The sequence below is a fragment of the Bos javanicus genome, chromosome 18 (genome assembly GCF_032452875.1).
Source record: "Bos javanicus breed banteng chromosome 18, ARS-OSU_banteng_1.0, whole genome shotgun sequence".
Taxonomy (NCBI): Eukaryota; Metazoa; Chordata; class Mammalia; order Artiodactyla; family Bovidae; genus Bos; species Bos javanicus.
In genome coordinates, this window is record NC_083885.1 from 42,321,243 (window position 1) to 42,393,331 (window position 72,089).

General features: G+C 42.7%; 1 pseudogene; it reads left to right on the forward strand.

The window, feature by feature from the left end:
* Positions 1-33,189: 33,189 nt before the first annotated feature.
* LOC133229902 (serine/threonine-protein kinase pim-1-like) lies at positions 33,190-54,441 on the forward strand (annotated as a pseudogene).
* Positions 54,442-72,089: the final 17,648 nt, after the last annotated feature.

Below are 72,089 nucleotides of genomic sequence, written 5' to 3' on the forward strand. Positions count from 1 at the left end.
ACACACGGTGGAAACGTGAGAGCATTACTGAGCATTAATCAGCCTGAAAGCACGTCATATGTTCTAAGACAGCTGGGATACACACACACACACGCATGCACACACACACACATGTACTCACACAAACACTTTGGAGGTTCATGACAGAAAGGCTCTTGGGGAACCCAGGGAGGTTGATGCTACAGATTGGATTGTCACAGTGCACCCAGTAGGTTCGGAGGAAGTCTGTGGCTGGCCCTACTCAGTGTAGGACAGACAGCGGCATGAAGAGCTGACAGCCCCCCCAGGACTGTGGCCCGCTTTACTTTAGCCAACTGAGCCATGGCCAAGTTTCTGCTTCTCTTCATGCTGTCTTTTCTTTGGCAGAACTGTGGACCTTATCTGACAGAAATCTGTTTCTCCACTAGCCAGTTTCTTAGGAGTGAAGAGATTGCAAGTGTGAGCTCCACGGTGCTTCCACAATTTGAATCCTCATCACAGTCCCATTCCCTGGGCTGCAGCACACCCCTGCCCCTCCTCCTCACCCTGCCCTTCCTCATCTGCACCCCTTCCATTCCAGCTCAGCCCTGTGCCTGTGCCAAGGACTTGCCCAAATAGCTCAGCCCTAGGGACCCCTTGTCCAAGTTGCCTTCCTATGTTAGCCCAATCTGAACAGGGACAGTTGTATTTCCCAATTATGACTGTTTGGGGTTTTCTTTCTTTAGTTTTTGGTCAATAGGACTGTATTTATTGGCTGGGGAATTTATTACTCAGTAATTTAAAGAATAAGACATAATCGTCTAAGTAAATTACTTTTTTTTTGCTTTTTTATTTTCTTTTTCATTGTGGTAAAATACACATAGTGTAAAACTTACCACCTTAATCATTGTAAAATGTACTATCCAACAAATCTCCAGAACTCTTTTCAAATTACTAAACAGAAACCCTATAGACCCATTAAATGATTTCCTATCCCAACCTCCCTGCAGACCCTGGCCACCCAATTGACCATTTTTGAAGCTGTATCCAATGTTTTTGTCCTTCTGTATTTTCTATTATCCCTTGGCCATCCCTCTCATTCAAGTCACCAGAGACTCATTATATCAGGGAAAAAATGGATAGCAGAAAATAGACCAAGATAATTGTCTAATGAATATAAGCCTCAAAAGTCTAAGCAGGAGAAGAGAACAAAAATGGCCCCAAGGAATGAGCAATAGGTGAGGAAGGATGTGAGATGACTTAGCAGAATACATACATGTTTCAGAAGGAAGAGACGGAAAATGACAGAGAGCACTTAGGTGCTGATAGGTTCCCAAGAAGGAGCTGATTCTTGGCCATCCTGGTGTTGAGCCCCCACGAAATGATCAGAGCGTCCACAAGCGCCCTGCACTGGACTGAGCAACCGTGGCCCAGCACTGGATGGAGGCATGGCCACTGGGGTACCACAACTCCTCCACCCCAACCCTGTCTCTATACAGGACTCCAGGGGACTCTGGAAAAGCCCCCAACTTGGATAAGATTGTTCTTGTTGCCTTGATAAAATAAGACCTTGCTTTCAAATTTTTAGTTGAATGGTGGGAAAATACATTTTATTTTTCCTGAATTTCAGGGATGATGTAGTCTACAGGTCTGCCCCTTATGCCAGCAATCAGTTCAGTTCAGTTCAGTCACTCAGTTGTGTCCGACTCTTTGCAACCCATGGACTGAAGCATGCCAGGCCTCCTTGTCCATCACCAACTCCTGGAATTTACTCAAACTCATGTCTATTGAGTCGGTGATGCCATCCAACCATCTCATCCTCTGTTGCCCCCTTCTCCTCCTGCCCTCAATCTTTCCCAGCATCAGGGCCTTTTCAAATGAGTCAGCTCTTTGCATCAGGTGGCCAAAGTATCGGAGTGTCAGCTTCAGCATCAGTCCTTCCAATGAACACCCAGGACTGATCTCCTTTAAGATGGACTGGTTGGATCTCCTTGCAGTCCAAGGGACTCTCAAGAGTCTTCTCTAACACCACAGTTCAAAAACATCAATTCTTTGGTGCTCAGCTTTCTTTATAGTCCAGCTCTCACATCCATACATGACTATTGGAAAAACCACAGCTTTGACTAGATGGATCTTTGTTGGCAAAGTAATGTCTTTGCTTTTTAATATGCTGTCTAGGTTGGTCATAACTTTTCTTCCAAGGAGCAAGTGTCTTTTAATTTCATGGCTGCAGTCACCTTCTGCAATTACTCCTTATACTGTCTTAAATCTTCTACTTTCCTGCTCAGACTTTATGCCATGCTGTAAGGAAGCCTATGTGGAGAAGAACTGAGGCTTCCCTCCCACCAAAAGTCTGTCTGCCATGTGAAAGAGCCATCTTAGAAACATATCCTCCTGATCCAATCAAGCTTTCAGATGACTACAGAACCAACAGACATATTCAGTGCAAACACATAAGGGATTCTGAGTCAGAACTGCCTACCTAAACTCCTCTTGAATGCCTAACTCACAGCAACTATGAGACTTCTGACCTGGTGGGAACTAAAAAATATGGATTAACTAACTCTGTTTAACTTCAGCTGAAGAATCTTCATTCCAGCTACTCCTGCTTGTAACTGTGGCATTTTCATTAATGGAAGCAGATGCTGCTCTGATCTCCATGCAGAGAATTCATCCCCTAGCTTAAGGATGTAATAAATGGAGATTGGAAGTAATTTGCACTTGAATATGTAAAGAGTCTATAGGTAATAACCCTTAAATGTAACATCACCATAGATAGCCATTGTCATTTGCTTGTCCAAAGTCACCAAAGAGGAATAGTGAGGTGAGATGTTAATTCTAACTTTTCAGTGGGCATCTGTGTGCTTCAAACCAAAATGTGAAACAAGAAAACTGTGTCATGGTTACAGCACTTTGGTAGCTGAAAACATAGGTGTAACCTTTCCATTTCTTGCAATTCACAAATAGGGAATTTTTTTTTTTTTTAGAGAATTGAAAATGTGTGTGTGCACATTTATGTATGTGTGTGTTTATATGTAATGAAGTGGAAAGATCACAACAAGAAAACATGCATCTCACTCTAGTTGACAATGACCAGAATGATCTAGAAAGAATAAAGTAAACAGCAGGTTCCAACTGGCACAAAATCAAAGTGAAAATAAGTTACTGGATAAAATATATCTCCAAGAACCCTTGGCATTCTCCCTTCTCTGAATTAAACTGAGTCTGGTCAATAACAATCATTGCACAACATGTGTCATCTGTGGATATGGATTTACCGCATAGATAGACATGGTCGTGTGAAATCTACAGATCTATGGCCTAGGAGTGCCTAATAAAAATTATCTGTAAATTATATCTTTATTAGTGCTCTTATGCTCACTTCCTGCTTTTTTTTTTTAATGAGATTGTCTATATTATTGGCTCTTTATCCAGGAAAAAACTTGAAATTCACTTCTGTGATAAATCACAGAAATTTATCACATTAAGTCCCACTGAATGTTTCATAGAAATATTTTTTGGAGGGACAGAGTTAATGCTTGGCTTTAGAGTAATCAGAACTTGATATGGATCGCATTTTCCTCTAAACTCCTGTGTAACCCTGAGCAACTTACTGTGTCTGTCCAAAATCAGAATTTTTATCTGCAATATTATTTTGTCTGTAATAATAAAAATAGCATGTACTTTTATAGGGCTTACTATATTTCAGACCCTACGGTCAGCATTTCCTGTTTCTTAACTCATAGAATCCCATCACCTAACATGATTCTCTTCTCCCAAAGCCTGACACATATTAGACACTGCAGTGGCCATATATCGTTTAATTTAGAGATAAAATATTGAGAAGCATAATTAATAGAAGATAAAATGATCTCTTTCTCACATATCTAGGTGACATGAATCTAAAATATTTTTACAGCTTTACTCTGTGACTAAGTACACAGACACACATGCATGTAGAAGAACAAGATTTCTAAAAATCAATGTATCATTGCCTTTCCTATAACATCCATTTCCAACCAGTCCACCTGGTATCACTGGGGACATCAGAGGGACACTGGGATTCAAAGACAAATGCCGTCTTAATTGGACAGGTCTCTTTTTAACATTTACCATTTCCTGTTGGGTCTGGCTCAAAGAAGTCAATATTCTTTTTTACAAACAGAGGAAGAAAAAAATGTCATCCAAAATCCACATTTCTAAGTTACTGGTGTGTGTTTGGTGCAAGCGTGTTGATTCCAGTATCCATGTCAGTGCACTACCGCACAGGTTAAGTTAGCCATTTTAGGCACAGGGTTTAGGGCTGGACACATCAGGCCACCTGAATCAGGATCCAGGACAACTCAGTGCAGGCTATTAAGCCACAGACTCATGTCATCAACCACAGTGGTAGGGACCCAAAGCAGTGAGAGAAACTCCATTCTCAGATTCTGTCTGTGTCAGATCAGCTGAGACAGTGAGGGGTGTCTTACTCCTGCTGAGTCAGTTCACACTAAAATGCTGAGAAAATATGAAGGAATATACTGCCTTATCTTCACATTTAAGCCATGCACCAAAGGAATGTGGTGAACCCTCTATAGAGGCACCGTAACTCCGGAGGAACCATGCTTGTGGATTTTGGTGTCAGAGAGACTTGGGTTCAAACATCAGCCCTGCCACCTGCTAGCAGTGTGACTTCACTTCTCTGAGTTTGTTTCCTTGTAATGGCTATATGAGGCAGTATTTATATACTCCCTGAAACATAGCAAGCGCTCAGTAAATGCCAGAAGAAGCAATAAAGTGATAATGATTTTTACCTCTCATTTCTACCTCTTTCCCTGAGCTCCAAATTTGTACAGAAGACTAACTACTCAATATCTCCACCTGGGTGTCCCACAGGCCCTCGGAACACAGCATGATAAATCAAACTCGCCGTCTATGTCTTAAACTTGCACAAACTAAAAACGTGGGTCATCACTATCTCTTCCCTTCAGTCTCCATCCGCATGGATTCAATAACACAGTCCACATGTTCACTGGACTTCAGGTTGGAACTTCACCTCCCAAGTCAGAATTTTCTTCCTCCTCCTAAAAATATACAGAAGTAATATGGAGAACAAAAACAGAAAATGCTTATACGTTTTCAGGAAAATTCCAAGACAAATGTAATGCAAGCCCCCAAAACACATGTAAGGCTTTCAAAAGCAGTTGTGATTGGGCAGAAATCAGGAAGATAAAGCTGAAATAAATCTCAATGAGGTTCAGGATGGGGAACACATGTACACCCATGGCTGATTCATGTCAATGTATGGCAAAACCCACTACAATATTGTAAAGCAATTAGCCTCCAATTAAAATAAATTAATTAATTAAAAAAAAAAAAAACTCAATGAGTAACTGGAGGAGTTCAGTGATAGTAGATCTCAGGAAAGACCAAGTAGGAGACATTTACTAAAGGAAAAAGATTCAGCCTGAAGTGCAAAACTATCCTTGTTTTCAACAGTGAGTACTAAAATAGAGCAAGGGGGCTTCTGCTAGGAACCCCCTTAGCCTGGTGGGGACAGAGAGGCAGAGTGAGCCATCGTTGCAGGAAGCAGTATGTGTTCGAGGCTACGGAGAAGGGGAAACTTTTGTCTTGTGAAATCTGAAGGGTGACCCTGTCCTCTCCTGCCTCTTAACCCTCTTCGTGGCTGGATCCCATGCACTACTTTTTCACACGCCCTCCCTCAGAACTTCCATTTTGAGTGAGCAGCTCGATGCCGTAGCAGCAAGAAAGGCTGAGAACTTGAATTCTGGCTTCTACCTTTGTGCTCAGTTGCTTCCGTTGTGTCCGACTCTTTGTGACCCTATGGACTGTAGCCCACCAGGCTCCTCAGTCCCTGAGATTCTCCAAGCAGGAATACTGGCATGGGTTGCCATTTCCTTCTCCAGGGCACCTTCCCGATCCAGGGATCAAAATGGTGTCTCTTACGTCTCCTGCACTGGCAGGCGGGTTCTTTACCAGTAGTGCCACCTGGAAAGCCCTCTTCATAGCCACGTGTTACCCCTACCCTCGAACTCATCCTCTGGCTAATGGAGGAAAATCAAACACATCCAATGATAAGTACTACCAAGGAGCAGCCATGACTGTATATAAAAATACTAAAGGGAAAATTGGAACGAGGTAGCAAAACTTAGAAGCTGAGAAAATATGAAGGAATATAATGCTTTCATATTTTAAAAGGAAAAAAAATCTTCTCTAGTAGCCCTGTTTTCATAGGGCAGGTAAAAATTATGACCAAATATTTTGTCATAACTTTTTAAAAATGGGAAGCAATAACATCTCTAAAGAAAGCTCACAAAGAAGGAACAATTGTCTTATACATGCTGGCTTGGAGTTAAAGGGTGTCATTCAAGCACAAAAAATCTAGTGATTAAAATCATGTGCATATGTATGAGCACTGAGGACTATGCTAACATGATGTGTGTGTGTTAAGTTGCCTCAGTCGCGTCTGACTCTTTGCAATGCTATGAACTGTAGCCTCATGATGTGCTCTGCATGTAAGTTAAATACACAGGGTGACAATATACAGCCTTGACGTACTCCATTTCCTATTTGGAACCAGTCTGTTGTTCCATGTCCAGTTCTAACTGTTGCTTCCTGACCTGCATACAAATTTCTCAAGAGGCAGGTCAGGTGGTCTGGTATTCCCATCTCTTTCAGAATTTTCCACAGTTTATTATGATCCACACAGTCAAAGCCTTTGGCATAGTCAATAAAGCAAAACTAGATATTTTTCTGGAACTCTCTTGCTTTTTCAATGATCCAGCGGATGTTGGCAATTGGGTCTCTGGTTCCTCTGCCTCTTCTAAAACCAGCTTGAACATCAGGAAGTTCACGGTTCACGTAATGCTGAAGCCTGGCTTGGAGAATTTTGAGCATTACTTTACTAGCATGTGAGATGAGTGCAACTGTGCAGTAGTTTGAGCATTCTTTGGCATTGCCTTTCTTTGGGATTGGAATGAAAACTGACCTTTTCCAGTCCTGTGGCCACTGCTGAGTTTTCCAAATTTGCTGGCATATTGAGTGCAGCACTTTCACAGCATCATCTTTCAGGATTTGAAAGAGCTCAACTGGAATTCCATCACCTCCACTAGCTTTGTTCATAGTGATGCTTTCTAAGGCCCACTTGACTTCACATTCCAGGATATCTGGCTCTAGGTCAGTGATCACACCATCGTGATTATCTGGGTCATGAAGATCTTTTTTGTACAGTTCTTCTGTGTATTCTTGCCACCTCTTCTTAATATCTTCTGCTTCTGTTAGGTCCATACCATTTCTGCCCTTTATCAAGCCCACCTTTGCATGAAATGTTCCCTTGGTATCTCTAATTTCCTTGAAGAGATCTCTAGTCTTTCCAATTCTGTTGTTTTCCTCTATTTCTTTGCATTGATCACTGAGGAAGGCTTTCTTATCTCTTGTTGCTATTCTTTGGAACTCTGCATTCAGATGCTTATGTCTCTCCTTTTCTTCTTTGCTTTTCGCTTCTCTTCTTTTCACAGCTATTTGTAAGGCCTCCCCAGACAGCCATTTTGCCTTTTTGCATTTCTTTTCCATGGGGATGGTTTTGATCCCTGTCTCCTGTACAATGTCATGAACCTAAGTCCATAGTTCATCAGGCACTCTATCTATCAGATCTAGGCCCTTAAATCTATCAGTTTAAATATCAATAACCTCAGATATGCAGATGACACCACCCTGATGGCAGAAAGTGAAGAGGAACTCAAAAGCCTCTTGATGAAGGTGAAAGAGGAGAGTGAAAAAGTTGGCTTAAAGCTCAACATTCAGAAAATGAAGATCATGGCATCTGGTCCCATCACTTCATGGAAAATGGATGGGGAAACAGTGGAAACAATGTCAGATTTTATTTTGGGGGGCTCCAAAATCACTGCAGATGGTGACTGCAGCCATGAAATTAAAAGACGCTTACTCCTTGGAAGAAAAGTTATGACCAACCTAGATAGCATATTCAAAAGCAGAGACATTACTTTGCCAACAAAGGTCCATCTAGTCAAGGCTATGGTTTTTCCAGTGGTCATGTATGGATGTGAGAGTTGGACTGTGAAGAAAGCTGAGCACTGAAGAATTGATGCTTTTGAACTGTGGTGTTGGAGGAGACTCTTGAGAGTCCCTTGGACTGGAAGGAGATCCAACCAGTCCATTCTGAAGGAGATCAGCCCTGGGATTTCTTTGGAAGGAATGATGCTAAAGCTGAAACTCCAGTACTTTGGCCACCTCATGCAAAGAGTTGACTCATTGGAAAAGACTCTGATGCTGGGAGGGATTGGGGGCAGGAAGAGAAGGGGACGACAGAGGATGAGATGGCTGGATGGCATCACTGACTTGATGGACGTGAGTCTGAGTGAACTCCGGGAGTTTGTGATGGACAGGGAGGCCTGGCGTGCTGTGATTCATGGGGTCGCAAAGAGTCAGACACGACTGAGCGACTGAACTGAACTGAACTGAACTGTAGCCTGCCAGGCTCTTCTGTCCAAGGAATTCTCCAGGCAAAAATACTGGAGTGGATTGCCCTGCCCTCTTCCAGGGGATCTTCCCAAGCAGGGACCAAACCCACATCACTTTACATCTCCTGTGTTGGCAGGCAGGTTCTTTATCACCAGCGCTACCTGGGAAGCCCCTATACAAACATAATAATAGAAACTAAAATTGGGTGGTACAAACGAAAGAAAGAGAAGGAAAAGAAAAGGAAATCTGCTAAATGTATTATTACTCATGTTAGAGAATGAAGAAAATAATGTCTGAAGAAATAAGAACTAAAGATGTCATAGAAAATTATAATTACAGGAGTTATGACTAGAGGAAAATACAGACCCTCAAATAGACCACATAGCAGAGGTCTACCCTCAAATATTGGGAAAGCCAAAATAGACCACATAGTAGAACCAAACAAAAATATATTGTAAAATGATGTGTCAGAACAAAGACCAAATATGTGTCATGTAAATGTAAATGGGCTCAGTTGATCTACCGGAAATACTTTCAGGTTGGTCCACAAGGCCAAGCCAACCCAGTTCACTTGTATGACAATCTCTAGGTTCATCCTCATCTCTGCAAATGGCACTACATGTTCCTTTCTGTGTCTGTGTAATATTCAATTGTATATATGCCCCACATCTTTATCCATACCTCTGTTGATGGAGACAGGTCTCCATGAAACAGGTAAGACCAAGTCACTACAATAGTTGGGCCATGGAAGCAACCTAAATGCCCATCAAAAGAGAAATGGATGAAGAAGACGTGGTGTATAAATACAATGGAATATTACTCAACCATAAAAGAATAGTGCCACTTGCAGAGATGAGGATGAATCTAGAGGTTGTCCTACACAGAGAAGTCAGAAAGAGTAAAACAAACATATCATTTAGATGCAGAATCTAGGGAAAAGGTACAGATGAACTTATGTGCAAAGCAGAAATAGAGTTACGGATGTAAAGAACAAACTTATGATTACTAAGTGGGGAAGGGAGCTTCAGACAAACTGGGAGATTGGGATTGACAAATATACACTGCTATGCATAAAATAGACAACTAATGAGAATCTATAGTGAAAAAAAGCCATATAATAGAGCTTATATGTCAAATATGTAAGTGGGCTTCCCTGGTGGCTCAGACAGTAAAGGATCTACCTGCAATGCAGGTAGACCTGGGTTTGATCCCATAGTCAGGAAGATCCCCTGGAGAAGGAAATGTCAATGCACTCTGGTATTCTTTCCTGGACAATCCCATGCACAGAGGAACCTGGCGGGCTACAGTCCATGGGGTCACAAAGAGTTGGACATGACTGAGAGACTAACACACACACACACACACACACACACACACACACATGTGAAATGAAAAAGGCTACAAATGACCTTGTCTGAATAGGAATAAAGCTACAGATGTAGAAAATAAACTTATGGTTACTGGCGGGTATCAGGGAAGGGATAAATTGGGAGATTGGGATTGACACATGCACACTACTTTATATAAAATTAATAACTAATAAGGACCTACTGTATAGCACAGGGAACTCTACTCAATACTCTATAATGACCTACACAGAAAAGAATCTAAAAAAGAGTGGATACCTGTATATGTATAACTGATTTACTTTGCTGTACACCTGAAACTAACATCTCCTAGAACTAACACCAAAAAACGATGCTTTATTTATCATTCGGGATTGGAAGGCAAGAGTAGGGAGTCAAGAGATACCTGGAGTAAAAGGTGAGTTTGGCCTTGGAGAACAAAATGAAGCATGACAAAGGCTAACTGAATTCTGCCAAGAGAATGCACTGGTCATAGCAAACACCCTTTTTCAACAACACAATAGACAACTTTACACATGGACATCACCAAATGGGATATACTGAAATCAAACTGATTGCATTCTTTGTAGCCAAAGATGGAGAAGCTGTATACAGTCAGCAAAAACAAGATCTGGAGCTGACTGTGGCTCAGATCATCAGTTTCTCATAGCAAAATTCAGGTTTAAACTAAAGAAAGCAGGAAAACCACTAGGCCAGCCAGGTATGACTTAACTCAAATCCCCTATGAATATGCAGTAGAGGCAATGAATAGATTCAAGGGATTAGATCTAGCTAACAGTGTGCCTGAAGAACGATGGATGGAGGTCTGTAATATTGTACTGAAGGCCATGAAAAAAACCATCCCAAAGGAAAGAAGGCAAAGTGGTTATCTGAGGAGGCTTTACAAATAGCTGAAGAAAGAAGAGAAGGGAAATCCAAGGGAGAAAAGGAAAGATACATCCAACTAAATGCAGAGTTCCAAAGAATAGCACAGAGAGACAAGAAGGCTTTATTCAATGAATATTGCATAAAACTAGAAGAAAACAACAGAAAGGAAAAGACTAGAGATCTCTTCAGGAAGAACTGAAAACATCAAGGGAACATTTCACCCAAAGATGGCACAATAAAGGAAAGAAACGGTAGAGACCTACTTAATGCCAAAGAGATCAAGAGAGATAGAATACATAGAAGGACTGTACAAAAAAGATCTTAATGAACCAGATTACGACAAAGGTGTTATCAGTCACCCAAAGCCAGACATTCTGGAGTGCAAAGTCAAGTGGGCCTTAGGAAGTACTGCTGTTTATAAAGCTAGTGGGTGTGATGGAAGTCCTGTAGAACGATTCAAAACCCTAAAAGATGATGCCATCAAGGTGTTGCATTTAATATGTAAGAAAATGTGGAAGACCCAGCAGTGGCCACAGGACTGGAAAAGGCCAATCTTCATCCCAGTTCCCAAGAAGGGTAGTGCTAAAGAATATGCTAACCATCAGACAATTGCACTCATCTCCCATGCTAGCAATTTCAGTTCAGTCACTCAGTCATGTCCGACTCTCTGTGGCCCCATGCACTGCAGCACACCAGGCTTCCCTGTCCCTCACCAACTCCCAGAGCTTGCTCAAACTCATGTCCGTCAAGTTGGTGATGCCATCCAACCATCTCATCCTCTCTAGTCCCCTTATCCTCCTGCCTTCAGTCTTTCCCAGCATCAGAGTCTGTTCCAGTGAGTCAGTTCTTCACATCACATGGCCAAAGCATTGGAGCTTCAGCTTCAGCATCAGTCCTTCCAATGAATAATCAGGACTGATTTCTTTATGAAGGACTGGTTGGATCTCCTTGCTGTCCAAGGGACTCTCAAGAGTCTTCTTCAACACCACAGTATAAAAGCATCAGTTCTTCAGCGCTCAGCTATCTTTATGGTCTAACTCTCACATCCATACATGACTACTGGAGAAACCATAGTTTTGATTAGATGGACCTTTGTCAGCAAAGTAATGTCTCTGCTTTTTCAAATGCTGCCTAGGTTTGTCATAACTTTTTTTCCAAGGAGAAAGTGTCTTTTAATTTTGTGGCTGCAGTCACCATCTGTGGTGATTTTGGAGCCCAGGAAAATAAAGTCTGTCATGGTTTCCATTGATTCCCCCATCTATTTGCCATGAAATGATGGGACCAGATGCCATGATTTTAGTTTTTTGAATATTGAGTTTTAAATCAGGTTTTCCTCTCTCCTCTTTCACTTTCATCAAGAGGCCCTTTAGTTCTTCTTCACTTTCTGCCGTAAGGGTGGTGTCATCTGTGTATCTGAGGTTATTGATATTTCTCCCGGCAATTTTGATTCCAGCTTGTGTTACATACGGCCTAGTATTTTGCATGATGTACTCTGCATACAAGTTAAATAAGCAGAGTGACAATATACAGCCTTGACGTACTCCTTTTCCAATTTGGAACCAGTCTGTTGTTCCATGTCTGGTTCTAACTATTGCTTCTTGATCTGCATACAAATTTCTCAGGAGGCAGGTAAGGTGGTCCAATATACCCATCTCTTAAAGAAATTTCCACAGTTTGTTATGATCCACACAGTCAAAGGCCTTGGTATAGTCAATAAAGCAGAAGTAAATGTTTTTCTGGAACTCTCTTGCCTTTTTGATGATCCAGTGGATGTTGGCAATTTGAACTCTTGGTTCCTCTGCCTTTTCTAAATCCAGCTTGAATACTTGGAAGTTCTTGGCTCACGTACTGTTGAAGCCTCACTTAGAGAATTTTGAACATTACTTTGCTTGAGTGTGAGATGAGTGCAATTGTGTGGTAGTTTGAACATTCTTTGGCATTGCCTTTCTTTGGGGTTGGAATGAAAGCTGAATTTCTCCAGTCCTGTGGCCACTGCTGAGTTTTCCAAAGTTGCTGGCATATTGAGTGCAGCACTTTCACAGCATCATGTTTTAGGATTTGAAATAGCTCAACTGGAATTCCATCACCTCCACTGGCTTTGTTCGTAGTGATGCTTCCTAAGGCCCACTTGACTTCACATTCCAGGATGTCTGGCTCTAGGTGAGTAATCACACCATCGTGGTTATCTGGGTCATTAAGATCTTTTTTGTATAGTTCTGTGTATTCTTGCCACCTTTTCTTAATATCTTCTGTCTCTGTTAGGTCCATACCATTTCTGTCCTTTATTGTGCCCATCTTTGCATACAATGTTCCCTTGGTATCTCTAGTTTTCTTGAAGAGATCTCTAGTCTTTCCCATCGTATCGTTTTCCTCCACTCCTGTGCATTGTTTACTTAAGAAGACTTTCTTATCTCTCTTTGCTAGTCTTCGTAACTCTGCATTCAGATGGGTATAACTTTCCTTTTCTCCTTTGCCTTTAGCTTCTCTTCTTTTGTCAGCTATTTATAAGGCCTCCTTAGACAACCATTTTGCCTCTTTGCATTTCTTTTTCTTGGGGATGGTCTTGATCACTGCCTCCTCTACAATGTCATGAACCTCTGTCCATAGTTCTTCAGGCACTCTGTCTATCAGATCTAATCCCTTGAATCCATTTGTCATTTCCACTGTATAATTGCAAGGGGTTTGATTTAGGTCATACTTAAATGGTCTAGTGGTTTTCCCTACTTTCTGGTCTTGTTTTTTTCTGACTGTATAGAGCTTCTCCATCTTCACCTGCAAAGAATATAATCAAGCTGATTTCAGTATTGACCATCTGGTGATGTCCATGTGTATAGTCATCTCTTGTGTTGAAGAAGAGTATGTTTGCTATGACCAGTGTATTCTCTTGGCAAAACTGTTAGCCTTTGCCCTGCTTCATTTTTTACTCCAAGGCCAAACTTGCCTGTTAGTCCAGGTATCTCTTGACTTCCTATTTCTGCATTCCAGTGCCCTATGATGAAAAGGACATCTTCTTTTGGTGTTAGTTCTAGAAGGTCTTGTAGGTCATCACAGACTGTTCAACTTTAGCTTTTTGGCATTACTGGTTGGGACATAGACTTGGATTACTGTGATACTGAGTGGTTTGCCTTGGAAACTAATAGAGATCATTCTGTCATTTCTGAGATTGCACCCAAGTATGGCATTAAATTCACCAATTCCAGTCTGTTTTAGTTTGCTGATTCCTAAAATGTCGATGTTCACTCTTGCCATTTCCTCTTTGACCACTTCCAATTTGCCCTGATTCATGGACTTAGCATTCCAGGTTCCTATACAATATTGTTCTTTACAGCATTGGACCTTGCTTCTATCACCAGTCACATCCACAAGTGGGTGTTGTTTTTGCTTTGGCTCCATCTCTTCATTCTTTCTGGGGTTATTTCTCCACTGATTTCCAGTAGCATATTGGGCACCTACTGACCTTGGGAATTCATCTTTCAGTGTCCTATCTTTTTTCCTTTTCATACTGTTCATGGGGTTCTCAAAGCAAGAATACTGAAATGGTTTGCCATTCCCTTCTCCAGTGAACCACAATTTATCAGAAATCTCCATTGTGACCCGTCCATCTTGGGTGGCCCTACATGACATGGCTCATAGTTTCATTGAATTAGACAAGGCTGTGGTCCACGTGATCAGATTGGTTAGTTTTCTGTGACTGTGGTTTTCATTCTGTCTGCCTTCTGATGAATAAGGATAAGAGGCTTATGGAAGCTTCCTGATGGGAGAGCCTGACTGTGGAAGAAACTGGGTCTTGCTCTGATGGGCAGGGCTGTGTTCAGTAAATCTTTAATCCAGTTTTCTGTTGATGGGTCAGATTGTGTTACCTGCCTGTTGTTTGGCATGAAGCCAAACTGTCAATGCATGCCTCCACCAGAGATGCCTGGACACTCACAGGCAGGTCTGACTCAGTCTCTTGTGGGGACACTGCTCCTTTTTCCTGGCTCCTGGTGCACACAAGGTTTTGTTTGTGCCCTCCAAGAGTCTGTTTCCCCGGTATTATGGAAATTCTGTTATCAAATTCCACTGGCCACCAATGTCAAATTCCCTGGGGGATCCCCAGGTTGAGAAATCTATTGTGGGTCCTAGAACTTTGTTAACAGTCAAGTATTTCTTTGGTGTAATTGTTCTGGAGCTTGTGGGCCATCTGCTCAGTGACTCTATGTTGGATAACACTGCTTGACCCAGGTCTGCTGCAGCCAGAGCCCCTGTTCCCGTGGCAGGCCACTGCTGACCTGTGCCTCTGCAAGAGACACTCAAACACTCAAAGGCAGACCTGGCTCAGTCCCTGTTGGGCCTCTGGGTCCTGGTGTGCACAAGATTTTGTTTGAGCCCTCTGAGCATCTCTGGTGTATATGCGGTTTGATTCTAAATGTGATTTTGCCCCTCCTTCCTACTTGTTGGGGCATGTCCTTTGCCCTTGAACATGGGGTATTTTTTTTTTTTTTGGTGGGATACAACATTCTCCTGTTGATGGCTGTTCAGCAGCAAGTTGCAATTTTGGAGTTCTCCCAGGAGAAGATGAGCATACATCCTTCCACTCCACCATCTTGAAAAAACTATTTTTCAACGATGGTTTTCAGGTCCGCTCTGAAGCAACATGATTATGGAGGCTGAGAAAGTCCCATGAGCTGTAGTTGCCAACGTGGGGACCCAGGAGAGCCAATAGTGGTAGTTCTAATCTGGGTTGGAAGACTTGGGAACCAGTAGACTTGATGGTATAAATTCCAGTCCAAGTCCAAGTCAAATCCATAGGCAGGAGAAGACCAGTGTCCAAGATGAAGTTCAGTGCCATGCCTTCACAAGCCTCCATCCACACTGCTAATTAGTTTTATCTGTGCCCATGGCATCTTTTACCTCATAGGCTCCCAGCAACTTGAGGGCAGGACCTGTGTCTTAATCATCTCTGTTCATTCTTCAGCATGAGAACAGGAGTTCCAAAAAAGGACATGGCAAACAGGAAAGATTTGACAACTGCTTCAATAGTTCTTCATTGAGGTCATGGTTACTTTGATTGTGGATATGCTTGCAGTTCTGAGAGATTCTCCAGGGGATCATCCTGACCCAGGGATTGAACCCACATCTCCTGCATTGCAGGCAAATTCTTTTCCACTGAACCACCAGGGAAGCCAGCCCATGCTAGTAAGGTTATGCATAAAATCTTGCATGCTAGACTCCAGCATAATGTGAACCAAGAACTTTCAGATGTCCGAGCTGGGTTTAGAAAATGAAGAGGAATCAGAGATCAAATTGCCAACATTTGCTGGATCATAGAGAAAGCAAGGAAATTCCAGAAAAATGTCTACTTCTGTTTCATCGACTACGCTAAAGCCTTTGACTGTGTGGATCATAATAAACTGTAGAAAGCTCTTAAAGAGATGGGAATATCAGACCATTTTAACTGTCTCCTGGGAAACCTGTATGTGGGTCAAGAAGCAACAGTTAGAACCCTGTACGGAGCAACTGATTGGTTCAAGATTGAGAAAAGAGTATAACAGGGCTGTCTGCTGTCACTGTGTTTGTTTAACCTATATGCTGAGCACATCATGAGAAATGCTGAGGTGGATAAGTTACAAGCTGGAATTAAGATAGGCAGGAGAAACATCAACAACCTCAGATATGCAGATGATATCACTCTAATGACAGAAAGTGAAGAGAAACTAAAGAGCCTCTTGATGAGGGTGAAGGAGGAGAATGAAAGAGCTGGCTTAAAACTAGATATTAAAAAAACTAAGATCATGGTATCTGGCTCCATTACTTCATGGCAAATAGAAGGAAAAAGTGGAAGTAGTAACAGATTTCCTCTTCCTGGGCTCTAAGATCACATCAGATGGTGACTGGAGCCATGAAATCAGAAGACAATTGCTTTTTGGCAGGAAACCGATGACAAACCTAAACAGTATGTTGAAAAGCAGAGACTTTACTCTGCTGACAAAGGTTTGTAAAGCCATGGCGATAGTCTTCCCAGTGGTCACATACGGTTGTGAGAGTTGGACCATAAAGAAGGCAGAACATCAATGAATTGTTGCCTTCAAACTGTGGTGCTGGAGAAAACTCATGAAATTCCCTTGGACAGCAAGGAGATCAAACCGGTCAATTGTAAGGGAAATCAACCCTGAATTTTCATTGGAAGGACTGATGCTGAAGCTCCAGTATTTTGTTCATATGATGTGAATAGCTGACTCACTGGAAAAGTCCCTTAGGCTGGGAAAGATCGAGGGCAGAAGCAGAAGAGGGCTTCACAGGATGAGATGCATGGATGGCATCATTGATGCAATGGACATGAACTTGGGCGAACTTCAGGAGATGGTGAGGGACAGCAAGACCTGGTGTGCCGAAATCCATGGAATTGCAAAGAGCCAGACACAACTGCGTGACCGAACAACAACAACAACAATACCTGAAACTGATACAACACTGTAAATGAATTGTACTCCAATAAATTTTTAAAAAGAAAAGAAAACAAGAGATATTCAAAGGCACACCAGACAGATGTAAACAAAAAGAAGCAGAAACCATGCTCTTACTATCTGAGAAGGTAGGATTCAGAATCAAAGCTTAAAATGAGACATTTATAATGCTAAAGGGAGAAATTCAAAACCATCATATAACAGTTCTGAATACCTGCTTCACATGACATAGCAACAATTGTGTGACAGAAATTACAGGAGATGCGGGGAGGAACAAGCAGTAACACCAAGAATAGGACACAATTCAGCACTCTTTCCATGACAGACCAGTGGACAAAAATTTAGACTCTAGCAGCCCCAGATAACATAATTACTAAGACAGACTGGACTGAGTCACACAGATTACATACTTTGACAACAGATCATTTATTTTCTTTCCAAAGGCCCATGAAATATTAATACAAGAATCAATCACATTGTAGGCCACACAGGGACCCCAGTAAATTCCCCAAAACCAGAAACAGCAGAGACGATATTCTCTGATCACAATGTAATAAAAATAGAAGTAAATAACAAGATCAGAAAATAAAAATCCCTTGCCACCTGAAAACTAAAAATAAACTGAAATCACTCTGAGACATAGTCTAAGCTAAAGAGCAAACACAAGTCAGAAATGAATAATTTTCAAAAAATAGTAGTGAAGATACTATATATCAGAACCTATAAATACAGCTAAATAGGATTCAGGGGAAAAAGTCATAAACTCTAAAGCTTAGGTCAATAGAAAAGAATAAAAGCAGATGAATTAGGTATCTGACTAAAACAGAGAGGAGTAAAACAAGCTAAAAAGTAAAGAGATAATAAAAGTAAAAGCAAAAATCAGTAAGTTAGAACACTAGAAACCCACAGCCCACAAGCTGTATCTTTAGGAGAGGGAGAAACACAGTAAGATAGCCCTGTAGTCAACCTACCCAAAACAAAAAAAAGAAGAAGAAAATACAAAGAAAGAAATGAAAAATGAAAATAGACCAATGTCCATTGAAAAAATATATGAAAAGCTATCTAAAAGAGCTTTTGATAAAAAGCAGTTGTGGGCCTGGGGAAATTTTATTAAATCTTTTAGAAAATCAGGTGGTCCAATAATGCCTAAATATTCTAGGGCATATAGCAAGAAAGAAAATTCCCAAGGTCTTTTATGTAAGTAAATATAAAATTATGCCTAAATCTGGTACAGACTAGGCAAAAACCAAAACAAACAAAAGTCACTGTCTAACTTTATTTGGCATATTAGTGCAAAAATCAGATATAAAATATTAGCAAACAGAGTCCATTAGACCATTAAAATAATACAGTATAAAAATGGGTTTTATTTCACAAATCTAAGAATGGTAAAATCATAGGAGAATCACTAAGGAAGTTATTCGACTACTGACTGTAAGGAGAAAAGTCATATGACCAATTCAGACACTAAGAAAAATTACATGTTAAATTCAACAACAATTTAAAAAAAGATCAACAGCACAATAAAATACGACTAACATATAAAAGCTTCTCAAAAATTCACAAGGAAAAGACAGCCACCAAGTTGAAAGTGGGGGCCGAAAATGTTCACAGAAAAGGAAATATAAATGATTAAACATAAGAAGAGAAGCTCAACTTTACTTTAGTAAGACCCCCAATTTAAAGTTATTTCAAGATGCTCTTTTTACCAATTCAACTGGCAAAAATCCCAAAGTTTGGTAGCATTCTGTTAGGGATGCTATGGAGAAACAGGCATCACTTATTGCTGATGGGAATATGAATTGGTATAACCCCTGCAGAGGGCAAATCAGCACCATCTATCAAAATTACGTATGTATATACCCTTTGACCCATCAATTATACATTTGGGAATTTATCCTCCAGTTACATTTGCATGCACTTGAAATGATGTCTGTACACAGTTATTCACTAGCTTCTTGTAAGAGAAGAAAAAGGCAAAAAACCTAAATGTCCATCTGTTGCAAACTGGCTAAAAATTATGGTATATCCATACAATATAATACCAGGAAACTATAAAAACATAGTCACACTTTCTATATACAGATATAGAAAGACGGCCAGTGTATACCAAGTAAAACAAACTAACTAAAAAGCCCACAATGTGTCAAACAATGTGTATATTAAGTTGCCTTTTGTGTTAAAAGGGAAATATATATATATATACACACACACACACACATATATACAAATATATGAAACGTGTGCATGTGTTAGGTAATAAGCAATTTCCTACAGTTTTAGGAAATAGTGTGGCAAATATTGGGCTACATCTACTTTTCCAGATTGCTCAACCACTTCTATTCCCTTCACACACAGCCTCCTCTAACCGCGTATTCTACCCTTCAGTTGTACCGAGCCACTTAACAGCCTCTGGTTATCTTTGTGCATATATGGTGCCCTCTGCCTAAAGCACCAAGATGCCCGCTGTTTGTCAGAAGGGCCACTCATCCTTCAAGAAGGTCCAGTTCCAAAAACTCACCTACACTTAGGAGAGAGAGAATGGCTTCCTTCTGTGGGCTCATATGCACACTCCTCTTTGTCAGATTGTACTGGATTTTTTTTTTTTTTTTGAATGAAAATTGTTTTACAGAATTTTGTTGTTTTCTGTCAAACTTCAACATGAATCAACCATAGGTATACGTATATCCCCTACCTTTTGAAACTCCCTCCCATGCACTGAATTTTTTGCTTAGATATGTAACATCCCAAGAACACCATGAGAAATTCAAGGACAGAAATAATGTGTTATATTTACTTTTGCATCCCCAGGACCTATCTGGCCCAGATTATGCACATAATAAATGTGCCTTTGAATGGGAGGGGTAAACAAGCCACATGTCCATCAACAGATAAACGGGTTAACAAAATACGACATTACATACAACAGAATAGTATTCAGCCTTAAAGGGAAAGGCAATTCTGACACAGCCTACTGCATGGATGAACCCTGGAAACATATTAACTGAAATAATCCAGATCCAAAAGGACAAATGTTTGCTGTGCTTAGTCACTCCATCATGTCCAACTCTTTGCAGCTCCATGGACTGTAGCCCACCAGGCTCCTCTGTCCATAGGAATTCTCCAGGCAAGAATAATGGAGTGGGTTGTCATGCCCTCCTCCAGGGGATCTTCCCAAACCAGGGATCAAACCCAGGTCTCCTGCATTGCAGGCAGATTCTTTATCATCTCATCCACCAGGGAAGCCCAAGAATACTGGAATGGGTAGCCTAGCCCTTCTTCAGGTGATCTTCCCAGCTCAGGAATTGAACCAGGGTCTCCTGCACTGCGGGTGGATTATTTACCAGCTGAGTTACACAAATATTTGAAACTCATATGACTTTTCTAGGATTAGTATCAGAAACAAGTATTAGAAACTTATATGAGTAGTCAAATTCATAAAGACAGAAATAGAATGATGGTTGCCAGGGGGCCAAGGGAGGATGGAATGGATGCTTAAATGGGAACAGAGTTTCAGTTTGGAAAGATGAAATGTCCTGAAGATAGATGGTGGTGATGGTTCCACAACAATCTGACTGTAGTTAATGCCACTGAGTCATTATTCTCAAGAACACTTTTATACCCTATTCCCAAAGATGGTAAATACTGTACCTTGTGTCCCTGTTTTTCTGTCAAAATCAATTTTACCGTTAGAAAATTTTCTCTTGAGACTTAATAGAAAGCTGTCAATGAATGGTCACTAAGATCTTGGTACATATGCTGCACCATTCATTTGTCAATAAATACTGATGGCCAGCTAGGTGGCAGACATAAGGTGCTGGGGACAGAGATGAGAAAGACAGACCTCTTTTCCTCACCTCAAGGAGCAGCCACACAACACTGAATCTGCAGACCTTGAGGAACTTTGAAGACCCTCTGCCTCTCGTTCTCCCAGTCCAGGGGCTCACCCTGTCTGCTGTGCTTCTCTCTACTCTGTAGTAGTTTTCGGTTGGTATACCAACAGTCTGTTAACACTCCACAGCAGAGAACCTTTTCCCTTAAAACAAAACACAAAATGCTTATGAAATACCTTGCCTGGGCAGAAATGTACTGCTCATTTTCACGTTTTATTTTCAAGTTGGTTATTGCTGGGATAGAGAAGTACTATTGATTTTTGTATGTTGATCTTGAGTTTAGCTATCTCACGGAACTCTATTATTGGTTCTAATAGTGTGTGTGTGTTGATTCCTTCAGTTATTCTGGGGAGATGATCATATCATTTGCAGATAATGTCCATTTTATCTCTTCCCTTCAAATCTTTACAACTCTGATTTCTTTTTGTTCCCTCATAACACTGGCCATGACCTTTCAAACAAAACTCCCCCCCAAAACCCCATCAGTCAGTTAGTTCAGTCGCTCAGTCGTGTCCAACTCTTTGCGACCTCATGAATCATAGCACGCCAGGCCTCCCTGTCCATCAGCAACTCCCGGAGTTCACTCAGACTCACGTCCATCGAGTCAGCAATGCAATCCAGCCATCTCATTCTCTGTTGTCCCCTTCTCCTCCTGCCCCCAATCCCTCCCAGCATCAGAGTCTTTTCCAATGAGTCAACTCTTCACATGAGGTGGCCAAAGTACTGGAGTTTCAGCTTTAGCATCATTCCTTCCAAAGAAATCCCAGGGTTGATCTCCTTCAGAATGGACTGGTTGGATCTCCTTGCAGTCCAAGGGACTCTCAAGAGTCTTCTCCAACACCACACTTCAAAAGCATCAATTCTTTGGCACTCAGCCTTCTTCACAGTCCAACTCTCACATCCATATACGACCACAGGAAAAACCATAGCCTTGACTAGACGAACCTTTGTTGGCAAAGTAATGTCTCTGCTTTTGAATACGCTGTCTAGGTTGGTCATAACCTTCCTTCCAAGGAGTAAGGGTCTTTTAATTTCATGGCTGCAGTCACATTCTGCAGTGATTTTGGAGCCCAAAAAAATAAAGTCAGACACTGTTTCCACTGTTTCCCCATCTATTTCCCATGAAGTGATGGGACCAGATGCCATGATCTTCGTTTTCTGAATGTTGAGCTTTAAGCCAACTTTTTCACTCTCCACTTTCACTTTCATCAAGAGGCTTTTGAGTTCCTCTTCACTTTCTGCCATAAGGGTGGTGTCATCTGCATATCTGAGGTTATTGATATTTCTCCCAGCAATCTTGATTCCAGCCCGTGCTTCTTCCAGTCCAGCATTTCTCATGATGTACTCTGCATATAAGTTAAATAAGCAGGGTGACAATATACAGCCTTGACGTACTCCTTTTCCTATTTGGAACCAGTCTATTGTTCCATGTCCAGTTCCAACTGTTGCTTCCTGACCTGCATACAAATTTCTCAAGAGGCAGATCAGGTGGTCTGGTGTTTCCATCTCTTTCAGAATTTTCCACAGTTTATTATGATCCACACAGTCAAAGCCTTTGGCATAGTCAATAAAGCAGAAATAGATGTTTTTCTGGAACTCTCTTGCTTTTTCCATGATCCAGCGGATGTTGGCAATTTGATGTCTGGTTCCTCTGCCTCTTCTAAAACTAGCTTGAACATCAGGAAGTTCAAGGTTCACATATTGCTGAAGCCTGGCTTGGAGAATTTTGAGCATTACTTTACTAGCGTGTGAGATGAGTGCAATTGTGCAGTAGTTTGAGCACTCTTTGGCATTGCCTTTCTTTGGGATTGGAATGAAAACTGACCTTTTCCAGTCCTGTGGCCACTGCTGAGTTTTCCAAATTTGCTGGCATATTGAGTGCAGCACTTTCACAGCATCATCTTTCAGGATTTGAAAGAGCTCAACTGGAATTCCATCACCTCCACTAGCTTTGTTCGTAGTGAAGGTACCAAAAAAGTGGATTAACTTTATGATATGGAAATAAAAGATTTTTATTCAAAGAAACCATGAACAAAGTTACTAAATGCTAGACTAGAAGATACATGCAATATCTAAAACAGCAAGGTATTATTGTTTCTAGACTATGTAAGGAATTTCTGCATATCAACAAGGAGAAAATGTCAACCCAATGGAAAAAGTGATCAGAGGATCTGAATAGTAATTTATAGTTGAGAAAATGCTAAGGCTAACCAGCACATCGAAGAGATGTTTAAAATCCTTAATAATCAGAGAAGTGTAAATTAAAACAATAATGAACTATTGCTTATATGTATTAGATTGGCTGAGTTAGAAAGCTGGTGCCAAACGTTGGAGGAAATGTGGGGATATGAGAATGTAATCCACCTCTTAAAGTAATGTGACCGGTGCAGCAATTCTGAATAGCAATTGGCTAGCTTTAAGTCAACTTCTAAAATCCATCTGCTCAAGGGTATCCCCAGTTCCCATACATGCTCCTAAGTGGACATGTGCTAGGAAGTCCATGGTAACCTTGTCTGCCACGTTGAGGAGTTGAAGGCACTTGGGTTGCCATCTTTGAATGAGTGTATAGATAAAATATGGTGAATGCAAACCATGGAGTCTCATGCATCACCTGGGAAAAACAGTCTAGATGTGTCCTGGGTCTTAAAGGTATAGTGCTAAGTGAAGGAAATATTTTAAAAGTCTACAATGTCTCAACCAATATCATTTATATGAAATTCAATTGCATGCATACAAATCAAGAGTACATATTTTGCAAGAACATATATGAATAAAAAAAGCAAACCCATGTTAAGTGCATCAAAATTAAAGCAATGCTGAGAGGCCAGAAGGTTCTGGAGAGAGAGATGACAGGAGCCAAGCTGATGTCTCAGAAGGGTCACGTGGGGCTTCTAGCTCAGCCAAAGCATCATCTCAGAGTTATCTCAAAGATGCCCACAAGAAGCGGCCCAATCACACTTCATGTCATGAGATGAGAGCCTGTGATCAGCAGTTACAAACTGGTATATTTAGAATGGATAAACAACAAGGTCACATTGTATAACACAGGGAACTATATTCAATATCCTGTGATCAACCAGAATGGAAAAGAATATATATACATGTATATATGCATCACTGAGTCACTTTGCTGTACAGCAGTGATTAACACAATATCATAATTCAACTATACTTCAATAAAAAATAAAATTAAAAATATCAAAAAATAAAAAATATTTTAAAAGAGTAAAGTGGGGAAAAAAAAGCATAGTAAGAATGGGAGAAGAGCCTTTTTGCCTACTCTCTACCTTGTAAAGAAAGGGAGGGGAGGCAAGCAAGTAAGAAAGGAGGAGGGCAGAGGCTTTCCCATCCTCCTCGCCACCCCCAGGCCTCTGCCTTCCCTGTGTCATCTTGTTCACAAAGCGCGAAGGACTCAGAAAGGCGGCCTTGTCTCTTGATCTGGCCAGGATCCAAAACCTCACGTGATAAGTTAGGCCAGGCCTGGAGTCCAGAGCCCAATGCTGTATTCATTGTACATGGAGGGGTACCTGGTTCTCAAAGATTTGATTCAGAGAAAATAAATAATTGGCCTCAGAAGCTCATTAGTCAGGCAGGGAACACACCCAGCCTTCTCTCTGTCACTTTTCTTAGCCACATCATTTGACAACATGGCAGGTTGGGGTTGCACCCCTCATGTCAACGGAGGCCCGCCAGAAACCTGGGGCTGCCAGAGCCGGGCCATGTTGGAGACGGCATTTTTATTAATGTCTGTCAAGGAGACTGGTGGTTTAACAGGCTGACTGTTAGAGATTATATATTGACCTGGCTTCCTGAATGTATTCTCGGCTGGTTAGGGATTGTTACATACAAGTTCACTGGAAAGTTAGCCAGCCTGCTGCTCTCAAAATACTGTTAGGGTTGAGGGGAGCAGAGAGGTGACTCCTGTCTCTGGGCAATTTGGAAAGCAGGAACCAGAAACAATAATAAATGTGGTGAAAATGTATCCACCCCAGGGAGTGGGTCTGGGATCAGGGACTGGACACGAATCCAGAGTAAAGCCTTCCTAAACACACTGGAAAGCATGGACAGACCCATGTCTTAATTTAGGGCAGTTCGCTTGCTCAGCGAGTTCCATGTAAGTCCCAGGGGAATCAAAGTGAGTTCAAGACGAACAAGTTTGGTGCCCACAGCTAAGTAATTAGACTTTATCCCAGGATAATGGCTCAGGCCCTGAAAGGCAGTGGCATCTCCCACCTGTGTGGCCATCTGCAAATGGGTAGGCAAGAGGTCGGGGAGTGTAGGTTGCACGCTTCTGCTGGCAGAGTGGGAGCTCTGATTGCAGAATGGTACATGCCAGAAACAAGTGGAGGAATGTCACCAGTCTGGATGCAGACTGGAATACTTGGCTTACTCAAAATACATACTTTGGTAAGAATTTAGAAGGAAAGTTGTGCAGAAGCTTGGACAGCAACCCAAATCCAAATCCACTCACAGGAGCGTCTTTTCTGGATGCCATAGGTCTCGAGCGGTCACCCTTCATTAGCAGCTACCAAGCTTTCAAAGAACATGAGAGTAATTAAACATGGTTGTCCTGGACCCTGGGGTGGGGAGATTAGGTCTAGCAGTGCCTCCTGATTCCCACTAGTCTCCAGAGAAGGATGCTTCATCTGTGACCCCTGGAATGCCACTGGGAAGCTACCACAGTTTCACACTGAAAGGAACCAAAGAGCTGGGCCACCATTCCATAGATGAATGAATAAAAATCAGTCCTGCAAATCTGCCCTAATGTTCATTTGCAACAGCTGCCTGCAGTTGGGAAACCAGATCTGCTTTGTGGCATCCTTGATCGAAGACGATCCGTCTGGGGCTCTGCGGCCTCTCCCACCATCGTCCTACCCCTGAGGCAGTCACGCAGTTCCTGTGGGCTGTGTACAGCCCAGAGTCCCTGAGTATCAAATACTCCAGCACTCAAGTGACAATCAGAAGACATGGCCTGAGTGGCACGGTAACACCCCCGAAATGCCAAGCTTGCACCCAAACCTTGGCTTTGACTCGCAAAGAATTAAAGTCAACATGTGTCTGGGCATCAAATCAGAGAGAACTGTCAACTCTTTCAGCTTGTCAGTTCTGCGGCACTAAAATTTCCTTCTTAAAACAGTATCCAATTTCAAGTGTAAAGGAAGAGAACGGATAATACAGATGTTTCATGGATTTTGAAGTATTGAGAGTCTAAAACTATCACTTTTACTTTATCAGCCACCTCAGAAAAGTTCAAAGCATTTTTCATGAACGTTTTCATGCAAAATTTCACAAAAGCAGACGGGAAAGATGAGATCCTCATTTTAAAGGCAAAAATGAAGGGACGGCTAGAGGTCGGCGGACCCTTAGCTTCTTTCTTCTACATGTCTTTCCCCAATCCCAACGGTCAGCGTTACATTTTTAAAGCACTGTCCCTAGACGGGCCAGGCTTTTCTGGACCTACCAGGACTGGAGAAACAATCACAGAAGCCAGGCACTGAGGGGACGGGTGGCTTTGTGCCCAGTAGAGGCAGTGACAAGCCAGAATGCTCTAGGTCTAAAAACAGCTGAACAGCTCTGGCCTATCCTGCCATGAAGAATGTGGACCTCAATGAAGCCAGATAATCTGATTTTTAAAGAGAAGATGTAAATTTAATAGTTTTTGGATAAAATTCAGTGATTTTTTAATTTTTGAAAAAAAATTCATTGCAAGCAAAAAAAAATAAAAATCACATCTGTGAGCCAGATACTGCCCAAGGCAGCTGGTTTGCAACCTCAACCTGGCATGTACTGCCACTGATGGCAATTTCTATCTGTGTTTAGGAAAGAGAGTGAAAAAAGAGAACTCCTATTTTAAACCACAAATGACTGCAAACACATCTGCCTGCTAGGGGACCTACACCCTTTTTCTCCAGTTTGGAGTATTTTCTAAGAAAGATACTGTGATGGTTTGGGGCCATAAACCCCTGCTGTCACCATCTTCAGACATAGTCTGAAAGGGGCAAGCAGATTTTTAAAACTTATTTTTATAGCAGTTTAGTTGAATTACTATGTTCTGTTAATTACTGCTGTACCTATATACCATGGAATACTACTCAGCCATAAAAAGGATGAAAGAATGCCATTTGCAGCAACCTGGATACAACTAGAGATTATCATATTCATCCTACTAAGTGAACTGTGTCAGAAAGAGAAAGGTGAGTACATTTTTATCTGCTTAGAAAAGAGAGAATGTAGGGTTTGGAGGTCTGAGCTCTGCTTCATATAAAGCTCCTTTCTTGTTCCTGTCCAGTCTTCCAAGAAAGTTTACTATCTTCGCCTGCTTTTGCTAAGATGAAGCAAGGGAGTGCCCCACACCTGTGTCGATGTGAAGAGGAAAGAGTCACTGGGCAAGTCTCCAAATGCCTGAATGAGAAAAAGAAGTGGGAGAAAGAAGGCACACAGAACTCCTCAGAGATACTGGAAAGGAGGTTTCTTGGCTTCCCTTTGCAGGTAGGACAGGATTTGAGGGTTTTGTTTTGCTTTTTTAAGGTCAGAATGACCCCTGCAGCCTGGAAGCTTGGGGACATGCTTACTCAGGCAGCCCATAAGCTTTGAGTCGCCAAGATCAGGGCACAGGCCACAGACCATGAGCTGCTCTATGGTGGACAAACAAGGGCTCACGTTCTGCCAAGAGTCCCAGGGTTATCAGGCCCAGGGGAGTATGTGTGGGATACGCAGCCAGAGTTTGCATTCCAGAAGGTGTGGCCTCTCTGTACTCAGCAACCAAATGGCAAGGCTGGCGGGGGGCCCACCCTGGAGGTACCATGATGGGCATCATGTCACAACCACAGAATGAAGCCTAGGGCAGCTGCGGACAGGGCATTTACCCCTTCCCTGGGCCTTGGAGGGAGCTTCCCGAACACCCAGTTTGGGTGGCAGCAGAAGTGGTCCTGAGTAGATGGAAATGTCCTCAGGATCCATCTTGCAGTAGTCCCTGGGAGCTAAGAAAGCTAACATGTTTGTGAAACAGAAAAGCAGAGAAAGAGATCCCTATGGCTTCCCTTGGAAATAGTTCTTTCAGCTCAAGACACTTTCAGGCTTCCAACAACACACAGCCCCCTCATACCCACCCCTCTGTCCCCTGGGGAAGTAAGCCTTAACACGCAGAAATCTAGCCCGAGGTCTTGTAGTTTGAGCCCAAGGGACAAGACGTCTCCTAGCCTGGCCTGAGGACTCTGCAAGAGCTTCCTTTCTTCCTGTGACCTTCCAGGGGATTTTTGAACCACTGATCATGAGTCACAGCAGAAAGGTGAGTTTCCCTTACTTCTTCTTGGCTATGATTAATGTATGAATTGTTGGCATTGTGGCTGTTTTTTTCATAAAAAAAAAAAAAATTAAAACAGCTGCAAAGGGAACATACTATGCCCACCCGCAGTCTGGCTACCGTCATCTCACATAACCAGATCAGTTTATTTGGTTAAAGCAATGTGAACTGTAACCCTGAATAATTTATTGAACTATTGAACCACTTGGAAAATAATTGAAGCTTGAGCCTAGTTTTACATAACAGATTTAACTGGAGGGAAATGTATTAGCAAGATCTCAACCTCTAGAAAGAGAAAAGGCAGCCAGGGAGCTGACAGTCCTTATCATAACATACAGTTGTATAAAGCATTTCTAACCAGCCACTGTCTTTGGCGATGACTCAAGAGCATCCCCTATCCCACTCCAGCTGGGCCTGACCACAGAGGAGAGGGAGCTGAAATGTGAGAGGAAGAGGGGCATTGCCAAAATGAGAAGGGACCCCAGAATTTGAGGAGTTGGGGCACAGGGAATGTCTCTCATCCATAGCATTCCATCTGGACAATGACCTATAATCTAAGGGTCTCCTGAAGATGGCCTAGGGAATGTTAGTTGTGCACAAGTAAGATGGGCTCCTTTTACAGGGAAAGGAGGTGTCAGCTCCACCTGGTTCTGTGCCTTGACGAGACAACGTCTGGTATGCCATGTGCACATCTGGGCCCATGTATTAAAAGGGCATCAATAAACTAAGGAACCCAATAAATAGCATTCAGAGTGGAGGAGGAGTTCCAACTGCACGCAAGCACAATCAGTGGAGGAACACACTCTCTTCTCATTGCAAAACTTTCCTCATAGTACAAGTATTTTGATACATATACTATAGTTAAGAAAATATAGAAAATACAGATAAATCAGAAATCACAATCTCAAAGGCAGAGGTGTATATCCTTCAAGGTTTTACATACTGCATTATAAGTTGTTTGGAAAATGGAGGTCATGTGATTCCATAATCTGTTTTTAAAATTAGCAATACATACTGTTATTATATATAACAATGTATGTCTTGAACAGGCAAATATTTGTGTCTCTAAAAGGTATGTACAAAATTATTTTGAATAGCCACATGGCATTCCTGTCCTGTCATTTACAAACGAGTGCAGGTTGATTCTGATTTTCATATTTATATACCATGATGCTGGTATGATAAATGGTAAATGATAAAAAGCAGAAAGACGTTTTACTAATGAAGCCCCCTTTATGCTTTCTCTCTTAATTCTCCAGCTCTGGAGGGGAGATACTACTAATTTCTCTCTTTCATAGAGGAGAAAAATGAACTTACAGATTTTAAGTAACTAACTGGCTATGACATCCTGGGCTAGGATCAGAGCTGGAATTTAAACCCAGGCCTGTCTGATGCTGCAGCCAAGATTGTAATTACCACAATCCACTGCTGTCTACACACATCTATTGCAATTTTCCTGACTACTTCCTGAGGTTAAATGCCTGAATGCAAGACAGGCTGGGACCTGGGACCTGGGACCCTTTGCCACAAAGCTTGCAGCTGGGCAAGTGTCTCTTCAAGCAACACAATACAAAGAAACTATAAGGAGCTGAATAACTGCGTGCATATGCAATTGGGGCAAATTATGGACAAGAAGATACAAAAAGACAAAAAAGCCCAACTGCAGCTTCTGGAGAGCTGGGAGCCAAGGCAGGGTACTACTGCGCATGGCACCTGCACACACCACCACCAAATGGGCGGGCAGAGCAGCTAAGCTAAGACCAGGCCCAAACCAGGACCCCTACCCTCACTCTGCATAAGGAGCCAGCTCACCCTTCCTCAAGAAGCAAGGAAACCTGTTGTTTGTTCTCACCCCCTCCTGAGCAGGGGCCCAAAAAAGTCTTGCCTAAATTTATTTTGTGGCTTCTGATCAATTTCTATGGAGGCCAAGAACCCTGTATACTTACTGGGACAAAGACAATTAGAACTTTTAAATCTAGGAAACAGAAAAAGGAGTCACTGCATTCAGAGATCAGTAGGCTCATGGGGTGGCTGCATGTTGATTTATTCTGGGCTCATCCACCAGCCCACGGGAATAGAGTCTTAAGGTGGATCACAAGCACTCTGAAATTGAAGGGTCTCCCTTGTGAGGCAGGGAACACCCTCTCCAAAAGCATTCCAGCACAGTTCACAGAGGTCTCTGATAGAGATGCCAGCCCTGGGCAGGAGACTGAAGACGAAGACCCAGCATGCTTTTCAATCCTCCCATTCTACGATACCACCACTCGTTGGCTAGCTTGTACTATAATTACAATATAACATTGAGGGAGTCTTTATTTATATGCCATAGTTACTAAAGCAGTGTTTCAAAACTATTTCTATAAAAGAAAAGTCATCTTTGATCTCTTAAAAATATGGGGGTAGGTGGTTAGGAGGAAGGGATGAACCCATATATGGAAATGTGTTCAATTGGAGCAAAATGCAAAACTGGCTTCTGTTTTCAGTTAGGAGCCTTTGTTCCCTGGCAGTGGCCCGTCCTCCACCTTGCCTGCTGCCCTGCCTGCGTTACTCATGGAAGTCATGCATTATTATAACTTAATTTGCGTATTCACCTGGAGAAAACTGTAATGTGGGCACCAGAAGAGACACAGACTGCTTAGCCTAAGTTGGCCTTTTCTCCCTTCTATTCTAATAGATCTTTTTTTTTTCTTTTTGTCACTCAAAATGAGTGTCTGATGTACTAGCATAAATTGTTAAAAGCAGTTTTAGGTAAAGGAAGAGAGAGTAAAGTGGAGATTTTTTCACAAAAGCCAACCTCAATTTATGTCAAAGAGGGTTAAAAGACCTTGGGATTAAAGCAATAAACTTGCTGCTGTCAAAGCTAAAACCCGCTAACAATTTAGTGCCAAACGCATGTTGTTCAATATCATTTCATATTATATTATGTCACAAAGAGCTGACGGTTCTGCATCACCCTGACAAGGCTGATTTACTCTGAAGAATTCATCGACATTTTGCACAGTCAAAGCTGACTTCATTTTGTTTGGATGGACGGTGGGAAATGTCTCTGTACTTGAGTTTGAATATTAGTCTGAAAATCATTCTTGGATTAAAGATTCAGGAGACCATAGGTCCACAGCTTAGCAAAGCCAGGTCTTTGAAAGACAGGAACAGACTTTTTACTGCTCTCATTGACCAAGTATTTAGACCAAAACTTTAATAAAAATCAACAGAGGTTAAATTAGATTTTTGGGGGGCATCCCTTAAAGTATATGAATTGTTAACGAACTCTTCAGAAAAATAAAATCATATTAGAAGATCTTGCCTGATCCAGACATGAATAATTCATAAATTCCTTAAGAGATGCTAAATCACCTTATTTCCTTGATTATGTGTATTCATGATCCCCTTTGCCCACTTTCTTTTACCAGTGAAAAAAAAAAGCAGTTGCCGTGAGTGCAATTTCAGGGTGTCTCCTGGTTCAAAGATCATGGGACAATGGAAAAAGTCAGTGAGACCAAAGATTCTTCTTGGGACAACACAGAGGGGAAAAATGCACTGACATTATATCATTGCTCCTTGAAGAGTATCAATCAGGCTAATTTTAAAGTCAAAGAAACAAATATACTTTATAAAGTGACTGGTATAAATGTCTACCGCATATGAAATATGTATCTCTATTTATAAGCTTAGTTATAAAAAAGTATGCAACAAAATACTAAGGTCGTTTATTTCTGAGTGGTGACATTAGGGGTAACAGGTGATTCTTTTCATCTTTATGGGTATTTTCCGCTTTTCTTAAAATGTACACGACTTAGCCTTGTTTAAAAAGGAAACCAGAAAAGTCATAAAACTTTATTAAAGGAATTCATTGTCCAAAGCTATGCCACAGTAAATGTCTTTGTAAAGTATGGTCTTTAAACCAGAACAAGACATCCCTAATTTAACAGACTCAAAAATTGAAGTTTCAAATATTGCTTTCCCTAATGTCTGGCCTGTATGGTGGTCGATTCGATAACCCACAGGAGGGTAATGCTGAAAATGCTTCCCAATTAGGTGTCTGGGATTCTGTGCTGGGCGTCCCCAGGGCTGCTGTGTGTTCCAATTGTGTGACTGGCATGCTATAAGAAGGCCCAACTCCACCACCAAAGGATGCTGAAAGGCCTTGACAGGTGGTCAGAACAATTTCAGGTGACAGTCAGAACTGAAGGGTCCCAGAAAAGGGAGGTGTGCATGTGTGCAATCATGTGTGTGTTCTCTCTCCTACATTTAGGAAAAGAGACTCACCTCAGCCTTGCCCAGCTTCTCTCTCCGAGGCCTCAGACGCACCATCTTGTCCTTCCGTCCTCTGGCGGGATCTCAGCATCACCCACCTCTCACCTGAGCTTCACCACAGCCTCCCCCACAGCCCAAGGGGACACCCGGTCAAGGCCACTTTCTTAAGTATTTTTCCTCCCCAAATATTAAGTAAATAAAAGTGCTATGTCTGCAAAGCAACAGTGGACCCAGAAAACAGAGAGCGGCTTGGCCTGGCCCAGTTATCTGGACTCAGTTTCCCCCACTGTGTGAGGAGCATCTGCTTTGCAGGGTTGGCATGCAATCTGAAGGCATACGGTATGTACAGGGTACCTGCTGTGCCAAGTAGGGGTAGCACCATGGGATGAGATGCTGCCCCTGAACCCTAGGGGTCTCCCCATCTAGGAATAAAGTACAACCAAGGTCCAGATGTAAACGTGGGTCGGGGTGCAGATGTGAAAGATGCCGTGGGGGTGCAGACCCACGACTTCCCTGGGGGAATGCCAAGGAGGGTTAATAGCAGTAGAAGTGTGCTGTGAAGGATGAGGAGGCAACTACCTGTGAAACACGTGGATGTGCAAGGCAGTTGTGATTAGGAGATGAACAGTGACAGTTACCCGTCAAGTGAGGCAGAATAATCTCCTGCCTCACAGTAATTCCACACGGCTGAGGAGATGGCAGTTAAACAGTCCCCAGCCCTCTCTCCCAGGAGAAGCAAGCCCTAAGGCTCAAGCTTGTCTCTCTTTCACACATCCCGTCCTGTTTCTTTGACTGTGTTGCTGTTCTAGGACCCTTTGTTTCCCAAAAGACTAACCCTGCATCTGCCACCCATGGCTTCTCCACCCAACCTCCAGGAAGCGTCCTGCTCACACTCTGGCCAGTCCCACCTCTGCAGCACCTCAGGCTCTTGGCTGCCAGTGGGAGGAGACCAGGATGAGGCCAGTGCCACAGAGCGACAGGAGTTCAAAAGGATGTAGACCCAGGCATCCTCACTGACCACTGGTTCCCGCCTGACCCTCTGTGAGGAACACAGCTCCGGGACCAGAAACTGCCCTCCAAGCCTTCCCAGAGTGGGTTGGAAGCAGAAATTGGCAACAAATCTACAGCTCAGAGCATGACAGTGCTGGGATGCATAGAGAGGAGCCTCCAAGCCTGGGTCAGAGAAAGGTGCTTAGGTCAGGAGACATCTGACCCGGCTCTCCACAGTGGACCTGCAAAGCAATGCCAAGTCCAGAGTGGGATGCAGCCAGTGAATTATCAAGAATTTATGGAGTGGTTTTGTGGGGAAGGGATGGAAGCTAGACCTGGAAAGGCAGAGGTAGCGTCCATACAGTCTAATGTTTTAGGGAATCTGGACTTTATCCTCTCAGTACTCTGAATCACTGAGGGAGTCTGGGCAGAGTTAAGTGTATAATCAATTTATTGGGTTGGAAAGCACTGTAATTTGATTTGCATTTCCCTAGTGACTAATGGGGCTTCCCAGGTGGCACAGTGGTAAAGAATCTGCCTGCCAATGTAAGAGACATGGGTTTAATCCCTGACTCAGGAAGACCCCCTGAAGTAGGAAATGGCAACCCCTTCCAGTATTCATGACTGGAAAATTCAACGGGCAGAGGAGCCTGGTGGGCTACAGTCCATGGGGTCACAAAGAGTTGGACAGAGTGAGCACAGAAGCCGTGCCAACCACACAGTGACTGAGGTTGCTGAGCATCTTTCTGTGTGCTTGTCAGTCACTTGTATTTTCTTTGTAGGAAAGTCTCTTTAGATCCTTTGCCTATTTTTAATTGAGTTAGCTTTTATTATTGAATTATAATGGCTTTTTATATATTTTTGATACAATTCTCTTTGAAACTAAGCAGGATTCTGCAGGACCTTCCTGGGGACAGCCCCCTTGGTCCATGGCTTCTTATTTATAGAAAAACTTTAGCCTCCTATGCCTTCCCTTTCCTAAGAGAAAATTTAATCAGTTAATAGCTAGAGAAGTAAGAAAATACAGAAACAAAGGAAAGTAGTTAAGAAAGACAAAATAATAATAGTTTAACCATGAAACAAAGTCAAGGACACTTAGTTCCATCTCACAACCTATAGATAATATCCTGATGTGTATACTTGAGTAGTTTTGCAGAAACTGAGACCACACCCCTTGTTACCAGGTGAAGGAAGCTGACACTTGCTGACCACCAGCACATAGACCTCAGGCCCCTTGGAATCAGAAAATTGATGATTAAGATTCCCAAAATCTCACCATACTACCTCACCACCAGCCAATCAGAAGAATGTACAGGAGCTGATCACAGACCCCATGTCTCTCATCCCTACAGTTGTCTTGAAAACCCCTTCCTCAAAAGCCATCAGGAGTTCAGGTCTTCTGAGCTGTAGATGTCTTTTCTCCTTGATTGTCACCCTGCAATAAACGTTGTACTTTCCTTCACCACACCCCAGTGTCAGTGGATTGACTTTGCTGTGCATCAGACAAGCAGACCCAAGTTTCAGTTCAGTTTCAGTTCAGTTCAGTTGCTCAGTCGTGTCCGACTCTTTGCGACCCCATGAATCACAGCACGCCAGGCCTCCCTGTCCATCACAAACTCCCGGAGTTCACTCAGACTCACGTCCATCGAGTCAGTGATGCCATCCAGCCATCTCATCCTCTGGCATCCCCTTCTCCTCCTGCCCTCAATTCTTCCCAGCATCAGAGTCTTTTCCAGTGAGTGAGCTCTTCGTATGAGGTGGCCAAAGTACTGGAGTTTCAGCTTCAGCATCATTCCTCCAAAGAAATCCCAGGGCTGATCTCCTTCAGAATGGACTGGTTGGATCTCCTTGCAGTCTAAGGGACTCGCAAGAGTCTTCTCCAACACCACAGTTCAAAAGCATCAGTTCTTCGGCGCTCAGCCTAGTGATACCTTATCAGATAAGTGATTTATACACACTCTTCCATTCATATTTCATCCCAACAATTGATGCAGCCTCTTGCTGGTCTCCTTCCTTTTTCTCTTGCTCCTCTACAACCGAGAAGCCAGCACAGTCTTTTAAAACATAAATCAGGTTGCATTTCTCCATGCAATATAATCTTTTTAAAATGCTATTCTGATCAAGTCACTCCCCTACACAAAAAATAGGTGTAAGAAAACAAACTTTTTCTCTGGCTTCCCATCACTATTGGGATAAGCTTCAGAGTCCTTTGCTTGGTTGGTAAGGGCCTCAACAATACTGCCTCTACCCAAGTCTCCACCTCCCTTCCCATCACTTTCTCTCTCTCTGCACACTCATCACACCCACCCACACTAACTTGGGTTCAGAATTCCCAAGCTCCTTCCCTTCCATTCCCTTTGTATTTCAGAAGGCTTCCTCTCTCCTCTTTCTCTGGTCAATCTCTTTCCATCCGTATCAGGTTAAATGGCACTTCCCTGGGGAGAACACCATGGATTCTCCAGTCTAACTTAGGTCCCTTTGACACAAGAAGGGCAGTGCCCATCAAACTCATCACACTTTTCTTAGAGGAATTATTGATTGATGGGTGTTAGACTAAAAGCTGCAGAAGCACAAGGCTCATTTCCTTTGTTTCCAGTACCAAACAGTGTCTGCAGAAGAAACCGGCAGGATTCAGATCTTCTCTAGGCACCAAGGACCTGATGGAGGAGCTGAGGCCATAAGATCCCCTCTCAGAGTGCCATCTCCCCAGATGAAAACAAACCAGAGAAATCTTATTTTAAAAGAGCATTTATTATTATTTCTGTTCTGTTCTATATTACTTGCACACCATTATTCTCAACAGATTTGGAAATCACAGACTTACAGTTTCACCCAAAGTCCTTGCTGACTTTTGGTGTTGAAAAAATTGCCATCACCATCACCCCACAATTCATTAGTAATCCATCAGCCTTTTGTTTCTCTTAAAGAACAAAGGACCATGTTTCCTACAGTTTGGGAGAGATCCATTGCCCTTTTTTTTTTTAAGTTTTATTTTAAGAATGACTTTCTAAGAGGCCTTTGAAGTATAACATAGCCACCCTTGCTAAACATAGTGTTCTCATGAATTTTCACCTGGGATCTGAGAGGAGTCAGGGATAGAGCTGAAAGGGATTTCAGTGGTCATCTTGGATGGGAAATGGGTCCAGAAGGTCACCAAGGCTCACATGGACACTCTGTGATGGAGCTGGGACCACAGCCATGTCCCTGGGTGCCCACTTCATGTTCTTCCTCCTTTATATCCATTCACCCTTTGCTTGGAAATGTTACCCAATTTCCTAGTTTTACCTTTGAGAAACTCCCTTTACCAACACTCTTGGTACTTCTCCTGAAGTTGTCCCATACAAGCTCAGAGGTGAATTACGAGACCATGTTTCAGGCAACCAGTACTTTGCATTCACCTCTCCACAGTGATTGGTTTAGAATTAGACATGTGACCCAGTTAGAGCCAATGAGATGTAAGCAAGTTGTCTGTGGGAATGCTGGTCAGAGGCTTTCTCTCCTTCTACCCCAGGCTACACTGGAGAGTGGGCAGATATGCTGGGGCAGTTGCAGTCATCCTTTTACCAGAGATGAGAAATGGACAGGGCTTGGTCTGAAAACCCTATCCCAGACCTGAGGCAGTTGGGCCTACAGGCAGCACTGCCGCTATCCTTTTAGTTATAAATGTTAAGGAATTCCCTGTATTTCAGGTTCCGGCCACCTGCCCAAAAAGCATCCTGCTGAATGTAGTCTGCTGATTCCCTTATTTCCATGCCTGTCTCCAGAAATGGGATTCAGTTGCAGGTCATGCAGCCACAGGCATGTGGAAGGTTCTCCACCAAAATGGCCTGAGCATCTGCAGCCTGCTGTGGGCTCACTACCCCACCTCACCCCTGACAACTTTCAGCTTCCTTGGCCACTTGTCTCTCAGCTGGAGTGTTCTTACCTTTAGGGAGTTGAGTGGTCTCGTGTGACAATTTGTACACCAGTCTGCCTCCTCTGCCTCATTACTGCAACAGCCTTTCGTCTCCCACCCCGCACTCATCTGCTGGGATCACTGGAACTTGGAACCTGTACCCTCCGTCTCACCTTAGCCCTCCAGCCCTGCCCTCATTCACAGGGGAGCAGGAGGCCTGCTGGCGCCCCCAGGCTCACTCCATCCCATGACGGCACCTCTGCGGTCTCACACCCCTGCCTCCACAGGTCAAAGGAGGACACAGACACTCATCTGTGTTGTCAGAGCCCCCTCCCTGAGGCTGTGCACTGAGGCTTTTATTCTCCCGCAACACCCACTGACAGCACTGCCCAAGTGGCCGGTCCCCATCTCCTGCTGGAGGCTCTTCAACCACTTAACACGGTTTTTCAATTTCCACTGCTCAGGCCCATACGTCTCCATCCCAGCGAATGGATTGCCATGGGAACTTTCCTCTCCAAAATTCTGATGAATGGCATTTTTATCCTGGAATGATCCCTAAGTTAAAGTGAGATTCACCAATATTCATTTTGTGATAATGGCATAGAGCACCAGATCAAAAATTCATGGCAAGCATACTCTGCAACATTCTCCCCCTTGAATGCAGGCAGAGCGAATGTCTGACTCTATGTATACGCATGTACACACACCTGCCACAGCATATCTGCATGTATGCAGTGCACGTGTGCACGCACATGTCTCCCACACGCAGCCCGTGGCACACCCTCTCCTTCAGACTCCGTTCAGTAGTATTTCAGGAATTAACCATTCCAGGGACTGGCTGGGTGATAGGCTTTCTCAATCAAGGAGAAGGCAGATGTGAATTTGGAGGAAGAGAAGAGACAGTAGTGGGCATCTGGTGTCTCCCATCTATTGCTGGCTAGAAGGGAACTCATCAATTCCACCGCTCATCCAAAACATGGTGTAATGTTGGTGAGGGCCAAACAGCCTGGGATGCCTGCTCTCTCCCATGCAAGGAAGTAGAGAGGATGAACATAGGCTGGACTTAGGTATCAGGACTGTATCAGCAGGACCTCAAAGTCCACAGCCGATCCCGCACAAGGGGAAGTGCTTAGATCCAAGGAACTCTTCCAGGGTCTTAGGTGAGTGTCTTTAAGTTAAAAGCAATTGTTGAAATGAAGACTTCTCACAAATCATGATAAAGATCCTTGCCTCTCCCTCCCACGGCTGGCAAGAGACAGCCCTCTCTGTCTCAAAAACCCTAAAGCCCCTTCTCTGGCCATCAGTGAACCTTTCTTCTTTGTGTCATGCCCTGCATGACTGGCCCCACAAAGCCCAGGCCAGGAACATTCCCACTTATTTCCTCCTTTCCTAGACTTATGCCTCTAATCTCTTTTTATTCTGTCATTCCCATGACTTGGAACACCAATGCAATGTGAATAGGGAGTGGGGGGACTGTGGATGGTCCCCCTTTCTGACCATCCTCCAGCCATAATAATTCATCATCACCTACCAGCAAGCAGCCACCATGCTGCATGGCAAAAAGGCACAGCAAATTGTAGCAGTGGCATGAACACCCTGGCTTCTGTTATTTTACTATATATATATATATTTTTTTTTCTTTTCTTCCTCTTTTTGACAAGAAAGAGAACCCTAAATCCCCATACCCTGCCACGTTACGAATCTTCTGTCCCTAACTGTGCCTCTGGGTCACTCTTGGCCAGTCTTTCAAGGGAAATGCTACCTGGTCTTCCAAACTTTGGTTTATCACCTTGGTTGCTTTCTGCCAGGTTTGCTCTGTCATGAGAGCAGTTTCTTATTTATTATGAGGAAGTAGGGTGGTGATAATTAGAGCTGGGATTTTTTGCTTATATACATATTTATGTATAAATACAAGACACATACCTGGCCTCTTCAGCTTCCTAAAATATTCTTCAACTAAGATGGTAATCAACCCCACTGGTGGCCCAGGGCTGTGTGGGTGGGTGTTGTGCCCCACATTTTCTGAACACTGTTGACACAGGGTAGAGCCGAGGGGAATGTTTGTGAATGGTGAGTTATTCCTAGCTCCCCGTCTCCCTAAAAGAGGGAGAAGCCACACTCCCTGCCTTGAAGCCACACTCATCCCCTTCTCTCTTCTCTGAGTCCCAGCGTGAATATTCTAATCCCTTCAAGGATAAAAGGGGAGGCAAGGCTTTGCTATTTCCAATTTCCAAAAGTGTTGAGGATGAAGTTGACACATTCTTAAGGAAGAAGAAGAAGAAGAAGTGGAGGGGTGTCTCTGCCAGAGTAGAGAGACTAGATGAGGCATTGTGAGATGAGGATACCACCATGGGAACAGAAGCACTTGTAGGGAGGGGCTCTGTGTCGCGGAAGGGAGCCGTGGGCAGAGTAGTTAACAGAATCTTAGCCATTTCGGACTCTGTGGGAGAAGGCGAGGGTGGGATGATTTGAGAGAATAGCACGAAACATGTATATTACCATATGTGAAACAGATCGCCAGTCCAGGTTCGATGCATGAGACAGGGTGCTCAGGGCTGGTGCACTGGGATGACCCAGAGGGATGGGATGGGGAGGGAGGTGAGAGGGGGTTCAGGATGGGGAACACATGTACACCCATGGCTGATTCATGTCAATGTATGGCAAAAACCACTATGATATTGTAAAGTAATTAGCCTCCAATTTAAATAAATTAAATAATAATAATAATTTTAAAAAATTACAGGGAGGAAAAAATGAAGAGTATGGTAGTAAGAGACATGAACTGCTGTACATAAAATAGATAAGCAACAAAGATTCACTGCATAGCACAGGGTATAGACAACATCATATAATAGGGTATAACCTATAATGGAATATAACCTGAAAAATTAAAACTGAATCACTTTGCTGTACACCTGAAACTAACACAATATAGTATATCAAGTATATTTCAATCAATAATAAAATACAATGTCTCTTTCTCACTCCCCAGCTCAGGGATGTTGAAACATAGGTATAGGAAACCCACTTTCCAATGGGTTCCACCTCCTCCCCCTACTTTAGCAAAGCATCCCCAAGTGCACTGAAAGCGTTCTGCAGGTGCGGAGAGGGAGAAAATAAAGTTGAAAATCCTCAAAGTCAGACTCAGCGTGAATTTGAGAGATCTTAGAAATAGCCCCCAACTACAATATTCATAGTCTCACCTTTGAAATGGAGGGGGTTGGATTTGAATTGCCAGGTAAACTAGGACACTCAGCTAAATTTGAATTTCAGATAAGCAATGAATAATTCTTTAGTATAAGTATGTCCCAAATATTTCATGGGACATGCATGTACTAAGAGTTTACTCACTATTTATCTGAAATTCAATTTTAATCGGCCATCTTTTTGTTGGCTGGTTTTTCCTTTTTTGAATCGAGATCAGGCAAAATTTCCAAGAGTTCTTTGAGTTCTGCCATTCTCCCCATTCTGTCTTCACCCCAAAGAGAGGCAGGAGAGAGTCATCGTCACCGTGCCATGGCTGAGGGAGATAAACACACAAGAGGAGAAGTGTGCTTATATCCATGCTGCCTTCTTTGAGGAAGGCAAACAGAGGCAAAACAGGGATGGACTGGGAGTTCGGGATTCGCAGTTGCAAACTATTATATGTAGGATGGATAAGCAACAAGATCCTACTGTATATCACAGGAAACTAAATTCAATATCCTACAAGAAACCATAATGGAAAAGAATATGAAAAAGAAGGTATATATGTGTATATATATATCTGAATCAGTTCTCTGTACAATAGAAATTAACACAACATTTTAAATCAACTATACTTCAATAAAGTAAATAAATAAAACTAAGTGGGCCAGAATTTGTTAAAAACACGTAGGTTGTTGGCAGTAACTCTGATCCACTGGGTCTGGACACCCCAACCTGCAGAGTCTGGACCACCCAATGTCAGGGAGCAACTGGGAAATACTAATTCATAGGTAAAAGGATAAAATTCTGCGTAATCTGTCTTGGTAACCCAAGAAACTGACACTTACACCAGAGGGGGAAAAAAAAGGCTAATACTCTGTGTGACAAATTGTATTCATTTTTTTTAAACCACTAATTATTTTACCTGTATGCAATTCCTCTATTATTTTCACTGCTGGAAAATCACAGGGTGGTAAGTGCTGCTAGTACCTGTCACAGACAAGGCGTAAACAATGCAAGACAATAAAACCTCATGGAGCACGGCGTGCTCAATGGTGGCTTGTTGCGCTCACCAGTAAAACAAAACATCAAAGCAAAAAGCATTAACCAATGGTAGCCTGAAAAAAGGAACGTGGCAAGTGAGTCTGAAGACTGAATTCCTGATATTCCCAGACAACAGACTTTACGGATAAAAGACAGTCGGGGGGAAAGGTCCTGGAGAAGGCGGCTAACAAGGAGCTGTCAAGATGGGAACGAGCTGCTCACCAAATGGGTAGCACTGTCCTGCACATCTGGTTAGCACTTTACAGTTTACAAATTGTTCATCCATCTTCCTCCCAGCTGCATGAAATAAGACAAAACCCTCCAGGAACTGACTCATGGAGAAGTCTGATTTGACCAAGGGTACTAAGGTTTAAGGGAATGATGCTGAAGCTGAAACTCCAGTACTTTGGCCACCTCATGCGAAGAGTTGACTCATTGGAAAAGACTCTGATGCTGGGAGGAATTGGGGGCAGGAGGAGAAGGGGATGACAGAGGATGAGATGGCTGGATGGCATCACTGACTCAATGGACATGAGTCTGAGTGAACTCCAGGAGTTGGTGATGGACAGAGAGGCCTGGCGTCCTGCGATTCATGGGGTCGCAAAGAGTCGGACACAACTGAGCGACTGGACTGAACTGAACTGGACTGAATTAAGATTTAAGGCAGAGATGGTGAATATATATAAAGCAGAGACCAAAAAATCTTTAAAAGTAGCTCATGGAGAACCCAGTCTAGTTGGAGGAATACCTGTATATCAAATCACCACACTGATGAATGTCAAATTGGAAAAGGAGTTAAAGATAGGACTTGAGTCCATGAAAGTAGTGTTGGGGGTAGAAGGAGAATCTGACTTAGCCACAGGGCATGAAGGATGGCTCCCTTTTGGGGGTGACATGGAGCTGACAGAGGTTAATAGGGTGGGATCCTGGACAAAGTCTGGTGGCTCATATAGCATTAAATAAGGAGGTGAAATGGCAAGGAAAAGATTAGGGCAAGACAGGGTGTGTCAGCAGGGGCTGGATCATTCTGGGCCCCAAAGGCCATGCTAAGAGTTTGAGAATTCTTGAAGTGGCGTTAAGCAAAACAGTGAGAGCAGTTTCTTTTGTCAAGGCTTTTACTATGCTGTTATCTCCACTGTGTCACCATGATCCAGGCTCCAGAGCCTCACCTTCATTCATTGCAAGAGTTTAGGAGTTCTGTAGGTCTTCAAAGAGGGTTTGCTTTCAACAGACGAGCCAGATACAACCTAGCAAAGCCCCAATTGGAAGTGTGTCTCTCCCGTTGTTGGTCAACAGGCAATGCTGACCCCAGTGGGACGGAAGCTTAGCGGATGCTGCTGCATCTACTGGGAAGAGATTTCTATAGCTCCTCTTCAGGGTGGGGCAGTTTTGTCCTGGCTTGGGTGGAGACCGGAGGGCTTCTTGGTCATCAGCCATGAGTGTGGATTGCATAAGAAGAGGTTGAGTACCTGCTATTCCATATTCCTGGGCCCTGAAGGTCTGGTCCTTTTGTTTCAAGTCCCTTGTTATTCATCTCCACCCATATCCTCCACCTCAAGAATTATTTTCAGCTCAGGATATAGGAAATTTTTCTTTTATCTATAGGAATTCTTCCAAATCTATTGTCTACACACGTAACTCCTTTCCATCTCCCTGAGGCTGAACTTTGGATTCTCAACAACTAGAATTTTACCTTTGTATTCTTCTCTGAGTGCTATTTTTTATCCCCTGAGCATTGAATATTAAATGCCTGACTGAATGGGTTAAAGTCAGGAGGAGAAGGAAATAGTGTTATTCTATCACCATGGTTTCCATTTGCGAAGATTACTCTGAATACATCACAGAAAATGGAGGAGTAAGGACAGGTTAGTTGATAGTTACTGCACAGTCAATAGAAGGAGGTGGTAACTTGAAGTTGGTTGATTGAACTGGACACGAAGAGTCCATATTCCATATAGATTAGGAGACAGGACATTGAGTCTTGGCAATAATTTGGATATGGATACCAGAGAAAGAGAGTTCAGGAGAACCCAAATTCTCTTTTATAGCTGGTTGAGGGTAGGGGGAGAAGGCAACTGCACCCCACTCCAGGACTCTTTCCTGGAAAATCCCATGGACAGAGGAGTCTGGTAGGCTGCAGTCCATGGGGTCGCTAAGAATCAAACACGACTGAGCGACTTCACTTTCATTTTTCACTTTCATGCATTGGAGAAGGAAATGGCAACCTACTCCAGTGTTCTTGCCTGGAGAATCCCAGGGACGGGGAGCCTGACAGGCTGCCGTCTATGGGATCACACAGAGTCGGACAAGACTGAAGTGACTTAGCAGCAGCAGCAGCAGAAGGTAGGGGTGACTTCCGAAGAAATGAGAAACTAGAGATGAGGGTCAAGTTTTCTTTTGAACACACTGAGTATAGAGCACATTTGGACTATTTAATTTAAGATGGGAATTAGCCAGAAATATGAATCTAGTGCTTGGCAGAGGGGTAATCATTGCAGATAAGAGTACGGAAGCTCAACAATAAAAGAGATTGCCAAAGGAAAAATAAGGAGTAAGAAATGTCTTGGACAACTCTGGCATCTCACAGTTGAACAGAAAACAATGAGCCTTCTAAGAGACTGAAAAGGAAATTGTAGACCAACAGACAGAGAACCAAGTGGATATGCCATCAAAGAATCCAAAGGAAGAGGTGGTTTCAATGCTGTGGCTGTGGTTCCCAGTGCCCAGCGCTGTTAAGGATGAAGGGAAGACAGACATAGAGAACAGACTTATGGACATGGGGTGGGGGGAGGAAGGAGAGGGTGGGATGTATGGAGAGAATAACAGGGAAACATACATTACCATATGTAAAATATATAGCCAATGGGAATTTTCTGTATGACTCAGGGAACTCAAACCAGGGCCCTGGAACAACCTAGAGGGATGGGATGGGGAGGGACGTGGGAGGGAGGGGACATATGGGTACCTATGTTTGGCAGAAACCAACACAATTCTATAAAGTAATTATCCTTCAATTAAAAATCAATCAATTTAAAATAAAAAAGAAGAATTCAAAGCAGCCATTGAATTCAGGGACATGGAAGTCACTGATAAACAATGATACTGTTGGTAGAGTGATGTGGCCAGAAACCAATACAGCGAACTTCATTGTGAATGGGGGTTGAGGGGGGTGAGGAAAGGAGAACAAAACAGTGTCGATGACATAGATGGTCTGTACTTCTTTGCAAAACCAGAGGCCATTCTTTCCTCCAGTTTGTCTGTGGCTGAGACACTAGCAATAGGTTAGGAGCTGATGGGAGATGTGGAATCCAGAGAGGTGCATTTTATTTGCTTGCTTGCTTGTCTTAATTTAGGAATTTTGAGTATGTTCACCCCAATAAGAAGGTCCCAGTGCGGGGAAAGAGTAGTTGCAGAGATAAGAAAGGGAAGGGATAGTTAATACATAGCATTGGTTCCTATAAATGTACTGATAGTTGGGATGGGGCCCAACGTCTTGGTGGTGAGGGAATAGAGAATCTACTTCAGACAGAAGGGAGAGCATTCTCAACCCCACAGTAGAGGTGGGAGGATGAAGGAGGGGGAGGATCTGTGCAGAGGTAGGTAACTAGGGACTTAGCCTCAGGATGCATTGCCCCAGTGTGATATTTTCTACCTTCTCAGGAGGAGGTGCCATCTGCTGAAGTGGGTAAATCAAACATTTGAAGGGAGCAGGCATGTTCCGAAATACATCTCTAAGAATGAGAAAGCAAGTTAATCTGAGAGATCTAGCAGAGGAGTCTAGCACTGGGAGACCTTCTAGGGTTGGCGATCACAGGTTTTAAATAGAAATAGAGAAGCTTCTGATCTAAGAACAGAATTTTTTTGCCACATCAGGCAGCTTGTGGGATCCTAGTTCCCTGACTAGGGATTGAACCTGGACCCTCAGCAGTGAAAGCACCAAGTCCTAACCACTGGACCACAGGGAAGTTTCAAGAATGGAATAGTTGAATTGGCCTCCATCTGTTCACCCAAAGAGCAGAGGCATATTCGTTCCTGATTCACATAAACTCTATTAGTTAAATAAAATGAGCATGTTGTAAATAGTCACACATAGCTAGCTCCATCTCCCCAATAATACAGGTGATCTTTTTGACCCTACATCATGAGAAACGCTGGACTGGAAGAAACACAAACTGGAATCAAGATTGCCGGGAGAAATATCAATAACCTCAGATATGCAGATGACACCACCCTTATGGCAGAAAGTGAAGAGGAACTCAAAAGCCTCTTGATGAAAGTGAAAGCGGAGAGTGAAAAAGTTGGCTTAAAGCTCAACATTCAGAAAACGAAGATCATGGCATCCGGTCCCACCACTTCACGGGAAATAGATGGCGAAACAGTGGAAACAGTGTCAGACTTTATTTTTCTGGGCTCCAAAATCACTGCAGATGGTAATTGCAGCCATGAAATTAAAAGACGCTTACTCCTTGGAAGGAAAGTTATGACCAACCTAGATAGCATATTGAAAAGCAGAGACATTACTTTGCCAACAAAGGTCCATCTAGTCATGGCTATGGTTTTTCCTGTGGTCATGTATGGATGTGAGAGTTGGACTGTGAAGAAGGCTGAGTGCCGAAGAATTGATGCTTTTGAACTGTGGTGTTGGAGAAGACTCTTGAGAGTCCCTTGGACTGCAAGGAGATCCAACTGGTCCATTCTGAAGGAGATTAACCCTGGGATTTCTTTGGAAGGAATGATGCTAAAGCTGAAACTCCAGTACTTTGGCCGCATCATGCGAAGAGTTGACTCATTGGAAAAGACTCTGATGCTGGGAGGGATTGGGGGCAGGAGGAGAAGGGGACGACAGAGAATGAGATGGCTGGATGGCATTGCTGACTCAATGGATATGAGTCTGAGTGAACTTCAGAAGTTGGTGATGGATGGGGAGGCCTGGCGTGCTGCGATTCATGGGGTCGCAAAGAGTCAGACACGACTGAGCGACTGATCTGATCTGATCCCTGTCATTTGTCCCATCATTTTTCTCCTTTCTCTCTACAGTTTTGGGCAGAGAGCATGTCAGTGACATTCAAAGAAAAAGATGGGATACAGCTTGTGGAAGCATTGTGAAAAGTTAGCAGTGTGCAAGCCGACTGAGTATGGATATTATTACTGTGTCAGTAGTGACAAGCCTAATGTGGATGATATTAAAATGTGCTTTTCGAGTGTTCTGATATTTTTTCAAAGTGCATCCATACACAGCATCTTTTCTGCTTGCAAAATCACTAATGAGTTGGAAATTATTATTTTCAGTCCAGGAAGCAGGTTGGTTATTTGAAGGCCAGAAGCAAGGGAATATCACCCTGAAGGTGAAATCTAGGCCTTGGGACCCCAAGGAGGGAGCTTGTTCCATTAACACCAAAGGATGCCCAACCTTGAGAATATCTAATATAGATTAATCCATCTCAGAGTTGATACTGGAAGATGAATCCCCAGACTAGTTTTTTGATTGCAGAGTTTAGTTTTCAGACTTTCAGGCACACACTTGACCACACCTGTTTACCATCTGCAAGGTACAGAGGTTTGGCCCCAGACCACAAAGAACCACTTTCCACAGCTTCCCTACCTCCTACAGTGAGAAAACTTGCTGTGGATCGTATTTGTCTAAAGTTCTTTTCTTCATCTAATCCTTTTGGGACAACTGTGATGGAACAAAAGCCCTGCCTGGGGGAAAGGACATTTTCCTGCAAGTGCAGAGCCCAGAACCACATGGGCAATGCCTGGCCATATTCTATACATCTAAAACTAATCTCAGAGAGCCTGAGGCTGGTCAAAGGAACCCAGTAAATGCATTCTTTTTCCATGAGCTTTGAAAGAAACACATCGTCCATACAAACTTCCCCATGCACCTCCCTTGAGCATTCATGTTTTGCCAACATTAGCAAAGAAAGGAATATCCAATAACTTTGAAGACAGAAAAATGTGTCTTGCAGTTCCTCGGATAAAAAATAGTAAAACCACTATCAGACAAACCGGAACAAAATGCCAAGGACTTGACAGGTCTATTTTTCAGAGATGAGTTAGGAGGAGGGTGTGCACTTGGAAATTGGGACACTGGTGTTGAATGGGAAACTCGGGTCTTGTTCGCCTCCACAGAGCTCTTATTTCTTTTGTCGGTGTGAATCCAGGAATCCGTATCATGGTTTGGAAGATGTTCTTGGGTTTCAGGGGGAAATTAGTTGCGTGCATTCGAAGCTAGGATATGGCTGAGTCTATTCCATTTCTTAAATGTCTAAGAAATATCAAGAGGATCTATGAAGCTTAAGGACCCATGTTAATGCAACACTGGAGAACTTGATTAGAGCCCAGCACTCAGGAAAATCATTTTCAGCTTCACACATGCTACATTGCACATGTAATATGTTGTCTTTGATGTTATTTGCCATTTATTAAATGTATCTGCTAATATGAAGTGTTCCATTTCCTGACTATAGAGTGTTAAAAAGTTCAATCTCAGTTTACACTCACTCTGTGGAAACCTGATTTCCTGAGCCCTTCCTTGAGCCAAGGCTGAGGGTCAAAGGAGCCTTAAAATTATATTTATTGCGTGCCTACACTATGAAATACGTCTGGGAGATCATAACTAAACCAGACTCCATCTCTGCCCTCCAGAGGCTTACAGTTTGGTGTGGAGAAAGACATACAGAACTAATTAATACACGATACCAAATGCAGTAATATTGCTGTATCAAATGCAAGAGAAAAGACAAGATTCATCCTGATGGGGAGGGAAGGTGGAAGAGACTTGTGGGGGTAGGCAGCATGCAAGCTGGGCATATGCAATAGTGATTCTGGCTTAGAAGAAAAAAAAATGAGAAACAATCGTCAACTTTTTTTAAAAAAAAAGCAGCAGATTGTCAAAGTGAGGTTCTTATGGGTTAATGTCTCTTGAGATGCCAACTTGATATACACCCGAAGAAACTCCTGAGTCGGAGACCAACCCCCACCCTGCACGAAGGACATGCGATGGGCATAATGGAAAATGTGTATCTCAGTTCCTGATTTCATCATTGGGAGAGTAATATGAGAGAGTCTTGAGAGAAGAGAAAGAAAAGATTTATAGACTTTCTTCTCCAGTGGTTGTTATTCTAGAGTAAGTCCCCCCGACTCCCCTTCACCTGAGAGGACCCAGACGGCCTGGGGCCTCCTGTCATGATCATCCAGGGGCAGAGAAAAAATACCCCTGGCTGAGTAAAGTTTAAAGAGATGATAGCTCACAGAAAATAAGCTGCCTTTTGATTATGTCACAGAGCCCGCTTGTTTATTATACTAGTTACATAGGATAATATAAAAAACTTGTATTGACATTTACAATGTGGTATAACATTCCAGGTGATGGCTAACTTAACAGTTTTCCTAAGGTGTTCATTATTCATCTATTTACGTTTTTCCTATTTGCAAACAAGGTCTCAGGAAACATGGTTGGTTATATCTCCTTGTGCTAATTTCTAAAGCCTCCCTATGACAAATTCTGAAAGTTCAGTTACAGGAGTAAAATTTTCTCTTTGCCCTCCAAATTGGTTGACTATCTTTAAACTATTTAAATACTCTTTATTGTTTTCATTCTATTAGATTGCTTGAATTTTCTTATTGATTTATAAGCATTCTCATGCATTTTGGAGAATTATCTTCATCATATTTGATGCAAATATTTTCTCCCAGTGTCACATTTCACTTGAGACATTTTCTAAGTCTATACATTTTTAAACTTGTGTTAATTTCAAATTTACCCATCTTTTTCTATATTTTTATAGTTATGGAACTAAATTCTAGCATTCTTTTTTACATGCTAACAATTTTATTCATGTGTGTGCATATGTGTCTGGGATTTTAATATATCTTACATTCATTTTGTGAGTTTTATACGTTAGCTATTTAACATGTAGAACCAGGACTCCCAATTTCTTCACCACCTCTTTCTATCTCCACTGATTTCAAACATTAGTGCATCTTATAACTCTAAGATATACAAAGATCTGTTTCTAGATATTTTAGTCTCTTCCATCTATTTGTATATTCTTAAGGAAAATCTGACTTCTTTAATGATTAGAGCTTCATAAATTTGACATCAGATGGTTAAAGTTCATTCTTTTGATCATCTTTTTCAAAATCGCATGGCTGTCCACAACCATTTATCTTCTATTTGAATTTTAGAATCTGCTTGCCGATTTCCATAATAATCTCATTGCAAATTTGATTACATTAAATTTTTAGATAATTTGGGGGAGAAGGAACATCTTTAAAATAGATCTTCCCAGCCATTAACATTAAGTCATCCTTCTCTTATATTCAAATCTAAATTTATTAAATGTTAGATTTTCCAAGAAATTTTGTCATTAAACTTAGACTTATATACTCCCAGCTGTTGTATTTTATAGATTGTTTTTGTTATTTTAAACAAAGTGCATTGTACTTGGTTATTGCTAGTGTAGAGAAAAGCTTTTGAATATTAATCTTGTATCTGACCAATCTGTTGAAATCTTATATCAATATTAATGTATTGTTAATTGATTACTTAATTGTTAATAGAGCCTCTTGAATTATTTAAAGTAGTTAATCATATCATTTTCAAGTAAAGGCACTTTTGTTTTTTCCAACTTTATTTCCTCCCTTTTCTCTCTTGCTAATTGGCTAAAACACATAGTTAAAAAAATAGTAAACATTTTTATATTTCCTAACTTTAAAGGTAGTGCTTATGTTTAACCAATACTTTGTATGTCTGCTGTAATTTTTTGATATTTACTTCTATCCCTAGCTTATTATTTCATCATGATATGATGATAGATTTTTTTATGCTTTTGATGGCTATTATGAGAAATAAATGGTTTTACTGTGTTAATGTATGAAATTACAGTAATAGATTTTATTATATAGAAACTCCCAAATTTACATCTCCAGTCCTGAATTTTTCCTTGACCTCTTAACTTGTTATAATTAACTACTTCTTGAGAGCTCCACTGGAATGAACAATAGACTTTGCAAGCTTAAATACAAAACCAAACTTTTGATTTTAGCAAATGGCCCTTCCATCCATGTTCCATCCACCAGGTCCTCAGGAAAAAACACTGAAGTCATCCTCTGCTTCTTGCTTTCTCTAATATATCATATTCAATCCACTAGAGAATCTTAAAATTCACTTTCAAAACATGTCTGGAATTTCAGCCATCTCCACTTTTATCCCTCTAGCCCAAACCACCAACACTTCTCACCTGGATAATTTCACTTGTTTTCAGCTGATTTCCCACATTTCCATGTTTGTTCCCTTCAATCCGTTCTCAAACCAGCCACCCCCAGGATCCTCATGGTGTCTACTGCTCAAAATGTTCATTCCCTGGATGCTTCGATTAAAATCCAAAATCATTCCTTGGCTTGCAAAACACAGTCTGATCCATGACACTTTTCAGTGTCTTCTACCCGCTTCTTCTTGGTCATTGGGTTTCAACATAAGTCACCTTGCTATCCTTTCACCCCACCCCCTAAGCTCCATGTTACCACACTCCCAACTCAGGGACTTTGCAGTTGCTGTTCCTCTGCATGGAAAGTTATTTCCACAGATACTCATATGGTTCCCTCCCTCATTTTATTCAGGTCTCTCCTGAAATATCACTCTGCGAGAAGAGCCTTCTTTGACTACCCAGTCTCAATTGGCCCATATTCATCATTTTCTATTTCTTTATCCTGCTTTGATTTTCATCACCACCTGACATTACATTATATATTTTAATCTTCTTCATTGCTTATGTCTCCAATTATAATGAGAATTCCATAAGGAAATTTTCTGTCTATTTTACTCACTGATATATTCCCACTGACTAGAGAAAATTAAAATGTATCCAGACCTTGCCACATGTCCCCTCTAGAGGTGGGAAAACCACCCCCATTTAAGAACCACTGTGTTAAAGGCTTACACTAGAATAAAGGTCTCAAATCAGTAATCTAAGCTTCCACCTGAAAAAATGAGTGACAGTAATGAAACACGCACACAGAAAAATACAATAGAAAAAGTCAACAAAACCAGAAACTGATTATTTGGGAAAAAAGATAAAATACAATTGATAAACCTCTAGTTAGACTAACCAAGGGAAAAAAAGAGAAGATATAAATGACCACCATTAGGAGAAAAAGAGGGAATACAACTAGAGACCCATAAATAAAGATAAATATCTATGTTATAATATTATTATTAGACAAAACAGACTTCAGGACAAGGAATGTGTTTCCCAAAGATACAGAAGAATAAGACAAGCAAATACAAATCCTAGATATGTATGTATGCAGTAACAGGCTTTCCAAATGCACAAAACGACATTGTGTAAATCTCTTTGCTGTCCATCTGAAACTATCATAACATTGTTCGTCTGCTATACTCCGATATAAAATACAAAGTTTAAAAGACAAAATTAAAGTTGGAGATTGTAACGTTCCTATTCAATACTTGATAGAACAAGTAGACAGAAAATCAAGACATAGAAGATATGAACATCTACCAACTTAATTTCATTGACATTTATAGACACTCTACCCAAATTAAGAGAATGTTTGTATCTTCAAATATTCAGAGAATAATCACCAAAATAGACAACATGTTGGACAATAAAAGAATTGCTAATAAATTTAAAAGGACTGAAATCAGAATTAAATTAGCAATAAAAAAACAGATATTTGGAAAATCAAGTACTTGGAAAATTGGACAAGACTCCTATGCAACCTATATACAAAGCAGAAGTCCACAGGAAAAATTAGAAAATATATTTAACCTGAATGAAAATAAAATTATAATAGATTAAAACCATGTGGAATATAGTCCTTAAAAGGGAATCTATAGTTTTAAATACTTGTATTTGAAAATACTTGTATTTGAAAAAAATCTAAGCTTTCACTTTAAAAATTTAGAAAAAGAAAAGCAAATTAAAATAAAAGAAAGAAGAAAATGGGAATTTTAAAAGATAAGAGCTATCAGAATTCGAGTAAACAAAAAAATAAGGCATAAAATAATAAAACGAAAAGTTTTCTTTTAAAAAAAATCAGTAAATTTGATGAAACTCTAGCTTTGATGATCAAGAAAAAAGATGAGAAGCAAGGATTAACAAGAATATGAATGAAAATGGAGGTACCACATTGTACCCTACAGGCTTAAAAGGATAATATGGGGATATTACCCACGACTTTATGAAAGATAAATTACTAAAACTGACTAAGGTAGAAATGGAAAATCTGAGTAGCTCTATGCCCCTATGAAAGATATTGAAATCATCAATTAAAAACCTTACCAGAAAGAAAACTCCAGGCCCAGAAGGCTTCTCTGGTCAATTCCATAAAACATTTTATAAATTCTATCAAACGGTGGCGGAGGAGGCCGGAGAGCACTTGGCGGCAGCGGCGGCGGCGGTGGCTGGACCGGCGGCAGCAGCAGCAGCAGCAGCAGCTACACACTCCCTGTGCGGCAGCGCTGCCACACAAGCCCCTCGAGCCGCCCACCGCCCCGGAGCTGCCGGACCCTGCGGGCGCCTCCTTCAGCCTCCAGCCCCGGCAGCGCCCCCAGCCGTCCTCCGACTGGCCCTCGACCTTCTGCGCCAGCCGCAGCCTCAGCCCCAGCCTTAGGCACAGCTCCTGGCACAACCCTAGCCCCCACTGCAGCTCCTCCAGACACAGTCTCTACGCCGACATCCTGGAAGCTGGGGTGCTCTTGTCCAAAATCAACTCGCTTGCCCACTTGCGCCCCGCGCCCCGCAACGACCTGCACTCCACCAAGCTGGCTCCGGGCAAGAAGAAGGAGCCCCTGGAGTCGCAGTACCAGGTGGGCCCGCTCCTGGGCAGCGGCGGCTTCGGCTTGGTGTACTCAGGCATCCGTGTCACTGACAACTTGCCGGTGGCCATCAAGCACGTGGAGAAGGACCGGATTTCCCACTGGGGAGAGCTGCCTGATGGCACCCGAGTGCCCATGAAAGTGGCTCTGCTGAAGAAGGTGAGCTTGGGCTTCTCCGGCATCCATTAGGCTCCTAGATTGGTTTGAGAGGCCCGACAGTTTCGTCCTGATCCTGGAGAGGCCGGAACCGTTGCAAGACTTCTTTGACTTTATCACGGAAAAGGGGGGCGGGGCCGGAGGGCTGCAGGAGGAGCTGGCCTGCAGCTTCTTCTGGCAGGTGCTGGAGGCGGTGGGGCCCAGCCACGACTGCAGGGTGCTTCACCGAGACATCAAGGGCGAGAACGTCCTTACCAACCTCAAACGCGGCGAGCTCAAGCTCATCGACTTCGGGTCGGGGGCGCTGCTCAAGGACACCCTCTACACAGACTTCGATGGGACCCGGCTGTATCCTCCATAGTGGATCTACCATGGCAGACAGCCATCTGGTCTCTGGGGATCCTGCTGTATGACGTGGTCTGTGGAGATATTCCCTTTGAGCAAGATGAGGAGAGCCTTAGGGGCCAAGTTTTCTTCAGGCAGCGGGTCTCTTCAGAGTGTCAACATCTCATTAGATGGTGCTTGGCCTTGAAGCCATCAGATCGGCTATCCTTCGAAGAAATCCAGAACCAGCCGTGGATACAAGAAGTCCTCCTGCCCCAGGAAACTGCTGAGATCAGCTTCAAAGCCTGTCGCAGGGGCCCAGCGAATAGCTTCTCCAACAGGTTCGTCCCTCCCTGTCAAATGCTCAAGGGAGGGGAAGTGTCTCCAGCTTCCCAAGTACCAGTGGCACTTATTCTCAAGCAGTACAGTGCTTGATACAGACCCTAGGCTCCTGGAGGCTGCTTCCCAAAAGGGAGGAAGAGATTCCACTCCACTCCACTCCAGGCGTCCTAGGCCTCCACTCCTCCCCTAGAAGCTTGCCTTCTCACCTATGTCCAGCATTGGTGGACGCTGCAAAATCCCAGGGGTGGGCGGCGGTGGAGAAGTGAGAGTAGGTAAGGATCCTACCATGCAGCTGTTCGCTTCATCAGGAGTTCTGCTGAATGCCGGGCAGGGGGGATGCGTGTTGGGGTGGGTTAGGACTAGCACCATTTTAAGTCCCTGTCACCTCTTCTGACTTTCTGAGGCCTTCTGTGGGGACTCTGGCTGTGCTGGGAGAAATACTTGAACTTGCCTCTTTTACCTGCTACTTCTCCAAAAATCTGCCTGGGTTTGGTTCACTCTATTTATCCCTCCCTGCTCCCCCCCCCCCATCTTTCATATGAGAGGTGCCATGGAAGAGGCTACAAGGCCAAACACTGAGCCACCTGCCCCTTTTCCAGCTTTAGTAAAACTCCCAAGTGAATTGGTCTTCCTTTTTGGTTTTTACTTAGCTGTTTCTAAGTTAAGACCTCACTGCTACTGCTGCTAAGTCACTTCAGTCATGTCTGACTCTGTGCGACCCCATAGACGGCAGCCCACCAGGCTCCCCCGTCCCTGGGATTCTCCAGGCAAGAACACTGGAGTGGGTTGCCATTTCCTTCTCCAATGCATGAAAGTGGAAAGTGAAAGTGAAGTCGCTCAGTCGTGTCCGACTCTTAGCGACCCCATGGACTGCAGCCTACCAGGCTCCTCCATCCATGGGATTTTCCAGGCAAGAGTACTGGAGTGGGGTGCCATTGCCTCACACACACACACAAATGCACAAACAAAGCAAATCAACAGAAAAACTGTACATGTGTGTACAGTTGGCACGGCAGTGTGCAAAAGGATTGTAGTTGATCTAATTCTTTTTTAATGTTGCCTTTTAAGTTATTTTACCTGGTTTGTTTTTTTTCCCCCTTGGAAAGATGATGCACTTTCTAACCTGGAGCTCAATGTTATATATTTATTTATTTGTTTGGTTCCCTTCCTGCTCCAAGCTTCCATGGCTGCCGCCATAGTTTTCTTTTCTCTCCTTTCCTCCTCTGACTTGGGGATCTTTTGGGGAGGGCTGCGATGCTTGCTCTGTTGGTTTGTAGAGGGACGGGGACTCAGGCGGGACAGCTGCGGCAGCTCCCTGACTGCTGCAGGGGGACCCCTCGCTGGCTTACCCAAGTGGGCGTGGCTCCATGGGTAATAGGGGAGGGGCGTTGCTGACTTGTGTATATAGACTAGATATATGAAAAGCAGTTCTGGATGGTGTGCCTCCCAGAGCCTCTCTGGGGCTGTGTTCTGAGCAGCATGTAGCCTGCTGGTTTTATCTGAATAAAATATGGTACAAGGGAATAAAAGAGATCTTATTTTTTTAATATACTTGGCATTTTTTGAATAAAATGCTTTTTGTCTTAAAAAAAAAAAAAAACTTCCCAGAAAGAAAACTCTAAGCCCAGAAGGCTTCTCTGGTAAATTCTATAAAACATTTAGGAAGGAATAATACCAATACCATACAAACTGTTACAAAAATTTGAAGAGGAGGAAATACTAAGCAATTCATTTTGCAAGGTCATCATTGCCCTTACACCAAATCCAAACAAAAATATTCCAATGGAAAAAAATAAAAAACTAGACACCAATATCCCTTGAGAACAAAAGTTTTAAAATTCTTAGCAAAATATTAGCAAATTTAATTCAGTCATAAGTCAAAATTATAATACACGATGACCAGTCAGGATGTACACTGCTGGGAAGAGAATTTGCAGAGACCCTACTCTCCCCAGTCTCTGGAACCTATACCTGTGCATGCCAGGCTGCTCTCTGGCCCTCCCCCCTAGGGTACCCCTAGATCCCACTCCCAGACTTTCACTCTGTCACCACTCATCAGTGAAATTTGATCAAGGGCTTCCCTGGTGGCTCAATGGTAGAGAATCTACCTGCCAATGCAGGAGACGTGGGTTTGATCCCTGGGTCAGAAGGGATCTCCTGGAGAAGAAAATGACAATCCACTCCAGAGTTCTTCCTTGGTAAATACCATGGACAGGGGAGCCTGGCAGGCTACAGTCCTTGGAGTTACAAAAGGTTCGGACGAGACTTCTCGACTAAAAAAAAAAAAAACAAAATTTGATCAATGCTTTCTAATCTGTGGACAAATGGTACTTAAAAGTTCAAGAACAATCTTGTTCAAAAAGCACCAGCCTTCTTTTTCTTCATCCCAACCATACGCCTGATCCAGCTCTACCAAAGCAGCTCTTAAATCTTTTTCTTTCCTTTAAAATCCCGAGTGATTTTCTTTTCTTTTTCTTTTTTTTATTGGAGTATAATTGCTTTACAATGTTGTGTTGCTGCTGCTGTTAGGTCGCTTCAGTTGTGTCCAACTCTTTGCGACCCCATGGACTGCAGCCTACCACGCTCCTCCGTCCCTGGGATTCTCCAGGCAAGAACACTGGAGTGGGGTGCCATCGCCTTCTCCTCAATGTTGTGTTAGCTTCTGCAATACAGCAAAGTGAATCAGCACCAAACTGAGAGGTCTCCAGGGCTGGGAGGAGAAAGAGAGGGATGACAGTCCTGGCTTAATGGTTAGAGTTTCTGTTGGGTGATGAGTAAGCTTTGCAAATAGTAGCGATGGTTGCACAGTACTGTGAATGCAATTCATGCCATAGAATTGTATATCTAAATATGACTGAAATGCCAAACATTATGTCAAATAAAATCTTTTTAAAAAGCAACAGCTTTCATCCCTTGGTGTATTCGACCAAGGTCTCCTCACTTCCTGTCCTGCACCAACACACTTTACCCCACTCTCCTTTTTTCAGCTTCACTGACATACAATTGACAAGCCACATGGCCAGATTTTTAAAGTGTGAAAAAATAAATAAATAAATAAAGTGTGCACCCTGATGACTTAATCTACATATGCATTGTGAAAGGCTTCTCCTCCATCAAGGTAATTATAGGTCCATCACCTCACATATTTACCTTTTCTTGTGTGAGAACATTCAAGTTCTACTCTTAGTGAGTTTCAGTTATATAATAGTGTTACCAGTTTTAGTCACCATGTTACCTGTGAGAGCCTCAGACCTTGTTTATCCTACAACTGAAACTGTGCTCCCTCTGTGCAAGCCTCTCCCCATTTCCCACCTCCCCACTCCTTGGCAACCACCTTTCTACTCTGTTTCGAATCAGTTTGAGGGGTTTTGTTGTTGTTTACTTTTTTCGATTCCACATGTCAACTTGAAAAAATAGCCACAACCTAAAAGTTGAGAGTTACGTTTTATTTGGTGTGAATTTTTAGGACTTCAAGGCTAGGAGATAGCATCTCAAGTAATCCTGAGAGAACTGCTCCAAGGAGGCGAGGGAAGGAGCCAGGTTATATAAAAGTTTTGCAACAAAGGACAGAGAGTCTGAAAATCAAAAGATGATTGTTAAAGAAAATCAGATATCCCAAGCTAAGGAATTTAGCACTCTCCGTGTATGGGAAGAGGAAAAGTCCACTCACTGCAATTATTCCTTTCATATGCATTTTAGCTATCCTGGGCAGTGTCCTGAGTTTTGTGTGTGTGTTTCACATCCTGAGCTGCCTCTGGGCTCACTGTAGGAGTGGCTACAGTCCTGAAGGCTGTTAGTTCCTGGATACTCTCCTACTTCCAGAGTGCCCTTAGGGCTCAGAAGCCCACAAGGGAGGGCTGAAATCACTGCTGACTGTGACATCCTTGTTTACTGATATGGCAGGGAATACTCCAATTCTCACATGCATAAGTACACAGGCTTTATCTTTAATTGTCTGGCTTATTGCACTTAAATAATTTCCTCCAGTTTCATTCCCATTGTGGAAATGATAAAATTTCCCTTTCAAGGCTGAATAATATTCCATTATACTTATATAATAATATATGCAATAATGCAAAAACTATATAAAATAATATATAAAATATACATTATATATACTTATATATATTATATATGTATTATATATGTATAATATATATAAATGTATATATTATTTATATATACATTTTATATATTGTTTTATATAGTCTTTGTATTATTGCATATATTATTATATAAGTATAATGGAATATTATTCAGCCTTGAAAGGGAAATTTTATCATTTTCAGCAATGGGAATGAAACTGGAGGAAATTATTAAGGCTGTATATTGTCACCCTGTTTATTTAACTTATATGCAGAGTACATCATGAGAAACGCTGGACTGGAAGAAACAAAAGCTGGAATCAAGATTGCCGGGAAAAATACCAATAACCTCAGATATGCAGATGACACCACCCTGATGGCAGAAAGTGAAGAGGAACTCAAAAGCCTCTTGATGAAAGTGAAAGCGGAGAGTGAAAAAGTTGGCTTAAAGCTCAACATTCAGAAAACGAAGATCATGGCATCTGGTCCCACCACTTCATGGGAAATAGATGGGGAAACAGTGGAAACAGTGTCAGACTTTATTTTTCTGGGCTCCAAAATCACTGCAGATGGTGACTGCAGCCATGAAATTAAAAGACGCTTACTCCTTGGAAGGAAAGTTATGACCAACCTAGATAGCATGTTCAAAAGCAGAGACATTACTTTGCCAGCAAAGGTTCGTCTAGTCAAGGCTATGGTTTTTCCTGTGGTCATGTATGGATGTGAGAGTTGGACTGTGAAGAAGGCTCAGCACAGAAGAATTGATGCTTTTGAAGTGTGGTGTTGGAGAAGACTCTTGAGAGTCCCTTGGACTGCAAGGAGATCCAACCAGTCCATTCTGAAGGAGATCAACCCTGGGATTTCTTTGGAAGGAATGATGCTAAAGCTGAAACTCCAGTACTTTGGCCGCCTCATGCGAAGAGTTGACTCATTGGAAAAGACTCTGATGCTGGGAGGGAATAGGGGCAGGAGGAGAAGGGGACGACAGAGGATGAGATGGCTGGATGGCATCACTGACTCGATGGACGTGAGTCTGAGTGAACTCCGGGAGTTGGTGATGGACAGGGAGGCCTGGCGTGCTGCGATTCATGGGGTCACAAAGAGTCGGACACGACTGAGCCAATGATCTGATCTGATCTGATATAAAATGTATATATACACATTGTTTTCTAGAGTCATTCATCTGTGGACAAAACATAGGTTCTTGCCTTACCTTGCTAATAGTGCTAATGCTAAGTCGCTTCAGTTGTGTCCGACTCTTTGAGACCTTAGGGACTGTAGCATTCCAGGATCCTCTGTCCATGGGATTCTCCAGGGAAGAAAACTGGAGTGGGTTCGCCGTGCCCTCCTCCAAGAGATATTCCCCATCCAGGGATGGAACCCATATCTCTTAGGTCTCCTGCATTGGCAGAGAGATTCTTTACTACGAGAGCCACCTGCCTTAACCTCAGTTCAGTTCAGTTCAGTTCAGCCGCCCAGTCCTGTCTGACTCTTTGCGGCCCCATGAATCGCAGCACCCCATGCCTCCCTGTCCATCACCAACTTCCAAAGTTCATTCAAACTCATGTCCATCGAGTCAGTGATGCCATCCAGCCATCTCATCCTCTGTCATCCCCTTCTCCTCCTGCCCCGAATCCATCCCAGCATCAGAGTCTTTTCCAATGAGTCAACTCTTCGCATGATGTGGCCAAAGTACTGGAGTTTCAGCTTTAGCATCAGTCCTTCCAAAGAACACCCAGGACTGGTCTCCTTTAGGATGGACTGATTGGATCTCCTTGCAGTCCAAGGGACTCTCAAGAGTCTTCTCCAACACCACAGTTCAAAAGCATCAATTCTTCGGCGCTCAGCTTTCTTCACAGTCCAACTCGCACATCAATACATGACCACTGGAAAAACCATAGCCTTGACTAGACGGACCTCTGTTGGCAAATTAATATCTCTGCTTTTCAATATGCTATCTAGGTTGGTCATAACTTTCTTTCCAAGGAGTAAGTGTCTTTTAATTTCATGGCCACAATCACCATCTGCAGTGATTTTGGAGCCCCCCAAAAGAAAATCTGACACTGTTTCCACTGTTTCCCCATCTATTTCCCATGAAGTGATGGGACCAGATGCCATGATCTTCGTTTTCTGAATGTTGAGCTTTAAGCTAACTTTTTCACTCTCCGCTTTCATTTTCATCAAGAGGCTTTTGAGTTCCTCTTCACTTTCTGCCATAAGGGTGGTGTCATCTGTATATCTGAGGTTATTGATATTTCTCCTGGCAATCTTGATTCCAGCTTGTGCTTCTTCCAGCCCAACATTTCTCCTGATGTACTCTGCATATAAGTTAAATAAGCAGGGTGACAATATACATCCTTGACGTACTCCTTTTCCTATTTGGAACCAGTCTGTTGTTCCATGTCCAGTTCTAATTGTTGCGTCCTGACCTGCATGCAGGTTTCTCAAGAGGCAGGTCAGGTGGTCTGGTATTCCCATCTCTTGAAGAATTTTCCACAGTTTGTTGTGATCCACACAGTCAAAGCCTTTGGCATAGTCAATAAAGCAGAAATAGATGTTTTTCTGGAACTCTCTTGCTTTTTCCATGATCCAGCGGATGTTGGCAATTTGGTCTCTGGTTCCTCTGCCTTTTCTAAAACCAACTTGAACATCTGAAAATTCACGGTTCAAGGATTGCTCAAGCCTGGCTTGGAGAATTTGAGCATTTCTTTACTAGCGCGTGAAATGAGTGCAGTTGTGTGGTAGTTTGAGCATTCTTTGGCATTGCCTTTCTTTGGGATTGGAATGAAAACTGACTTTTTCCAGGCCTGTGATCACTGCTGAGTTTTCCAAATTTGCTGGCATATTGAATGCAGCACTTTCACAGCATCATCTTTCAGGATTTGAAAGAGCTCAACTGGAATTCCATCACCTCCACTAGCTTTGTTCGTAGTGATGCTTTCTAAGGCCCACCTGACTTCACATTCCAGGATGTCTGGCTCTAGGTCAGTGATCACACCATCATGATTATCTTGATCGTGAAGCTATTTTTTATACAGTTCTTCTGTGTATTCTTGCCACCTCTTCTAATATCTTCTGCTTCTGTTAGGTCCATACCACTTCTATCCTTTATTGAGCCCATCTTTGCATGAAATGTTCCCTTGGTATCTCTAATTTTCTTGAAGAAATCTCTAGTCTTTCCCACTCTGTTGTTTTCCTCTATTTCTTTGCATTGATCGCTGAGGAAGGCTTTCTTATCTCTCCTTGCTATTCTTTGGAACTTTGCATTCAGATGCTTATATCTTTCCTTTTCTCCTTTGCTTTTCACTTCTCTTCTTTTCACAGCTATTTGTAAGGCCTCCTCAGACAGCTATTTTGCTTTTTTGCATTTCTTTTCTGTGGGTATGGTCTTGATCCCTGTATCCTGTACAATGTCACAAACCTCTGTCCATAGTTCATCAGGCACTCTATCAGATCTAGTCCTTTAAATCTATTTCTCACTTGTACTGTATAATCATAAGGGATTTGATTTAGGTCATACTTGAATGGTCTAGTGGTTTTCCCTGCTTTCTTCAATTTAAGTCTGAATTTGGCAATAAGGAGTTCATGATCTGAGCCATAGTCAGCTCCTGGTCTTGTTTTTGCTGATTGTATAGAGCTTCTCCATCTTTGGCTGCAAAGAATATAATCAATCTGATTTTGGTGTTGACCATCTGGTGATGTCCATGTGTAGAGTCTTCTCTTGTGTTGTTGGAAGATGGTGTTTGCTATGACCAGTGCTTTCTCTTGGCAAAACTCTATTAGCCTTTGCCCTGCTTCATTCTGTATTCCAAGGCCAAATTTGCCTGTTACTCCAGGTGTTTCTTGACTTCCTACTTTTGCATTCCAGTCCCCTATAATGAAAAGGACATCTTTTTGGGGTGTTAGTTCTAAAAGGTCTTGTAGGTCTTCATAGAACCATTCAGCTTCTTCAGCGTTACTGGTTGGGGCATAGACTTGGATTACTGTGATATTGAATGGTTTGCCTTGGAAACAAACATAGATCATTCTGTCGTTTTTGAGATTGCATCCAAGTACTGCGTTTCAGACTCTTTTGTTGACCATGATGGCCACTCCATTTCTTCTAAGGGATTCCTGCTCACAGTAGTAGATATAATGGTCATCTGAGTTAAATTCACCTATTCCAGTCCATTTTAGTTCACTGATTCCTAGAATTTCAATGTTCACTCTTGCCATCTCCTGTTTGACCACTTCCAATTTGCCTTGATTCGTGGACCTAACATTCCAGGTTCCTATGCAATATTGCTCTTTACAGCATCGGACCTTGCTTCTATCACCAGTCACATCCACAACTGGGTATTGTTTTTGCTTTGGCTCCATCCCTTCATTCTTTCTGGAGTTATTTCTCCACTGATCTCCAGTAGCATATTGGGTACCTACCAACCTGGGGAGTTCCTCTTTCAGTTTCCTATCATTTTGCCTTTTCATACTGTTCATGGCATTCTCAAGGCAAGAATACTGAAGTGGTTTGCCATTCCCTTCTCCAGTGGACCACATTCTGTCAGACCTCTCCACCAGGACCCGCCCACCTCAGATGGCCCCACACGGCATGGCTTAGTCGCATTGAGTTAGACAAGGCTGTGGTCTGTGTGATCAGATTGACTAGTTTTCTGTGATTATGGTTTCAGTCCGTCTGCCCTCTGATGCCCTCTCGCGACACCTACTGTCTTATTTGGGTTTCTCTTATCTTGGACATGGGGTGTCTCTTCACGGCTGCTCCAGCAAAGCACAGCTGCTGCTCCTTACCTTGGACGAGGGGTATCTCCTCACTGCCACCCTTCCTGACCTTGAACGTGGAGTAGCTCCTCTAGGCTCTCCTGCACCCGCGCAGCCACCGCTCCTTGGATGTGGGATTGCTCCTCCTAACTTGGAACAACGATTTCCTTATTGTAAATAATGCTGCAATGAACATGTATCTCTATCCATTTTAACCTTTATTTTTCCTCCTAAAAACACACTAATTGCAGAAATTTTGGAAAATTGAACAGCACAAAGTAACCATCATGTTCCTATCAATCAGGGATTGATTGATGACTGGTCATATTTTATATATAAGCAAATTCATGCTATTTTCTGAGTATTATGCTTGGAAAGAAATTTCTAACCCCCAAATGATAAAGAACTAATTTGCTTTCCCTAATATTTAAGGCATTTCCCAAGAACCATTTATTTCATAAATAACACTACCTGTGTCATACAATAAATAACTTTATAGATTAGGTTCTATTATAATCTTATTATTCTCTTCCATAGACCTAATTTTCTATCACACAATATTGAGCAATGTGACTTCATAATATGTCCTAATATCTGATGGTGCAAGATTTCCCTAAATATTTTTCTTTTACAACCTATCTTATTTCATATGTTTATTCTTCTAGATGAAATATAAAAATGTATATTTTCAGTTTATTCTTCTAGATTAAATATAAAAATATATTTTTTTCAGTTTGCCAAAATTTCATTCAGAAGACTTATTGAGATTGAATTACATCTATAGATTGACTCAATACTGTATTTCCATTCCCAGTTTAGATGGCCTGTTTTATTTTCCTCCCACTCTCTCTTTTGTGATATGTAGTATAGTTTTAATATCAATATTTTGCTAGTTTTCTTAAACAAATGATAAAGCACTTAACATAGTGTTATCTTCCTTAATAAAATTTTGAAATTCCTGCCTTTGTTTGAACCTTGAAAAGACTTTAGAGGAAAATATTCTATGAGCTTTATGTTTGTGCCTGCTATTGATTGATTGATTAAGAATGAGTACACTTAGGGTTGTGACTTCAAAGACTTACTGTGCTTTCATCTCATAAGTCCGAATTTATAGTGATATCATCTTATTTTCTATTGTCAATAATTCAGCTTACTGGGGTTTTTTTGCATTTGCTATTTCTACTTCAAATTAGAGGGTATAGATGGAGTTTTTTACTGTGTATTCTAATACACACTATTTAATTCCACATTAATGCATTAATTTCTTAGCAAGAGGTATCTACCATCAGACTATCTCTAACAGAAATTCCTCAAGATCTGTGCTGTGCACCTTTAAACTCTGATAGCCTTCTGACCATTTTATTTAGTGCTGGGAGAGAAGGTCTGAAGCCTAGAAGCAAATCATCCTATTTTCGAAGACTGCTGTTTAGAGGCAACTTTGTGCCCAGTTTGATTTGACATCCCAACTAGCCTGCTCATTCTTCATGTTGCAACCCATCCCACCCCTCCTGGCGGAGACCTTCCCCATTGCTCCTATGAGGCTCAGTTTCTGCCAACAGGCCCTTCTTGCATCCTGAATACCCTTTAGAATGACACTCCTTCCCCCTCAGAATGTAAGGTCCATGAGATCCAGTACTGCCTCAGCCTGGTTTGCCACCACCTCTCCAGGGTGTAGCCTGACACGTGATTATTAGTGGGCTCTGAGTGTTTGTTCTCTGACTCCTGGAGGGCACGGACCTTCCCATTGCTTGTCTCATTTCCCTCCATGCAGTTCTGGATGCAGAACAGATGCCCAATAAATACCACATTTCAGAAAATACATGGGATTGATTAGTTTTCCATTTCCCAGTTACACTAATCTGTTCCAGGGATCCTTGGAAACTGAATTTTTATTTCCTTTCCTTTTCTTTAGAATCTACAACTCAACAGCTGGAACTAACCCCTAAAGGTTATTTGACCTCAAACTCTGACAGTAACATGTTGGGGATATTTCAGGTATATAAATACATATATTTAATGCCAAGAAAATTGATTGTTCTTGTTTCCTTGAGTTCTCCTTAATTGTCACAAATACCTTTTTTTAAAGAGTTCTTCTTTATCTTCACTGTTCACCTGAAACTACCACAACATTGTTAATCAGCTATACACCAATACAAAATGAAAAGTTCCATTTTTGAAAAAAAAAAGGATTCTTCTTTATACCTAATCTTAATCCTGTTTGCCTCAACGCCACAAATTTGGTCTTTGACTTCCCCCTGGGTATTTTTAGCTATCTCTGCTGTAATTGTTTCTTGGCTAGGGTTTTGTCTGTCTGACAGACAGACAGACAGAAAGACAGACTGTAAGCTCACCCTTAAACTCAAGGAACTCCCTGTTTTCCCTTGAAAAGTTATAGGCAGATCTAGCAAACAGAATTCTTTGCAAAGGCCATGGGATCAAAGAAACTGCACCACAAAATTGTCTCTTGAAGCCATATCATCTTTCCCCTGCAACTTGCAAAGGCCAAGTAGACAATTGCCTACATGGCAGGAAGAATTTCTGACTTTCTTACTTCCAGTTCTCATTTCTGCACAGGTCAAATTCAAGCTCACTACTTTATCTAAGGCGCTGATTTACAGCTCTGAAGACTCCTGTCATATCATGGTCATGATAACTGGTCATGACACTGCCAGCCACAGTCAGCCTCCAACATCTGAGCTTGGATTAGTGATGTTCTGAGTACATGATACTTAGGACTGATAAGTTTTGAAAGGGGAGAAGCTGCAGAAAATACCTGGAGCTTAGGATGCTCCACATTCAGGTAGGACAGGAAGATACATACATCATCATGAAATATAAGGAAATCAAGTTTTGTGGAAATAAAATGGGGTTTCATGTAGAGCAAGAGGGACCAAAGTTGAGACAGAGGGGCCTGGAGAAGTCAGCATATATGAGTGAACAAGAAATGACTTATACTCCTAAGGACAAATCTCTTCCATCGGGATAGCCTTCCAGCTATGTGTTAAGACATTTAATAAGGTGATGCCTTTCTAGTCCCTGGAGGCTTAGTGACCTCATGATGGTTCTGTCTTGGAGAGCCCCAGTGACTTTGAAAGAGGACAATCCTCTCTGAAGCTCTCTGACCCAGTATTCTATTAATAGAATGGCTATTCAGGGTGGCCCAGACTACAGGATAAGGAACATCCACTTCTCTATCACTCACTTAAACAGAGGCTTTTGACAGAATCTTTTAGACCAGGGGCCCCCGAATCTCCAGACCATGGACTAACACTAGTCCATGGCTTGTTAGGAACTGGACCACCCTGTAGGGGGAAAGCCATGGGCATGTGAGCAAATCTTCATCCATATTTACACCTGCTCCCCGTTGCTCATTTTACTGCATTATCACAACGTGTTAATAACAGAAGTACAGTGCACAGTGAATGTAATGCACTTGATTCACCACCAAACCATCCTTTGCTTCCATCCGTGGAAAAATTGTCCATGAAACTGGTCCCTGGTACCAACAGTGTTGGGGACTGCTGTTTTAGAGTATAGAGCAGCCATCCTCCAATCTCTATCCTAGGATCCATGTTCCCCCCCAGCCCCCATCCCTTCCCAACAGCCCATAGTATCCACAGCTTTCCTTAAATTCTTCCATAATTCTCCTATGATTCCGGTGAAGCCAAGCCTTTCCCAGCTCCATGGGTGAAACATGTGACTCAGCTTGAGATCATCAGCATATTCCTTTGCCCAAACCAGCATAATAGTTTTAATGATTAGAACTGACCCTGGTCCCTCCCATCAAGTGATGTTAGATGCACACTGCCCTGGGGACAGCTGGCAGTCAAGTCACCTCATGAGATGAAGCCACATCTACAAAAGGCGGGGGGCTAGAGCCTGGTGATGTGGTTGAGTCTCCAGATCAATCAAGCCTGTGTTGAGTCTGCAGAACCTCTGAACATTTGTTAGCCGATCAATTAGTTAACCAGCAGATTCCCTTCCTGTACAAGCCAGGTGGAGTTGGGTATGTCTCACTTGCAACTGCACGTACTCTATCTGATGAGCATTTCTCTGGGCCCAGGCTCCCAGACTGTCAGTAAATGATTCCTTGACATTTACTGCAGGGTTTGACCAGGATCCTCCCCTCTCCTGAGACCTGGGGTGTGAGCTCTCCCTGGCTGTGGCAGCGACCATTCCTTGCACCTAAGATTCCTCCTCTGGGTAGGAGGGGGGCCGGGAGATGCAGACCCAGCATCCCAGGAGCCAACATTGTGCCCCTCCCACCAACTCATCTAGCCACCAGCAACCCTGTCATTTCCCTGCCACTGGGCTGGCTCAGACAAAGCTCTAGTTGAAGAGATTACAGACAGATGCTCTGGCACGAATCAGAGACCCCATGGAAGGAAAGCAGTCAGGTTTTCTCTTAAGCGACAGCCATCATTTTCGGCAGGCAGGGTAATTACAGGTTTGCCCTTCCCAGTGCAAGCTATCTGAAGGTAAAACAATGGTGAGCAGCATGTGCCTGCTTCAAACAAGGAAGGGGAGAGACGGGAGCAGAAGGATTCCATCTCTTTTAATTTATTTTAATAAAGTGAGGGTTTTCCAAAAGGCCAAAGGATCTCATTTGCCACAATGTGGTTGAGATCTGCCAACAGCTTCCCCAAACCTCCTCTTTCCCTATAATTCAATCAGACCCACAGATGGAAGCACTCAGCCGGCATCTTCTTTCTCTTGGCCTTTTCCGAGTCCTTCCTCTCTCACTGCCTCAGCTGGAGAAGAAGGCTCTCACCCCTCTCAACCTCCTCAACCTCAGTTTTCTCCATTCCGCTGAGCTCCCAGGAGGCTCCCCTCTGTCTGGCCCTCTCTGACCAATCCCTGCCCCACAGCACCTTCTGGATGTTCACAAATAGTGCGGCTCTGTATTTTCCTTTATTTTTACTGCACTCACCTGGTCGTCCAGCTGAGCAGATAGTCCTTGAGGATGGTGCCCTGACCTCTTCTCCTGAGACCCAAGGGGCCATCCCAGCAGATGGTGGGCAGGTAAGAGGGAATGAGCAGCCTCTGAATTATTTCTGAGGAAGACACACTCTTAGAATGAGCAGAAAAAGAAGGCAGGACAATCTTGAACAGACCACCATTGCCATGCTTTCCAACCAGTAATCAAACCTGCCCTTCTGAGCTCTGAAACACACTCACCACCCTAGGAGCTGACTCCCAGACTGGCCCCATCCTCCCCTCCTTGGTCCCAGACATTGCTCCAGACGTCTGAAGCTTTCTTCCAGAGATTTCCTCTCCTCTTCTTTCACAAGTTGCCTCCAAATTTCAAAGCCCAGAAACACAAATACCACCTTATCAGCCTAGCCTAAAGAGCAGAAATAGCAAGAATTTAGTAAAAGTCTTATGCCTCTGGGAGGGGATTTTGGCTCATTTCTAGCAAATGGATGGGTTTGTTTTTTTACCTGGGGCTATGGAAAATGAGTTCCCAGTAAACCAACCCCTGCTGTCACACGGAGGCAGAGTCCTCAGCCATGGTCCCCTCATCAACAGAGAAGAGGACAGCCCTGCCCCTTCTTTCTCCTGTTGGCCCCATCCCTAAGGTTTCATTTTTTAAAAATAAGTTTAATATATTTTTATCAAGTTGGTTATTTATTTATTTGGTCTTAGTCGCAGCACATGAGACACACGTTTCAGCATGTGGGATTTTTCACTGCAGTGCACAGACTCTCTAGTTGTGTCTCACAGGCTCAGTAGTTGTGGGACGCAAGCTTAGTTGCTCCATGACATGTGGCGTCTTAGGTCCCCAACCAGGGATCAAACCTCCATTTCCTTCATTTCAAGGTGGATTCTTAATCACTGACCACCAGGGGAGTCCTTTCACAAAGATTTCTTGCTCCCCCCATACACTTACAGGGAGAAGTAGAACCCACAAGGATACTGTGTGGCCCCTTCTGCTCTTTGATGCAGAGCTCACCCCCAGCTCTGGGGCTTCAAGTGCATATCCTGGGGATCCCCTTTTTAGGCTGGGCCTCCTGATTCCGGGGGCAGGCCAGAGTCCTTCTGCATCATCCAGGGGCCCTCTTGCCCACTCCCCCATATGCACCTGCTTCTTGTGTGGGGCTGAGAATATTGACAATTGATTTCCTTAACAATGACCTCTCTTCTTCCCAGATGTTACTGTTGTTCAGTAGCTAAGTCATGTCCGACTCTTTGTACCCCCATGACCTGCAGCACGCAAGGTTTCTCTGTCCTTCACTATCTCCTTGAGTTTGCTTAAACTCATATCCATTGAGTCGGTAATGTCATCCAATCATCTCCTCCTCTGTTGGCCTCTTCTCCTCCTACCTTCAATCTTTCCCAGTATCAGGGTCTTTTCTAATGAGTTGGCTCTTCACATCAGGTGGCCAAAATATTGGAGATTCAGCTTCAGTATCAGTCCTTCCAATGAATATTTGGGACTGATTTCCTTTAGGATTGCCTGGTTTTATCTCCTTGCAGTCCAAGGGACTCTCAAGAGTCTTCTCCAGGACCACAGTTTGAAAGCATCAATTCTTTGGTGCTCATGACCACTGGAAAAACCACACTTTTGACTATACGGACCTTTGTCGGCAAAGTGATGTCTCTGCTTTTTAATATGCTGTTTAGGTTTGTCATAGCTTTTCTTTCAAGGAGCACAATATTTTAGTTTTATAGCTGCAGTCACCATCTGCAGTGATTTTAGAACCCAAGAAAATAAAATTTGTCGCTGTTTTCACTTTTTCCCCATCTGTTTGTCATGAAGTGATGAGACTGGATGTCATGATCTTCGTTTTTTGAATGTTGAGTTTTAAGTCAGATATTTCACTCTCCTCTTTCACTCTCATCAAGCAGTTCTTTATTCCTCTTCACTTTCCACCATCATAATGTTATCATCTGCATATCTGAGGTTGTTGGTATTTCTTCCTTCCAGTGCCTTCCTCCATAACGTGCAGGGCTGTGTCCAGGAATCTGACAGTGGCTGCAGTCTTGATTGTATTTGAGGAAAGGAGCTTCCCTTCTCCAGGACTGCATCCACAGTTGCCCTCTCTAGTCTGCCAGCCATCTCTTCCTTGTCCTGTTTCCCCTGATGTGAAGGACTTTTTTTCAGAAGGGGCTTGTGCCAGATGTACCCCTTATGAGACTGCCATGCCTGCCTCTCTCCATTCAGGGACCCTGGCCCATCTCCCTGTGCCTTGGTTGAAATGTCTACCTCTGAGCATCGCAGACACCCAGCTTGATTCCCACTGTCTTCCATATGAGTAGGACATGTTCCATGAGCCATCCAAACTGGATCCACTCTGAAGAATCAAAAGGGTCCAAGAAGGGCTCACTCTATAACCTAGTTTTGAGAAGCATCTTGCTTTGAATGGGTCAGTTCCTGGCATCATGCTGAATAGACCTTTATGAGGCAACCAAAAACCTAGAGTGGATCCCATGTAAAGGAAAAGGGCCATCACAGAGAGGCAAGTCTGGGTGCTAGAGATTTCAGACACTTCAAATCCATCTATCCCAGGCATTTCTTCCTCAATGTTTAAACACATTCATGCTACAGAGGAAATTGAGTCCATATGCCTGAATTCTTTTAAACCTCAAGCCACCACATGCTGTTTTCTGGACCCGTTTAATTGTCCATGAAACCCCAGAGTTGTCTGAAACATGGAGGGTACCCAGGAGAACCCCACCCCCATCGTTGCTGCAGACTGCACCCTTTCAGAGACAGCCGCCTCTCTGGGCACTGTGGGTGGGCAGACAGATGGGGCTTGGCCAGGACATACTGTTAGAATTGTCAGTCCACATATGTGTCATGCTGACAACTGGTCTAGAATGGGAAGAGCAATCACAGGCTGTTTTGACTTCTTCCAGACTTTGTTTCTGAAGGCAGTCAGTCAGTTCAGTTCAGTCACTCAGTCATGTCTGACTCTTCATGACCCCATAGGCTGCAGCACACCAGGCCTCCCTGTCCATCACCTACTCCCAAAGCTTGCTCAAACTCATGTCCACCGAGTCGGTGATACCATCCAACCATCTCATCCTCTGTCATCCCTTTCTCTGCCTGCCTTCAATCTTTCCCAGCATCAGGGTCTTTTCCAATGAGTCAGTTCTTCTCATTAATTGGCCAAAGTATAGGAGTTTCAGCTTCAGCATCAGTCCTTCCAATGAATATTCAGGACTGATTTCCCTTAGAATTGGCTGGTTTAATCTCCTTGAAGTCCAAGCAGGACTCTCAAGAGTCTCCTCCAATACCATAGTGCAAAAGCATCAATTCTTCAGCCCTCAGTTTTCTTTATGGTCATACTCTCACATCCATACATGACTACTGGAAATACCATAATTTGACTAGACAGACCTTTGTTGGCAAAGCAATGTCTCTGCTTTTTCATATGCTGTCTAGGTTGGTCATAGCTTTTCTTCCAAGGAGCAAGCGTCTTTTAATTTCATGGCTGCAGTCACCATCTGTAGTGATTTTGAAGCCCAAGAAAATAAAGTCTGTCACTGTTTCCATTGTTTCCCCATCTATTTGCCATGAAATGATGGGACCAGATGCCATGATCTTAGTTTTGTGAAGGAAAATTTACTGCAAATGCATGAACTAAGACTTTGAAGACTTGGTGTTGTCTCAGCTGTGAGAGCTCAGATAAACCACCCAACCTCCCTGATCTCAACTTCTTCCTCTCTCGGCGTGCTTCCTCCACTTCCACAGCATGTTGAGATGAGGACTTCCATCCACACCTGGGCCCTCCTTTCCTTCCCTTCAAGTCCTATAGTAGACTGAGCAGGACTTGGTTTTGTGTATCAGAAATGTTCATTCATTGCCCTACAATTTTTACACTGCGTTCATCAGGATTATTATTTTTTAGAACACTCAAGGGAAGACAGGTGTTATTAGGACTCCCATTGAGGACA